At 38.5% G+C, this 72,089-nt stretch overlaps 2 protein-coding genes across 3 annotated transcripts; one reads left to right on the plus strand and one right to left on the minus strand.

The window, feature by feature from the left end:
* Positions 1–35,823: 35,823 nt before the first annotated feature.
* LOC127454489 (thyrotropin-releasing hormone receptor-like) lies at positions 35,824–41,369 on the minus strand. The gene is made up of 2 exons (XM_051721748.1): positions 40,444–41,369; positions 35,824–36,255 (listed from the first exon to the last, which is right to left on the minus strand). Exons 1-2 carry the CDS (start codon positions 41,224–41,226, stop codon positions 35,824–35,826), a joined length of 1,215 nt encoding a protein of 404 aa, XP_051577708.1. The 5' UTR covers positions 41,227–41,369.
* A 10,406-nt stretch (positions 41,370–51,775) lies between these two features.
* Positions 51,776–53,744, plus strand: LOC127454494 (transmembrane protein 74-like). 2 transcript variants are annotated; one of them, XM_051721757.1, is made up of 2 exons: positions 51,776–51,858; positions 52,529–53,744. In XM_051721757.1, the coding sequence occupies exon 2, from the start codon at positions 52,589–52,591 to the stop codon at positions 53,414–53,416; it is 828 nt and encodes a 275-aa protein (XP_051577717.1). In that variant the 5' UTR covers positions 51,776–51,858; positions 52,529–52,588; the 3' UTR covers positions 53,417–53,744. The 2 variants fall into 2 exon arrangements, with proteins under 2 accessions (XP_051577717.1, XP_051577718.1); XM_051721758.1 differs by having other exon boundaries at positions 51,801–51,841.
* Positions 53,745–72,089: the final 18,345 nt, after the last annotated feature.

Below are 72,089 nucleotides of genomic sequence, written 5' to 3' on the forward strand. Positions count from 1 at the left end.
CACCACGACGACCTACTAAGTAGTGAGAATTGGGCATTTGAAATTGGGGAGAAAAGGGGATAAAAAAAAAGAAAAAAAAAAAGAAAGAAAACAATATGTGACAATAATGTTTTATTCAAATTTTCCAAACAAAGCATTCCACAGTGTAAAGATAGAAATACACTAACATAGCACCAATTCAAGTAACATTAAACATTTCTCAAAGTCTAAGTGGGATGTTGACTAACTGAAAAAAAAAAAAAAAAAAATATATATATATATATATATATATATATATATATACATATATAGTCCCCATAGGTTGTGTATTCATTGCAATGGGCATTAAAACTTATAAACCCTTATCCTCCCTAATATTAATCTTCCGACAGGCTGTGGCTGTCTACTTTGCTACAGCAATCATGAAGCCGCATTCACATGTTTCACACTGCTTTGAACTCCACATGAAAAGCGCTGCAGAGAATGATTTGCTTTTAGTTCTGGCACTGCCCAGGTAATGATACTTCATCCGAATTGTCCAGTGAGAGGGAAGTGGCACTGGGGAATCGCTGTTGCTTCACTCCAGAGAGTCATGTGAATGTGGCTTAGGTTTAGGGCACGTGTGACAGTCGACAGACTTTCCACTGGAGAACTTAAAATTACTTCAGAGTAATTTATTTTTGTCACAAGCACCATCTGAGTTTGTTTTTTACTAAAAATTATGGTTAAGAAGTCCCTTCTCCATCATTTGATCCTTGACACGTAATTGCTCTTGTGTGTTGTTGGTATGTACATCAGTGTAATGTCCTGGACACATCACATAGGTTCTGCCCCATTTCAACCAATGTTTAGAACCCAGGCGGAGCTGAATAAAATGTCAGAATTGAATGTCAAATTGGTAAATGCGTTAACTGAGTTAAAATAAAAATTAAGTTAAACATTTAAAATGTATCACATGCATTCATGTGTTAATTCTGACAGCTCTATTTATTTTACAATGCCAAAATGCCATAAAAACAGCGAGCATTAAAACCCTGGCAACTTGCAACATTATCAATAAATCAATAACAAACATGAGAGTAATTGGCGATTGGGCTAAAACTATTTACACATTTATGCATATGGCAGACACTTTTATCCAAAGTGACTTAAGCTTTTTTATACAAAAGAAGAAGCCAAACTCTTTTCTCCTAAATGAACTAAAGCACCCTAGGTGAACGAAGCCTGCATTTATACTACATGCTGCATAGTTTTAAAATTTGTTTGTTTAGTAAAATGAATTAATTTGGAATGTCATGTCCAAACCACACCCACAATTCGTTAAAACCAATCATCAATGCTCTTCACCTAGCTGAACTCTGGCAGGTCAAGTATTTTAGGGATGCACATGAAAACAGGATAAATATCATCACATGAACACCTTAGCAGAGAAGTGCATCAGTGCATTATTCAATTCATCATAATTTTTAAGAAACTAAAATAAGCTTGTTCACACACAAAGTATAAATTAGCCTAGTGCATTCAAGCTATACATTTTATCCATATGTATGTTGTCTGGGATTTGAACCCATGAACTTGGCATTGCACCATATTCTACCAGGTGAGCTACAGAAACACATCAAAAGCAGAATGCCATTATCAGACATCAGAAAACATGTCATGCTCACTAAATAGTCAATGAACACAACAAATTTGCTTAAAAAAACTTGACCACTTTTATGAAACCTTATGCCTTTAATCATTTTAGAGCATCACAAAATACTGTAGGCACTCTATTCAAACAACATGCATTAAAAACCATGCAACTGACAACTCCTTCAATGAATAATAAATAAATAAACAAATGAACAAAAAAGGCTTCTTGCATTGTGGGTGCATGCTGTTTTCTTTTACTTTTTTCCTGTAGTGTATCAGTGTGGCTTTGATGAGTCATTTGGTGTACTCTCCATGTGTTAGGGAGGGAAATGTGTGCTCTGCTCCCAGTGGTGTGACTTGAGCATCCATTAAGCATTCTTAATCACCCTCTGATATTTTCCACCCTATATCAAGGTTTGTCTAAGTCTGTTTCCCAACTTTTTTCCTTGAAGCCCCCCCACTAACCCCCCTCCCCTTCTTACACACATATACATCATAGATAGATAGATAGATAGATAGATTGCTGAGGTGATTTACTCAGTGCATTTGCTTCTCTGAGTGCTTTGTGGCATTGCAGTATTTCCCATATGCATTTTGCAGTGGTGCTGCACCACTGCTGAATTATGAGTGCCGCTGTTGGGATTTCACATGGTTAATTAAAAATTCTTTACACAACATAACGCTTGCCAGCCCCATTCAGCTGTGCGCTTTCTACACTGTGAAAGAGAACACACAAACACACACACATACACAAATACATGCACTTACAGTAACATCACCGCATTACAACACGTGTCAAACTCGCTTCATTTCAAGTGGCCCACAAGCTCATTTCTGAAACGTAGGATGGCAGGGGATCACAATGTTTCACTGAACAATCATTTAGCGCTTTCCTCATAAATATAATTGAGCCTTCCCCTGTCATCTGTATGTTTTGTAGAACATTTTGCTCGCTTCAAAAGCGGAATGAAACAGCTACACAAATCAATTAGCAACACAGCTCAATAATGAATAAAGCAGCAGGAGCGCAAAGCAGGTGCGGTAATTCGCAGACTGGTCTCCAGTGGCGGACTGGCTATTGGGAGAACCTGGACTTTTCCCAATGGGCCGGCCGCAAAATGGGGCCGCATGGGCCACCGTGTTATGCAGAATGCGCCACAAAACGGCGCCGCGATACGAGGAAGGGGGAAGCGATATGCAGAAAAGGACAGCAAAATATGTAATAAAAAATTACCATGGATTTACTGTAGTAACACCAACTGTAGCTACTGTATTACCTATGGTATTTGTGGCAGAAAAACGTTCTTAATGTATTTAGACTGCTGCTTTATCATTACAAAAATGCCATAGTTCTTTATATAGAAACCATAGTTACTAACCGCGGTAGTGAGGAGCATGGTTTTACCTATGGTTACCATGAACTATTACAAATATCATTGCTAAAACTATGGATACTACGGAAGAACTATGGTGCATTTTCATAATTATGGACCAAGCTATCACTTTTCAATCTGTGTAAAATCTCTCTGATTGTAGGAAAAGGTCCTGGTTACTTTCGTAAACTCCGTTCCCTGATGGAGGGAACGAGACGTTGTGTCGATGTAGTGACACTAGGGGTCACTCTTGGGAGCCCCAAACACCTCTGCTTTTTTGAAAAAATGGCCAATGAGAATTGGGGAGTGGAATTTGCATGCCACTCCCCTGGACATACGGGTATAAAAGGAGCTGGTATGCAACCACTCATTCAGGTTTTGTGCTGAGGAGCCGAGACCAGGTCCCGGTCATTTCAGCGGGTAGTTCAGCATTGTGGCAAGTGGGACACAACGTCTCATTCCCTCCATCAGGGAACGGAGGTTACGAAAGTAACCATGACGTTCCCTATCTGTCACTCACTTGACTTGTGTCGATTTAGTGACACTAGGGGTCCCTATACAAAACACCACAACTAGCTGAACTGTGTTACGTGAACTGGCGGTGTGTGACGGGCAGAGTGCTGAGTGCCTCATAGCCAGCGCACCAGGCCATCACGTAACCTCCCCCAACGCCCTTATGAGCGTCGAACAGTCCATCAGGAACAAGTCGACTGCCCAACTATAGGGACAGGCTAGCCCAGCCGAGGCCTCTTTTCCCTCTCTTTTCTTCCCAAAAAGAGTGGAATTTGTTAACTGACTGGGAGCCATAAGTGTCTGCGTCGGGGGGGGTGTCACTCCCAAGGGGAAGACACTGCGGAGACCACACCCTGCCCAGAGAAGGGGGGGGGGGTATTTTGAGTGGAAATACGTCACATGGTCTTTACCGAGCCTTGTCGGAAATATGTCATGTGGAGAGGTCCCATGGTAGGTCCTACCCAAAGGGGAGTTTCTACAAAGCATGGCGACCGGGGGCAGAGGGGCCCCTGCCCAAGGAAGACGCAGTATACCGACAGGGAAACGATTTTGCGGAAAATATCACATGGGGTTGCCTTCGGGGGAACCAGCACACGTGGAGCACCTACCTTAGTACAGGGTCTCATTAGCTCATTGGCTCATAACCCCGCAGGAAGTGGCTTGTCCTGAGCTTGATATGTCATAGCAATGGCGTCAATGACCCAGTGGGCAATCCTCTGTTTGGAGACAGCGCTTCCTTTCTGCTATCCCCCAAAGCAGACAAAGAGCTGCTCAGAGCTTCTAAAGCTCTGCGTGTGATCCAAATAGATGTGTAAAGCTCGCAACAGACACAGCAACGTGAAAGCTCCCTAAAAGGGGTCATGGGAACCTTGGGCACATAGCCCAGTCGGTGTCTCAGGATCAATTGAGAGTAACCCAGACTGAACTCCAGGCACGATTCTCTGACAAAGAACGCTTGCAGGTCCCCTACCCTCTTGATGGAAGTGAGCGCAGTCAGGAGGGCAGTCTTCAAAGAGAGTGCCTTAAGCTCAGCTGACTCCAAGGGCTCAAAGGGAGCTCCCCGTAGACCCTGAAGGACTACAGAGAGGTCCCACGGGGGAACGAGGCGCGGTCTAGAAGGGTTCAACCTCCTAGCGACTCTCAGGAACCTGATGATCAAGTCGTGCTTCCCCAAGTACTTACCATCTACCGCATCGTGATGAGCTGAAATAGCGGCTACATACACCTTCAAGGTGGAAGGGGACAGCTGCCCCTCCAACCTCTCCTGCAGGAAGGAAAGCACCGATCCGACTGCGCATCTCTGGGGGTCTTCACGTCGGGAAGAACACCACTTAGCGAACAGATGCCATTTCAAGGCATACTGGTGCCTCGAAGAGGGAGCCCTAGCCTGAGTGTTCGTGTCTACCACTGCGGGCGGTAGGCCACTTAAGTCCTCAACGTCCCGTCCAAGGGCCAGATGTGGAGATTCCAGAGGTCTGGTCGTGGGTGCCAGATGGTGCCCCGTCCCTGAGTAAGAAGGTCCTTCCTTAGGGGAATTCGCCGGGGGGGGTTGTCGCGAGAAGCGTGAGATCTGAGAACCATGTCTGGGTGGGCCAGTAGGGTGTTACGAGGATGACTTGCTCCCCGTCCTCCCTGACCTTGCACAGGGGGAAACGCATACTTGCGTAGTCCAGGGGGCCAGCTGTGTGCCAACGCGTCTATACCGAGAGGTGCCTTGGTCAGGGCATACCAAAGCGGGCAGTGGGAGGATTCCCGGGAAGCAAACAGGTCTACCTGTGCTCGACCGAATCGACTCTAAATCAGCTGGACCACCTGAGGGTGGAGTCTCCACTCTCCCCTGAGGGTAACCTGACATAACAGCGCGTCCGCTGCGGTGTTGAGGTTGCCCGGGATGTGAGTGGCTCGTAGCGACTTGAGACACTGCTGACTCCAGAGGAGGAGATGGCGGGCGAGTTGTGACATGCAATGGGAGCATATACCGCCTTGGCGGTTGATGTAAGCTACCATCACTATGTTGTCTATCCGGACCAACACATGCTTGCCCAGGATCAACGGCCGAAACCTCTGCAAGGTGAGCAATACTGCCAACAACTCTAGGCAGTTGATGTGCCAACGCAGCCATGGGCCAGTCCAAGAGCCGGCGGCTGTGTGCCAAATGCATACGGTGCCATAGCCCATCTTGGTCTGTTGTAACCACGACGCGCCTGGAGACATGCTCTAGGGGAACCTCTGCCCGTAGTAATGCCAGGTCGGTCCTAGGGCTGAAGAGGCAGGGACAGACCGGTGTGATGTTCACGTGATGTGTCCCACGGCGCCATGCCCATCTCAGGACTTGAGTCCGTAGCCAGTGCTGAAGCGATCTCATATGCATCAACCCGAGTGGTGTGGCCGCCGCTGAGGATGCCATATACCCCAGGAGCCTCTGAAAGTGCTTCAGTGGAACCGCTGTTCTCCATCTGAACGCATTCAGACAGTTCAGCACCGAGTGTGCGCACTCATTCGTGAGGCGCGCTGTCATCGAGACTGAGTCCAACTCCAAACCGAGAAAAGAGACGCTCTGGTGTGGTGGTGGCGTAGTGGACTAAAGCACTGAACTGGTAAGCAAAAGGTTGTTGGTTCAATCCCCACAGCCACCACCATTGTGTCCTTGAGCAAGGCACTTAACTCCAGGTTGCTCCAGGGGCATTGTCCCTGTAATAAGGGCACTGTAAGTCACTTTGGATAAAAGCATCTGCCAAATGCATAAATGTAAATGAACCAGGGAGAGCTTGGTCTTTTCCCAGTTGACCCGAAGCCCCAGTCGGCTGTGGTGCCTGAGCACGAGGTCCTTGTGTGCGCATAGCAGCTCTCGAGAGTGAGCTAAGATCAGCCAGTCATCGAGATAAATGAGAATGCAGATGCCAACTTCCCTTAGCGGGCCAAGGGCTGCCTCCGCGACCTTCGTGAAGACACGAGTGGACAAGGACAGGCCGAAGGGGAGGACCTTGTACTAGTACGCCTGGCCTTCGTAGGCAAACCGCAGGAAGGGTCTGTGTCGAGGTAGGACTGAGATGTGGAAGTACGCATCCTTCAGTTCTACTGCCGCGAACCAATCTAGATGTTGGATGCTCGCTAGAATGCGTTTTTGCGTCAGTATCTTGAACGGGAGTCTGTGCAAAGCCCAGTTCAGTACTCGCAGGTCCAGGATTGGTCGCAACCCACCACCTTTCTTCGGTACGATGAAGTAAGGGCTGTAGAATCCTTTCTTCATCTCGGCTGGAGGGACAGGTTCTATCGCATCCCTTGCGCAGAAGGGTAGCGATCTCCGCATGCAAGGTAGCGGCATTCTCGCCCTTCACCAAGGTGAAGCGGATGGTGCTGAACCTGGGTGGGCGCCTGGTGAACTGAACCGTGTAGCCGAGTTGGACATTCTGCGTCAGCCATCGCGATGGGTTGGAAAGCGCGAGCCATGCTCCCAAACTCCGGGTGAGGGGGATCAAGGGAATGAGAACGTCGGACGTACCGGCAGGTGGAGCCACGCGGAGGGGCGGAGCTCGAGGTGCCACGTCGAGGGGACTTGAGCCCCGTGGCCGTGCTGAGTCCAGGGACATCGAAGCCCTTACCTGGCTCCTGCCGCCCACCATAAGATTGGTCGAGGAGGAATCTCGTCCCCGTAGTCCACTGGGACCAATCTCATGTGGGTGTGTTTGTGCCACAGCTGGGCGCACAGGGGTTGGGGGTCCTGCCGCTGGAGAACCATACCTGCCAAAAAGGACGGTGGACGTGACGACGGCTGTGCGCACCGGATATGTGACCCAGGAGACAAGTGGACCATTCTTTTGTCAGGCTTTTGGGTGCCGCAACCTCCTGGGCATGGAGTGGTCTGTCGACCAGCCCCAGAGAAGTGGATCTCCTCGCCCCTGGGTCGCCCGCCTCGGGGGAGCTTCGAAGCCTTCCTCAGGTTCTTAGCAGCCGGCCGTGAGACAGGTGGCATCTTCTTCCTGCGGAGGGCTCCACGCTGGAGCCAGGCCATGGGGGCGGGCTGCGGCGGAGCCGGTGTTGTTGCTGCAGGAGGATGCCTTTGGCAACGAGCAGACAGGGTGTGGGGTCTTAAGCCGCGCCAGGGCAGGATATGTTGTAAAACCTCCGTCTGCTTCTTCACCGCCGAGAACTGCTGGGAAAAGTCCTCGACGGCGTCCCCAAACAGGCCAACCTGGGAAATGGGGGCGTCAAGGAACCGAGTTGAGCCAAAGGTGGCACTCCTGGACCACCAGGGTGGACATCGCCTGCCCGAGAGGCCGCACCGTGACCTCCGTCGCCCGGAGAGCGAGGTCGGTCGCCGAGCGCAGTTCCTGCATCAATCCCGGGTCAGAACTACCCTCATGCAGTTCTTTTAGCGCCTTGGCTTGGTGTACTTGCAGGAGAGCCATGGCATGCAGGGCAGAGGCGGCATGTTCAGCGGCACCGTAGGCTCTAGCTGTCAGGGACGACGTAAACCTACAGGCCCTGGATGGGAGTCTCGGACACCCACGCCAGGTGGTGGTGCTCTGCGGACACAAGTGCATCGCGAGCACCTTGTCCACCTGGGGGATCACCGAATACCCCCTGGCCGCTCCGCCATCGAGGGTAGCGAGAGCGAGGGAGCTGAAAGACCGAGACCGGGCAGTAAAAGTTGCCTCCCATGATCTTGTCAGCTCCTCATACACTTCCGGGAAGAAAGGAAAGGGGGCAGGGCGTGGCCGTGGGCGGAGCCCCGTGCCCAGGAACCGATCGTCCAGCCACGAGGGTTCAGGGGAGAGTGGAGGGTCCCACTTAAACCCGACGCTTGCGGCCGCTCGGGAAAGCAGGTCCATCATTTCTGCGTTGGCAAGAGGCTGGACAACCGTTCCCGAAGGAGGAAGCCGAGCCGAAGCCTCTGTGTCAGACTGGACGAGCCTGCTCTCCGATGCTGCTCTCGATAACTCATTGTCTTCCAGAGCTCCGAACGAGAAGTCGAACTCGTGCTGAGATGAGCCGCCGGTCTCGTGCGAGAGTCTGATCAGGGCAAGCGAGCGAGCTGGGGAATGGGAGGTCCGTGGGGGGATACCCGGCGGAGGTGGTCCCATTGATGTCCCCAAATCGCCCCCAGTGCTAACTGATGTGACCTCAAACCCATAGGTTTGAAGGACCGGTGTGGGGAGCCGCTGGGGTGGCTTACTTTCTTACGAAAGAAAGCCGCGACCGCAATGTTGCCATGGTCATGTTCTCGCAATGAGGACATGACTCATTCACGAACGATGTCTCCGCATGGGCAGTGTCCAGACACATAAGACGCGATTGTCGGAAGTGGAGAGATAACGACCGCAACCAGGAATAACACACAAACAGAAAGGCATTTTTAAAAAGACGCGTCTTTAAAAAGACGTTCCGTGTGTGCCGCTCTTTCAGAAAGAAAATATACTCTTGTAGAATATACTCTTTTAAATGTTCTGCCAAAGCACCCAGGGGCGTTCTCTGCAAACCACAGATGCAGAGGGGGAGAAGCCACTGAAATGCGCCGTAAGATCCAGCAGAGAGAGGTAAATGAACTCGGCGGATGAATTCGGCTCAATGAATAGAACCGCTCAGCTCCGAAGAGAAAATCTGAATGAGTGGTTTTATACCAGCTCCTTTTATACCCGTGTGTCCGGGGGAGTGGCATGCAAATTCCACTCGCCATTCTCATTGGCCTTTTTTTCAAAAAAGCAGAGGTGTTTGGGGCTCCCAAGAGTGACCCTTACATCGACACAACGTCGAGTGAGTGACAGATAGGGAACGTAAGTTGTTTTGTTTGCCTTCAGAAATTCCAAGTATAATGACTGTTTAAAAAAGTTATGATTATAATATAATGATTTTTAAAATGTGCATTTTTTATAATGGCTGGATTTTGCATAACCGCAATAGAAACGATACTTGAAAATTTCTAACAGTTGACACATATCTACTGGTATTATATAATTTTGGTGATTAGCGATGTTATAAAACGGCTGGTTATGAAGTTGCAGCAGATCAAAGGAAGAAAAAAAAACGTACAGAAGATCCAAGAAAAAAAAAAATTACAAGTGCTTGGTGCGCTATCCTTATGCAGTTGTGCAATGATGCTCTGGTTGGTAGAGTTACATTTAATGAAGTTTTTTAATTAGTTAGTTGAGGACGCTGAATGCTGTCTTACTGATATACCGTATTTTATGTATCTTTAACCGCCTCAAAGCATATGAGGTTGTGCGCCCCCTATGAAAATACTATAATGGAGTTTGCAGAAATCTGTATTGACCAACACCCATTGTTACATATCCACTTGTACTTGAAAGGGGCTCGATGCCTCTGTACAGGTAATGACATGCAAGGTTTTTCTCTTTCATTTTTCAGAATGTTCCTTTCTCTGACATCAAAACATTGCAAAACACTTTTGTGTTCCATGTTTATTTTATTTTATTTCATTTTTATTCTTTTTAATTTTTTTTTACTTTTCTCTTTCTTTTTTGGGGGACTATATTCACTCTCCTGTTGTTAAAGGTTATGAAGAATGTAAAAAACATTGCAGTGAGCATATTTGTCATTGTCTCAGAACTTTCACTGTTCTTTTTGCCCCCTGAGGAAACACAATTCATTTTCAAGGTCGGAAGTGCTACCTTATCAAAACAGTATCCATGTGAAGAACATGACATTGCTCTTAGGTCATGCAACCTCTTTTTATTGAATATTAGGGAACATAATACAGTTTTTGACATTGTTATGATACTCATTCAGTTTGCTTTGCATCTTGTTTTTAGTCAGCAGATGAATGAACACATACAGTAGTCACTGGCAGCTACAAATGGCTAAATATAATCTATGCACAGAAATAATCACAATTCAGTATGCAAATAGATCTTAGAAAAAAGGCCAATTAAAGAATATTCAGTGTGCAATATTCAGTGATTATAGTGACGTTATCAATCAGTAGTGGCGGGTGCCTTTCAAAGAATCACAAATTATAGTTTTTGCTATCTGCAATGTTGCTCCCAAAGGCGGCTCAGACTACTATTCATATACTATTATTCCAAAAATTGTAAATCAGATTGCAAATAACTGCACGTGTAACTCAGAGCCGCCAAACACTCAACAATGGTGCTTTTACATTTCATACACTGTCAATCACGTACGTCACCATTTCAATTACTGGCCGTTTTTTGAAAAGTCCCACCCATTTAAGAGCTAGACCAATCACCATACAGAGAAGCCAGGCTTCAAGATGGGACAAAAAAATACATTTAATGAAAGCTCAATGTCCAGAAAGCAATCAGAAGCAGATCCAATGCAAATAGAACTCATGAAGGGTCTATAGACTCCCAGAGAAGCACGGCGTCTGGGTGGGACCCAAAATTACGTTTTTATAGCCCTTCATCCAATGAACAATGATCTTTTGCACCTTGATTTGAATGATACAGGTTTCTGCACAGCTTCAACTGGACTCTATGGGAGGTGCGTCCACAGACTTCAATTAATATATTAATGAAGAAAATACATGGATTACATTACTTGAACAAACAACACAATAGTGATGTGTGATATTTGACATTTTTATTCGCTATTCACAAATAGTGATTTGTAATTTATATAGATTATTTTTACTCTATATTAAACTTGTCATTGTGGAATTTCTTACATTAAATAAAATGTAATCTTAAATTTCTTAAAAAGGATAAAGTTTACAAAAACTAAAATAGACAGGATAAATTACAGTATTGCAAAAGTTTAAAACAAACTACTAACCAGAATTTTTGAGAATTATTCTTGCAAGCACTGTAAATGTAAGCGCAGCGTAGTTCTAGCGGGAAGACTAACAGATGTACATCATCGCACCATTAGCTAGGTAACTCCTAGCCAATCACATGTAAGCCAATGCTTTATAAGTCTGCTCACAATTTATCACATTGCTGTTTCAGTGTGCTAACACGGCAACCTCCACCACCCTACCACCACCAGTTCAGTCCCGTCCTGCACAGGGGTAGGCTCCTCGCCCATGCCTCCTATCTCCGGCAGGATATGACGGTTCCGAGTACAACTTCTTCGGACCGACAGACGGGGCTTACGCCAAAGAGAGACATTACATTTCTGTTTTATATTCATCAAATAAATGTCATCTTAAATTTCATTCAAGTCTGCAAGTCTTCCTGATAGAATAAAATAATACACCAGTCTTTGTATCAAAGCAGTAGGAATAACTGATGTGCAACTTATTGTGCATGTCATTAGACATTAGCCTTCATTTTGCTAGATCCTCAAAGCCTCTACATTGAATCCCCCAAGAGTAGAAGACAAATTACTGCAGTACTGTTGTCTGTCTGGAGTCAAGGGAAGTCTAACTAGTCCAACTAAGGAGGTCCACCATGCACTTAAGCACAGCAGCTACAGTAATTAGGAAGTTGCCATTGTTTACTAGGGTTGATTTCATAATTATGATATTATGTAATTGGGTAGAATGTAGGGCTGGGTTTCACCTGGCTCCTCTTGATACGATACATAATATATTGCAATAAATTATGATATCATAATTTTATACAAAAATGAATCAATTTGAATTCCAATACATGTGGATAAATTTCGGTTATATACTGATGTCTGATGAAGAGCATGTAGCTCGAAACATCCCATTTTTGTCTCTTGGTGAGCTCATTAAATTTATTTAGAGGTAACAGTGTGCCAACTTTGTTGTGTGTGTACATTATATGAATTCACAAATAGTTGAATATAAATATTGATACATGGATCTAAATTATCGATATAATATCATGAGAAAATGTATCGCAATGTATCGATATTTGATTGTATTGACATAGCCCTAGTTAGAATGCTTGAATTTGCTCTTTTCCTGAGAAATAGGTCAATGGGCTTAGACATCTGAGAACCACTTCTATTCTTGCCGCAAAGTCTAAACTCAGTTCCTGTATTTGCAGTTTGGAGATTTTACCAGCAGGTGGTTATAAAGTTGATGTCCAAACACTGAAAACACAGTGGAACATCAAATTACATCCCTAGCAATCACTGTTAACACTAGCCATGTTATGTGTGTGAGTAGATCAATACGATTAATTATAGTTACATTCTCTATAATTTAATGGAGCCTACATCCAGTTAGTCCTATAAGGATTGTAACATTGTCATAGAAATATGCCTGATATTCAGCAAGGATGCAGTTAATGCGCAGAAGAATGCAAGTCCATATTTCTATTCTTCTAATTCATTGCATAAAGCCCATTTACACTACCAACTTCTTGTGAATGTTATTAATGCTTGACAGGGAATGGAATAGGACTCAAACGGTGGGTGCAATAACCACAGAAGAGCCTCCTTATTAAATTGCACTTGACCCAGCCCATTAGCGCTTTGCGAGCGTGATTTCGCCAACTCTCTTGCACCTAGACTGGACGTAAATACCAAAACTTCATGGCCATACCCACTGACTCACATAGCGCTGTCCTTAAGATGTAGAGCTCTTAAAATAGGGCCCTAAGCAATACGATTTTGCCTGTTATATCTAGAGACAGACTTTAGACACCACTGGGATTCAGCTGAGAGCTTCCAGATCCCACAGGCACAATAAAGTGTGGACCCACTGACAGTTCAAATGCCAGAAAGGAATTCTTTGGGGACTTTGGGAGAATTGGGAGTGAAGAGGTGTGGGTTGTTTATAAAGGTTTGTGAGGCGTGTATGTGTGTGTGTGTGTGTGTGTGTGTGTGTGTGTGTGTGTGTGTGTGTGTGTGTGTGCAGCCGCGAGCGTGCGCTTTGTGTTTCAAACTAACATTTAGATTCTGGCAATTCTTGACAGTCTTTTAAAAGAACATTGGGTAAAGCACTACACTGCTAAAGGAAAGGAAATTAATCTTTAAGATGTTAGCAACAGTGAAACTAGAGCCCACAGCTCTACTGGTTATGGTGTGTTTTGTATTCCCTACTCTTTCTTAGTGTTTGAACAATCCCTCTGATTCTGATAACCAGAATGGTTGAACTGTACATTAAGCTGTGACAACAAACAGACAGTGAAACAAAGAGGGTGATCATCTCAAAGCAGCAGAGCTCTCACAGATAAAACAGGACTGGCAGCCTGCCTGGAAGCCGTGTGCACTTGGATATACCCTGCTGTAAATCAATTATGCTGTTTAAGAGAACTGACTAATATTTCCTTACACTCTAATCCTTAAAGGATTTAGACCTTCTAAACATCACATGCATGGATAGATTTTCTATTTATTCCAATTACAGACTCCAAGAAATCAAAATTTGAGTTGTATGGCTTTTAGCCCATGTCTATTAGCTTTGAAGCAATCTAAATGCTAGTGTACTTTAAAGCAGCGTTTTTTAAACTGGAGAATGATGATGAATTTAACAAGTAAAAGCAAAAGATAACTAAATATAATTTATTGTATAAGCACACTAATAGCAGCAATGGCAATAATATTTAATTGCCTAAAATAATCACCAGATCACTTTTTCAAAAGCCATTTGTAGAATTACTAAAAACATAAATAAAACTGTTGATAAATTTTGACCAATATGTGTCACTATCATCAAATACAGAATTTTACAACAAAATTTTAAATGCTTTATACCCAAAATGGCCGACATAGGAACACTGGGTATAATTTAACTCTGTATCCCCTGGATTAATGATTTTAGGCCAAACTATTTAGAAGTTATAAGCAAAAATAGTAACTTTGCATATTCCTTTACCAGTTGGTGGCGCTGTCTCCAAACTACTCATGTACACTCAGGGCATAATGGCTATGATATGTATCAAGTTTTGTTGCAATATGGCAAAGTGTTTCCAAGATGTAAGTTCACGACCACTTTGGCATGCTCACCATGGAATTAGTTGATGCGCTACATAAGAACTGTCTGGTCTATTAAAAAGCTTTTTATAAATTTCTGTTTGTAAGGTCTGAAGATAATGTTACCCAAATTTGGGGTACATTCGATGAACGCTATAGGATGAGTTTGAAAAAGTATTTTTTAAATGAAATTCAAAATGGTGGACAGGAAATATGGCCGACCATGGCAAATTTGGAATTATTTTACTCGGCGTGACCCAAGGAATGCAAAGAGATTTAGAATTTATAAACAAAAATATAATTTTTTTCATATTTTGTTTCAATATGTCAATGTGTTGCCAAGATGTAAGTTCACAACCTCTTTCGCATGCTCGCTGTGGAATTCATTAAAGCGTTATATGAGAAAGGTTTGGTCTATTAAAAAAACGTTTAATAACTTTTTGTTACGGTCTGAAGATCATGTTACCATGATACCACATACTAAGTTTCGTAACGATACATAGGAAACATAGAAACACTGGGTATCATTTGACTCTGTATGCCCCAAGGAATCTTAAGAGACCAATCGCATGATTTTATGCCAAACTATTTAGAAGTGATAAGCAAAAATAGCCATTTCTCATATTTCGGGACCACCAGATGGCTCTGTGTTGAAACTATGCTGGTACCCTAAGTACATAATGTCTATAAAATATACCAAGTTTCGTTTCAATATGGCAAAGCGTTGCCAAGATAATCAAGATTCAAATTTGTTAGGCCCTGTTTCCACCCAGCATTATAATGCGTCTCAGGTGATCGGATCACATGTGGTCAGGTGATTGGATCACATCGTTGTTTACAGCTGGTCACGTAAATGTGTCTCCTGTGACCACTTGTGTTCAAGATTTGGAGGGGAGGGTCTCTGTTTTATGGCGACAGATCACTCTGTTAGTGTGTTACTGCATGATATTAAAGTGCAAAAATTTCAGAAAAGACAAAGAAAGTGCAAAAAAAAAAAAAAAAAAAACGGCACGTTTCTCCCAGATGCGGCTGAAATTTAATCTAAGCACAAACACAACATGTCAAGCAGAATTATCTGTTATTTTAGTGTATTACCTGCATAAGGTTTTCGTCATCTGTTTTGATATCAGTCACACTAAAGAAGATCTGTAAAGCTCTTGTGATTGTGTATGTATTCACTTTAGAAAAAAATTCTGATCGGACGGCTATTTTCTTTTAAAGCCGCTTGTAACCGGCAAACTTTAAACTCTTGTTTTAGCGCAGCGGTTGATTGACAGGTGATGGGTGGAGCTTCACTGCTGCCGGGACACATACAGAACGGATTAGCATTTACACCTCAAATGCGATGTGGTCACATGCGTTTTTGACCACATTCGTATGTGGTTTTTGTGATCCGATTACAAAATGGATAAGACCTCGTTTATACCTGTATTTACTGCTGACCACATCAATCATGAGTGATCATGAGTGTCCCTAGATGATTCATACCAAATTTTGTGGGAATCAGGTTTGAAAAAGTAGGTTTTTCTGAAAATCTTAAATACCGTAATATCAAGAAATCGGAAATTGCCCATTCGATATTCGAATCAGAGAAAAAAAGGCTTGCTGTCTAAGACATTGAAAACATCTGCTCTTAAGTTGACAAAATGAACCTAGATATACACAGTTAAATTTACAGTTACTCTCTGCTGGGAAAATGGACTAAAAAATATTGATGAATTTTATCCAATCAAAAGCTCTCTCCCCATATGTCCTGATCTCTTTCTACCACCAACTAGAAAGTAGCATATTATGGTTCATGGTTGGGATGTAACTACAGCCTGTTGGCTAATAAAAGAGGGACTATCCCATCAATACAGTACGTCCATCCAAATTTCCTGTTTCCATAGAAAATACGAAAACACACGATAGAAAACTGCAATTTTCATGCAATGTAATAAAAGCACCAGTGGTTAAAAGTCATCTCATTACGCTCATGTACTTTTTCATGGAACCAGCGAATGCTAAAGTTAATAAGATTGTGTAAAGCTGTTAAAATATAAAGCAAATTAATAGTATGATCCATGTGAGGGTTAATTAAAAAGGAAAGAGGAATCAATATCACACTTAATTTGGTGCCTGTACTTCATCTCATGTATTGAAAATGCTGACATCCCACAATTCCTCTTCTGTCCAGTGTATATAACAGGCCTCCAGCACATAAACTATAAATTTCACAGCGCTTGTGAATCTGGCCCCTCTGTGCACTGTCACTGTAAAATTGACTGCTCTGATTAGGGTCTGTTTAACTCCATCAGACTGCACAGTCTGTTGGACATCATGCAGTTATCCAATACAACAGAGCGATAATGGTGACAGATAGGAAGAGTTGTTTGGGGCTCCACTGACAAATAAAAATATTTTTGGAGATTGCTGTATCTATTAAACCAACGTACAGTATATGTGAAATTCCATCTAGCCTGGAGTCAGATTTTAATTTCAACCTGATATTGATATAGGGAGAAGAATTAAGCAATTCCTATTCCAAGGGCAGTGACTACCTGTGCATCATTATTAAGTGGCTAATGAGATCGCTGCATGGAGCAAGGAAACGTGTCTTTCATCCATGGAGTTGTCATAATCACATTTGGCAAGTGATTTACTTAGCAAGCTAAGTTAATTTGCATTAACAAATGAGCAGTCTTGCCAATTGGGATGCACACTAAATAAAATAAGTAATACACGATACACAAATGTCCTATTAAACTAGAAATTTTCCAAAATATGCAGTATACAACTGAATACACAACGATGGGAACTTCTCGCAACAAATTAACTGAAAGTAATTTAAGCAGCAAATTTAAACATATTTTACTTGACTCGCTAATTGATCGGACTGCTAAAAATTAAGACATTTTTACACAAACTTGGATTAAACATTTTTCAAAGATAACTGGACGGCACTAAATTAATTAAACATGCAATGTGATGAGGTCATGTGACAACAGTGTAACATACTATTGGTTGAAACATTTATCATTGCATGTGTATTGTTTCACATAATATACACAAATAAGTGTGATATACTACCACCCCTGGAGATGTGAGTTCAAATCCAAGGTGTGCTGAGTGACTCCATCCAGGTCTCCTGAGCAACCAAAATGGCCAGATTGCTAGGGAGGGTAGAGTCACATGTGGTAACCTCCTCGTGGTCGCTATAATGTGGTTCTCACTCTCGGTGGGGCACGTGGTGAGTTGTGCATGGATGGCGGAGAATAGCGTGAAGTCTCCACACGCGCTATGTCTCCATGGTAACGCGCTCAACAAGCCAAGTGATAAGATGCGCAGAGTGACGGTCTCAGACGCAGAGGCAACTGAGATTCGTCCTCCGCCACCCAGATTGAGGCGAGTCACCACAAGGACTTAGAGCGCATTGGGAATTGGGCATTCCAAACTGGGGAGAAAAGGGGAGAAAATATATATATATATAAATATATATATATATATATAAGTACACAGTATACAGTATATAATATGCAATATGCGTTAGGTATGTCACTGCTTTTTTTAGGGTCTTGTTGAACCCATAGATCTAAAACTTTTTATTTTTCATGCTTTCCAGCTTCTGATACCAACATCAAACTTAGCTTTGAACTTAAACTTAACCTTACCTATACTAAACTAAACCTAATACAAGTTCAAACCACATCTTATCAAAACGGTACATTTTTGCCCTGTAAAGGCAATTTAGACTCTTTTAAGAAGCTGTTTATATTGGGATTGAAATGAAAATGATGCTTATATCTGTCCATTCCCGCAGAAGTCAAAGAGGATTCTCGTCCTTTCATTTCCTAAAGAGGAGGTGTATGAGTCACAGTAGCATATTGCTGTTTCCTTAGCAATGCAATATATTTATTAGAACAGGAAGGAACAGGAAATATGGTTATTGGTCTCATATCACCTTCTTGTCCTTCCCCTAAGCAACCCATTGGAGTATTTCCTGGAAATTAAGTAATCTAAAAGTTACTCCCCTATACAGAGGGACAAAATGTCAATGATAATTCTTGGTTGTTATGCATTTTCTTTTTGAGAGTCTCAGAAAAATAACTGGATAACTAGAGGCTATAAATTTAGTTAAGAATCTATATAATCGGGGGGCCTGTGAAGCTCAGCAAGTAAAGACTGACTACCACAACTGGAGTCGCAAGTTCGAATCCAGGGCGTGCTGAGTGACTCCAGTCAGGCTTCCTAAGCAACCAATTGGCCCGGTTGCTAGGGTGGGTAGAGTTACGTTGGGTTAACCTCCTCATGGTCACTATAATGTGGTTCTTGCTCTCGGTGGGGTGCGTGGTGAGTTGTGCTTGGATGCCGCAGAGAATAGCATGAAGCCTTCACACGTGCTAGGTCTCCGCTGTAACACACTCAACAAGTCACATGATAAGATGCGCGGATTGACTGTCTCAGACGCAGAAGCAGAGATTCATCCTCCACCACTCGGCATTCAAAATTGGGGAGAAAAGGAGAGAAAAATCCACACAAAAAAAAAAAAAAAAAAAAAAAGAATCCACATAATGTAGAAAACCTCTTAGCACGTTTTCAGAACTGCAGCTTGTTTATTTGTTTCGAAACGGGCTAAAACTGTTACGATGTTGCATTTTCTCCTTGGTTCGGTTCACTTTCACAAAACACTCTTATGACAATTCTTATATCCAGTCAACTTAGAACATTAAGTGCCTATTTTATTTTCATTTGTAATAAAAAGACAAAATGTCACTTGATGCAGTTCCACTGAGCTTAAATAACTCAACTCATTTACATTACATAGCCAGTCTTTCACCCCAAAAAGTTTTTCCAGCTATCGTGTTAGCCAACCAATGAAATTCTATGTAGATTATTTGTTGGCTTAAACCTTGTCCATATCAATTACGCAACCACTGAACATTGTCAGGACTACTCTGGTGGATATATTACAGAAATTTTACCTCAGGGCTAGAACTGATACCATATGTGGTGAAATGCTACAGTACATGAAAAGGATAACTCCTTTCAAAGTGCTAACAATGCAAAAAAAAAAAATAAAAAAAAAATCCATCCATCCATTTTCAATAGCCGCTTATCCTATCCTGTAAGTTTATGCTTAGAACAGTAAAAAATAAATAAATACAAATAAATAAAATAATGCCAATGGAGTAAGAAAATAAAACTTGTTTTCCCTATGAATTAAGTTTATTTTTCTTACCCAACTGGCAATTTTTTTTCTTGTTTTAAGCACCAAGTTTTAAGCATTTCAATAAGTTTAAGATTTTTTTGGAAAACATGTAATTTTGCTTCTCAGGTAAATGCATCTTGTTTTAAGGATGTATGTTTAGATACTTTTACTGTAAAACAAGAATACTGAGTATAAACATATCTTTTGCGGTGAAGGATTTATGACCAATGAACTGGAAGTTGACAAAGGAAGTTGAAGTCACTAAACCCGAGATATAACCTAGATATAAACAAAACAGCTAGTTCCATGATCCATTCTAAGGGATTCATTCTAAACTCCTCCTTTCAGAGAGCCTATTCTGCTCTGATTGGTCAGATGTCCCAGTCTGTTGTGATTGGTCTACCGCTTAGTGTAGTGTTTGAGGGTGGGTCAAAGCTGTTCGCGAGCAGCCAATGAAGACCATAGGTGGGTTTTTTGTTACCAAATTATGTAGGTTAGTACAGGAAGTAAGTCTGGAATTATTAACGACTCGTTTCAGGTATTCAGAATCAGTTCTTTCTTTTGGGAGTCAATAACTCAATTTGTCAATTTTTGAAACTTTGCAGACTTTTTTACATTCACAAACAGCTATATAACACACTACATGAAAGGTAATATTTGAAAAACCATAACAGGTGCTCTTTAAATCAATACGGGACGTGATTTGTCCCATATTTATGCTGGTCAGATGGGTCACAGTGAAATCCGTTACAGATCGCCAATTTAACATTGATATAAGTTGGAAAATTTGCCTAGGTGGGTAAGGGACCGTCAGAAAAGTCCACACATTGTGCTAAAACGTGCTAATACTGTGGAGGGTGTGGTAAAGGACTGTCTGAAAAATCCACAAATGGTGGTAAAACTGTGGAGTTTTTTCTATATAAATGTTCAATAAGATCAAACAATGTATGAATACAATCATAAAGACAAGTACAGTTGAAGGAAAAAAAAACAAAAACAAATAAAATGAATACAAATTATAAAAAAATATGTATAAACCATCCAAAATGTATACATAAATAAGATAAACAAGACAAATAATCTAAAAAATGATATATATATATATATATATATATATATATATATATATATATATATATATATATATATATATATAAAAGTCATGGGTCAGGAAAGTTCTCATTTTAGCATATAAGAAAGGATATACATTTGTTTTATTAATAACGCAAATTAACTCAACGCATTTATTGCTAAAACTGTGTCCCTTATTTTAAAACTTCAAAAGTGGCAACCCTAAACAGAGTGGAAAAGCCTACATTAAATGCACACATCTTATAGTGTCATTGGCTGAGCGCCCCTAAGATTCAAATCCTAGAATCGCCCCTGTTCATACAGTATATTCAAGATATTTTCTGGTCTTGGACATATACTGTAGAAAGATGAGGAGAAGGGTGTTTGTGTTTGTTAGTGGAATGGTGTGCAGTAAAAGGGAATGGTCTATAGGTCAGCTTGGCAAAGGCAGTTATTTGGACACCACTCAGCCACCTAGACTTTTAGAAATGCCGAAATGTAATACCAGGGAAAGTGTCCTGCAGACGTTCAAATGAATCGCATATATAAATATTTGCTGAGAAAGCCCCTCAAATAACAATAATTCAATACATAATAAATAATTACACATTTTTACAAATGTTTTACAAATGTTATTACAAATATAATAATTAAGTTTTTTCTCTGTACTGCTGTGCGTTTCCTAAACAGCTAGAGTTTCGTTTACTGCCCCCTGCTGAAAACAGGTGGTACTTCAAGCTTGAATTGCTCAAATGGTAGGAATATTCCTTTTTTTGGGTCCAGGGATATGATTATTTGTGTTAATTTTTTAATGCATTACATTTTATATAATTAACTGCACTGAATGAATACATTAAATTGGCAGCCCTACTTTGAATATAATTTCATTAGTCCATTTCTTGCAGGCTCTTTAATGAAACCATTAATTATTATTTTACCCAGCAGTTTAAGCTCTAAATAATAAGCGCAACCTTTATTTCTTCCCCTGACACAACGTGGCATTTCAGTCTGCGAGCTACTGCACAACAGCATCAGTGTGGTAATTCCAGATGATCTGTTCATATGTGAGTCACATCCTCGTTTGTTAGCGAGTGCATTGAGCTGCATGGGTTATACAAGATGGTAGGTTAATGGAGAAGGAGGACTCTTGACATTTGAAGTCGCTGTCATTTTAAGACACACCTTTACCTTTGCAGTTGCCATTGCATTTATTACCAGTAGTGTAATTACTTTTTGCCGTTTGCAATTATAGAAATTCTGCAACAAGGGCTATAATATCTGCAACTGATATCTTTTCACCACATATTACGTTTACAGGAATAATTCACCCAAAATTTACAATTCTATCATTTATTTACTATCATGTTGTTTTAAACATGTATAGAGAGTAAGATTATCTGTGGATAATGACTGCAATTTACAGTAAGTGTATTCCTCATGGAAACCTATCATTTGGCTTCAGAAGACTTGGCTTCATAAGTCTTACGGACTACTTTTATGATCTTTATGGAGCTTGACATAAAAGTAGGGGTGGACTAGCCATCGGGAGGACCAGGTATTTTCCCGGTGGGCCGATGGGTAATTTGGACCAGCCTGCTGCTGTGTAAGTACCGGCCCTTGGCTGCACCATAGCCGCGCGGAACCCATAACAGAGTGAAAATTCAATAAACTTAGTAAGATCAAAACAACACAGTGGCTTTTATTTTTAAATCATGTGATGACTTTTATTTTGAAATCACTTAAACAGTGGCGTGGTTTCCGTATGTGCTTGTTTACTGCATAACTCACATGGATTTATATGAATCACAGTAATGTTGACAACCGGAAAATGAAATTAATGAGCCAGTGTGTTATGGTGTGGTGTGTTGCAGGCCGGGTTTGGTGGGTCACTCTGGGCCAGAAAGTCCAGGGCCACTTTTTAGTCCCCGTCTGTCCCTGCATAAAAGCAACAAGATTATTTGTGTTCCATAGAACAAACAATAGCATACAGGTTTGGAACGGCATGCGGGTGAATAAATTATGACAGATCTTTTAATTTTTGGGGGATGCAGGAATATTTATGCAGCAGCACTCCAACATGTACGGAAATTTAAATCACAGTTGTTTTCTTTAAGACTCTAAAAGTGAATTACAGTCCTTTGAAGTCAGTGCTGCTCTTGTAAAGGCCAGCCAGTAGAATTTCACTCTTAGACGTGACCTGCCATGTAGCTATTAGCTGACCTTTTGATCTGTGACCTGATCAGTATGCAGATGAGTGACCTCAACCAACCCAGAGCAGGATGAGACAGGGGCTTTGTCCAAAAACCAGGACAGCTGCCTTGCCCTCTCACTGCCCAGTCAGTTAATGACTAAACGGTGCTTTTCTATAAAGGAAAAAAAAATAAAAAGGTTTTGTCTAAAAAATGTATTCAACTTGAATACATGAATACATTAGGTTGCACCAAGAGTTTAAGAGTTAGATCAGGTGGAAATTGAGTCATAAGTTAAAAAAAGGAATAAATGGAAATTTGATACATTTGATACACCTCCTAAAATAAACTTCCCCTTCAGATGCTACGTTTATTCATTCCATCAACTGCATGAAGATGATTGTGGGGTATCTTTGCTGCCTCCAAAATGAATACATCTTAGTAGACAGGATGTTATACAAACATTGCATTTGCACCTGTCTTGTTGCCTTCCTACCTCTGCATATTGCCTACAAAGGCAGTATTTTTTAACTTTTGTACACAGCTGGGGTCACCCAGGCACTCACCCTTCCTGTCTAGAGAGCTCAAAATTCAACACGTTTAAGCCATGTATGTTCATAAGGCTTTTAATGTAGTCCACAAACTATGAGGCACATGGGTGGCACATGCCTAGAGAGCAATCAGTCACTTTGACGCACCCCAGCCTAGAAAGAAAGAATACGAGACGAGAGCTAATATTCGGCTTGAGAAAGGTAATACAAAGTAAGAAATGGAAAATTAGATTCCAGTGGGGTTCCAGTGATGTGCAAGGAAATATAATTCACACTAATGGATTAGATAATTACATCTCAAAATAGTACACAAGGATGGAATACGAAATGGTATTCAGTTAGGTGGTTACGGGGAATAGCTTCATATGAGAGGCATAATGTGATCAAATGCTTTATATCAGAATCATAATGTGATAAAATATGAAGTATAAATTAGTGCTTCAAAGTATTCAAAGTCTTATTCATACCTGTCTCCATAAAGAGCTTTAAGAGGGGCAAATGGCATTCCACATGACAGCATTATTGTTTTTCCACATCTGATGTGATTAAAAACAGCATATTTAGGTATACTTATTTAGGGAGTAGCTAGATAACTTACCAGCTGCATTACCACTTTACTAACTGGATATCATTATTTGGATGGATAATCAGAAGTCACTTTGTTGGAAATTGTACTATATAAATGAACCAGAAACCTCTATGCAGTGGCCCCAAAAAGTATTTGGACACTTAAGCCACACTTAAAAATGTATATCACCCTAAAGAAAATCATTTTACAGGTAAAATAAAACTATTTAAAGGGATCATTCACCTAAAAATGAAAATTCTCTCATCATTTACTTACCCTGACATCCCAGATGTGTATGACTTTCTTTCTTCTGCTGAACACAAAGATTTTTAGAAATATATTTCAGCTCTCTAGGTCCTTTCAATGCAAGTGAATAGTGACCAAAATTCCAGAAGACTCCAACAGTTAAATCCATATCTTCAGAAGTGATATGATAAGTGTGGGTGAAAAAAAGATCAAAATTGAAGTCCTTTTTTTACTATCAATCTCCACTTTCACATTCTTATCCTTTTGTTTTTGGCAATTTGCATTCTTCATGCATATCACCACTTTTTAGATATACATCTGTTTCTCACCAATCATATTGCTTCTAAAGACATAGATTTAACCACTGGAGTCTTATGGATTTTCTTTATGCTGCCTTTATGTGCTTTTTTGGAGCTTCAAAATGTTGGAACCAATTAACTTGCATTGTATGGACCTACAAGGCTGACATATTATTTTAAAAATCATTTTTGAGTGAACTACCCCTTTAAGGCAATTATGGCTTATTAAAGGGACAGTTCACAGGAAAAAAATAAAGATTCTGTCATCATTTACACACTCAAATGCCATTTCAAACTCTTATGACTTTCTTTCTTCCCTGGAACACAAAAGGAGATTTAAGGCAGAATGTTAGCCTCAGTCACCATTTACTGTAATTGTATGGAAAAAAGATGCAATGAAAGTGAATGGTGACTGAGACTGTCATTCTGTAAGGGCTTAGAATAACATACATTTTCATTTGGGGGGGGGGGGAACTATCCCTTTAAAGAAACAAACAAATTTGCATGGCTAAGAATCAGATAAGCATTTCATCTAGGGTCAAATAAGAAAGTGGCCCAAGTCTAGTGTGAAAATAACAGATTTTTGTGTTCGAAATGCTTAAAAAACAAGATTTCTCTTGTTGCACTCACTTTAGACTCATCTTTAGTGATGTCATTATACTCAGCTGTGTTTTGTGTTAGTCAGAGGAGTGTGTTTGTTATGTGTAGTATGTGTTACCCCAAATACTATCCTTTCACTTATTGGACAGTTATTTAAAAAAAACTTTAGTTTTAATCACCTTGAGCAAAACTGAAAATGATAAATATGTATTTTGTCTAAAAATAAATGTGATGCTCATTAGCTACATAATTATTTATTTATTTTTTTTTTTTTGCATCATTTAAAAAATTATTAAGTATTAGATCATTTACCTCAAAATCAAACTTTATACATTGCACATAATTATTTAAAGGATCTGGAATATTTTTGCAGTGTATTTTGACAAACAGGTGTTAAGAAAAGAACTGTGTTTGTTTTTGTTGCTATATAGTGTTTTGGTAGAAAATAAACTAAAATGTGCCTTTTACCCCAGGGTGCCTTTAGCCCTGTTGTACCATATAGCTACAAGGCCCCATTGACGTCATGACAATACTATGATTTAGGCTGAGTGTAATTTGGTGAATCTCTAGTTTCAATAGTGTGCTTGCTGATTAGTTAGAGATGAGTATGTGGCTTATCAGATTTATCCATTCATAGTCCGGGTTTAGAACCTCAATGGACCTACTGTATCAATGCCCTCTGGATCGAACCCCTTTCCTCTGCTGGGTTTCTTCTGCAGCTGTCCACAGGAAACCCATCAACTGGAGCTTTGATGGATAGAAAATAAATGTTGCTTAGCAACAACGGTTTGAGATTTGTTAATGCCAAAGAGGCTTTACTGTTCATTCATTGTAACATGGCAATGATAGAGGTTAACCATTAATTTTAGGCACAGTTCAGGCTCAATTTCCCATCCTATATTATATGCACACTGGGTGAAGTGTTGCATGGCACAGTGTGTCAACCTCTGTGATAATCCGCAGAGAATGTTCGCTTATCATTCAGCTGTTTGATTTCCCCAATCATAACGACACCAGCTCCTTTTAAAAGGAGTAACAGCAATTACCGAGCCACATTATGCTTATTATTGCTTCCGAATGTTTATGCTGATACAATTTTTTTATTGGTTCAGCAAATAATTGATCTTGGTTTCATTGGTTCAGCAACTTTTTTAATGGTGTACTGCACCTGGGCTGTTCCCAGGGCCTCATTTTTGACTGACTTGTTTTGTGACAAAATTTTGTGAATTTATGGTGTTCCGTTCAACTCAGACTGTCGGAATTCCCCAGTTCCTATTTAGGCCAAGTCCACAATAATTCACTTTTGGTTGAAAATACATTGATTTCAGTTTGTCATCCACACTAGAACAGCATTTTCCTCCACCAAAAATGTAGCATTTTGAAAACCCTCTCCATAACCGCATACTTTGGGAAAACTCTAACATTAGGAAACTGACAACGGAGATGACAGAAGTGTAGACTAATAGGTTTTTGGTTGAAAAAAAAATAGATTGATTTTGCCATGTTTATGACGCTCATCCACACTGGCACCGCATTTTCCTCCATCGAAAATGCTTACTAGAACTGCATACTTTGTAAAACGATGATGTTAGAAAATGGAAAACTGAGTTTTCAATCGAAACATATTAGTGTAGACATTACTCTGGAATTAGTTTAAAAAAATTAATTACCACAGCTGCGAGGGGGTTTCGATTACAACTGCTGAGAGAGTGACAGTAAATTTGGCATCTTCTACCATCTGACTGTCTTAATCCACCACGCTCTATTTTATTCCTCTTCTGGAAACTCAATTCAAACATAAGAGTGGATTTTTTCTTTTGGTCTTGGAGAAAATGGGTAAGTGAAAATAACATTTGCTGTGATCTCCCATTCACCCCCATTCACCGCTGTCAAAGTTTACCCCGCAAATGTTTACTTCCGCGTTCCAAAACCCGGAGTGTGAAAAAGGTCTAAAGGATAGCACTTTTGAAACTATTTAGAAACTTGTGGGGAAATTCACAAAACTGATTTCACAAAGATGCCTGTGGATGACATCGAACATGGCAGTATCCAGGGAGATACAGTATGTATAGTTAATTCTAAACATTCACTTTTAAACACAAAATGCATAAATGAGTAGAAGCTCCTAAATTACAAGCTAATAAAACTTTTTGCAGACGTGAAAACAGAGTGTTTCGAAAACACTCTCCATTACCGCATACTATGCAAAACGATGACGTTAGGAAACTGAAAACAGAGTTGTCAAATGAAAAAGGATTAGTGTGGATGTGGCATGAGACATAAAGTAGGAATATCTACTTACAACTTTGGATGGAATTTAGTATTACTTTATCGGGTTTGCTCTACCCGTTGTTGTTGTGGCATTACAAGTACTGTATTATAAAGTGCAAATTATCCTACTTTTGTTGATGTCAATTCCTCACTGGTCCGGGCTTGTGGATGTTTTTTTACAGGTTAGGGTTAGAATGACCTTGAAGGTCAGTATACATATATATGTCCCTTTTCGCATCAACACCTCAGAATCTGAAGAACTTTGAACAGTGAAAAGAGGTCTTCAGGTAAAGCCAGTCATGACAGTACTTATCCTGACTACATCAAGTGTATACTTTAAATGTGAATGCCACATTTGTTCTCCCTCAGCTAAGAAAAGCCAATCAGAGAAAGCTAGCCAATGACCCCTTCAGCAGTCAGGTTTTACATGGTCTTGACTCACTTTGTTGCACTTGTGTTAGCAGGCCAGTGATTGCAGTGCCAGTTAAGGTTGTCTTTTGCATTTGCACGTAACACCTACATGAGAGGTTTGCTGATTAATGCTATTTACATATTCTTAGAATTTCCTTTGAATTCCATTCATATATTTAAGGAATAACCTATACACATACTGTATGGATTGTGTGAGATATCACCAAGACTTAAGCTATAAATAGTACCAAAGTACCAGAATGAATGTACTATAATTCAGCATGACATATTTCAGTACACCTTATGAGGACTTTCACTTTATTTTAAAACACATAGGGGAGACCTGGACTAATTTTCACACAGGGAAGTAATCACAAGGGCTGTATCTTAGTAACGATAAGATCTGGAGTAAAAAGTCCAATTTTACAAACGTGTTTTGTAGAGTTTTTGTATTTTGGTTTCAAACACTTAGTTTAAAAACCTCTTAAATTAGAATTTTTGTGGATTCTACCCCCAAAGTAAATTTAATTTGATCATATTTATAAATAATATAACATAATATGTTTATTACTCATATTTTAAAATAACTATAAACATGTTTTTGTTACAGCAGCTCTTGCGTAAAAAAGCAAACTTGATCAAACCACACTGGCATACACTCAGGCAAGGGCCAACTATATGATGAAGGCAGATTTTTATGGAAAGGTTTAAATGTGTTCTTAGCACAAAGGTATATTTCATGAAAGTCAGGTTGGGGCATGTTGTCACCTGCTGTACATGCAATAACAATATTTGTTGGCCAAAACAATGTTTTTAAATTTGTGTATGTTACTTTTTCCATTTTTGTTGTTTCTAAATCATTTTATACCTCATAATAGTTTTACTTTTTTAATTTAGCTGAAAAGCCTATAATAGGCTGTTTAATGAAGACATATATTTAAAGAGATGCATAAATTTGTTTTGGTGGTGGTGGTGGGGTGACGTGTCAATGTGTGTTCAATGAAATATACAGTACAGTATGTTTTTTTGTTTTTGTTTTTCTGGGCAATAATGGTGAAAATATTCAACAGCTTTTTTTGCAGCCAGTATTTTAAGGTATGTGCCTATACTGAAATGGAATATTTTCAAAAATAAACCAGTATTCACCAGTTTTCACTGGAGTAAAAAATTAACAACTGGTTTCCCCTACATTACAGCATTGTTTTGTTGGTTTAGACAATACAGGTCTAAATTACAAGTGCTTCAAAAACCAGACATTCAAACCATTTGTTAACACTTGTTAACAACATTAGATAACATGAACTAACAATGAGCAATACTTTTACAGCATTTATTAATATTGGTTAATGTTAATTTCAACATATAGTAGTAATACCTTTTTAAAATCAAAAGTTGTATATGTTAACAGTATTTAATGCACTATGAACTAACATGAACTTACAATGAACCATTGTATTTCTATTAACTAGCATAAAAAAAAGATGAATAAATGCTGTAAAAATGCATTGTTTATTATTAGTTCATTATACCTAATGCATTAACTAATGTTAACAAATAGAACTTTATTGTAAAGTGTTACCAAAACTCCAACAGACACCCAATAAGGTATGAATTCACCTGTTCAGTATGAAAAGTTTGAAGTGGTATATTTTACCTGCTGACTTTAAGACTTTTAAAAATGAGTGTAAGTACGTTAAAGAATTTGCTTGCCATTTCAGCTGTCTGTGGATAATGTTGCATGTTCACCAACATTCTTTTTCCATTGGAAATGTGCATGATTTCATTTGTGTGTGTAGTGTTCCTGACAGAAAAACACAGGACCAGCAATAATTTAATTTGAGAGTATTAGGAATTGCAGTCCTGTCATGTATAATTGAATGTTTTGAAGACAAGCTAGACATGGAGAGCTAACACTCTTGTCACTTCACATTTTTCTCTGAGCGTTTAAGTCTCTGTGGTATTTTTGAATGTCTTGTGTTGATGAACTGGAAAAATGCACAGTTTTCCATGAGAAACAGATTTCTCTGTCTTAAATTTTGTATTCCACTGTGTAGCCCGTTAGAGACTAAAACCCATGTTGATTTTCACAATTTGTCTGGTTTGCTATGGCTTACAGTCTGTCAAAGGCGTATTTCACAGTTCTAAACCAATATTTGTTGAAAATATTGGAAATCAGACTGTTAGTAAAATTTATATATTTGTGTGAAACCTGGAAAAGATTATTTCATGCATGGATTATAAAACACCTGATGCTCCTTATTTTTAAGAGGTAGCATTGGTGGTTAAATGAACATTCAGTGTAAACTGCAATTCATTTGTATTCCAGACTCTATTGTAATAGAAGCCTGGGTGGTATACAATGTAGCATCCTAAAATAGAAATATAAGCGGAGTGTACGGTTATCTCCTCTAGGTCAAGTGTTGACATAAGTGGGGCTGAAATGGGCTGTAGCTGTTTACATTAATCAGTCCTGTCCTGCCTGAGCCTTTCTGCTGACTTCTGGTGTCAGGGGACCTTTTGTTCAGTTTAACATTCACTCATTCTAACCATTTTGGACCCTTAGGTAATGCTGGATTTGTCAGTCTGTGTTGTTTTGTCCCCTGGCACACTTGGACAAATTTAATGTGTTTTGGTGCAGAAATTCATCTGCAACTTTAATCCAGCTAGACAGTGCACACAAAATTAGAAAAAGGGTTGAAATATAGTTTTGGGATATTGTATGTTGACTCAAGGTATTGAAACATGGGAAATCGACATGTTGCCTTCAAAAGTTCATGTACCCTGAAATCAACCCCATTCAATGAATTACTGAGAAGTTACTCCCCTAACAGATATTTTTGCATTAATTCATGCATGAGCACATTTTCCTCTAGTCCTACTGATAGCTCGTTGCGTGAGCAACTTCTAAAACACAGGTTCTGGTCCCATAGGAACCAGGAAGTAATCGCTTTCACATTAACAATGGTGAGAGCGATTCGGAGATTGCATTTTTGCTCTAAATTTACATTTTTAATCCACTGATGGTTAGGTTTAGGGTTGGGGTTTGGGTTAGGGGTTTTACAACTTAATTTACAACTTAAAATACAACTCGCTTTTGGTGCCACTCTGTGGATATTTCACCCGGAAACTGGAGCACACACGTGCCCATACATTCAACAACACTTCCAGCTCCAGTCACTCAGAGGCAGTGATTCGAATTTCGGTAAACACAGACTGATTTCAGCAGCAAAACTTTCGACCTACTGTTGCCGAATTCACGTGATATAAGTCTGGGTATTTAGAGTTAGAGTGACATCTGTACATGATGCAAGCCAGATTCAAACCTCATCCCCATGAGCATGTACACTACACACTAACTCACAGCTCTGACGTCGTTACGTTTTCTTGATTCCCTGGAAACTGCACCAAATGCTGTGTGATGGCCATTAAATGAATCTTGCTAGATACATTTTTTCACTCACAAGCATGATATTGGTAAAAGCAGTTTTGAGCTCATATCTTCATGGAGCACATATAGATTTATGATTTTATAAATTGCTTTTTTCAAAGACTCCCAGGCTCAAACATATTCCATTGTTCACTTTTTTAATTCACTTGCATCTGCAACCACTCTGTTTGTCATTTATTATGTTTCATAAATTACTTTGATAACCCACTTCTCTATATACAACCCGTTCTCATTCCCTAAGCGTCCAATTTTGCCGCTTGTGCAGAAGCCATCTGCATCTGCGTGATGACGCCAAAGGCACCCTCTGGCGTCAGTTTGCAATGCATCCGGCAAGTGCGTTCTTTTCAAAGAGAAACCTTTGACGTAATGGGTATTACAATTTTTTCATCGTTTAATTATACGTTGGGGTACAATTTTGTCATCAGTGACATGTTGGGGGTATGATTTTCATTTCATTTGAAATCAGCAACATTTATTCACAGTGGTTAATTTTTAATCTGTTGTTTATCTGTCTGTTTAATATGTCTGTACACATCCTGTACTGCTGAAGTGACCCATTTCATTCCGGATGTATTCCGAGTCTTAAAATCATTTTACATGAAGAACAAACCTAAATGTACGTTTTTAGTCACTGAACACAGTTGACCAGCGTCCACCATAACCAGGGTTGGGAGGGTTACTTTTGAAATGTATTCCACTACAGATTACAGAATACATGATGTAAAATGTAATTTGTAATGTATTTCGTCAGATTACTCAAGGTCAGCAATGTATTCTAAATACTTTGGATTACTTCTTCAGCACTGGTAGATTTTTTCACTTGTTTTGACTATAAAAACTCTTACTAACTCCAGTACAGTAAGACAAAATACACATATTAAAAATACATTCTCTGAAAAACATAAATATCTTATGCAGTGTTGTTTCTAAAACAAGATCAATCAAATTGATCTTGTTTTAAGGATTTTTAGATATTTTTACAGGAAAACAATACAAAAATTATTATCAAGAATATGATTTTTGCCCTAATATCAAAGGTCTTACTAGAAAAAAGAAATTATGATCCAACGTGAATTTTCTTGATAAAAAAATATGATCATGCTTGGTAATATGTGCATGTACAATGGTTAGAAATAGCATTTTAGCTTAGCGTAAAGATGACAATTTACACAAGGTTTATTTCTATTTCTTGTGCTCCAAACTTAGTTTAAACGTACTTCTCTGTCTGCTCGTATGAATATAACACATCATAAGAAAGTGTTTCACCGCTGTTCAAATGCACTTTGGATCGCATCATTTATATGTATACATTTTTCCATCTGAAAGGACTAAATATTAAATGAAACAAATGACAATAAAATACAAAGTAATCTCTTCAGTAATTAAAATACTTTTGAATGTAACTGTATTCTAAATACCAATGATTTAAATTGCAACTGTAGTGGAATACAGTTACTTATATTTTGAATACGTATTCCTGTAATTTGTATTTCGTTACTCCCCAAACCTGACCATAACACATCCTGCACAAGTTTCGTTCTAACACATTCAAAAATTGCAGCCTCAAGCGTAATTACATGGGTTTAACATCAGGCGAAAATACCATTGACTCTCACGTGTCTTTTGACCGATTAATACAGCCCAAGTATTTACCATTGGCTCTCGCGCATCTTGTGACCAGTTTCACTCTGCTACTCACACAATGCCATCATCGTATGGGTTGGAATATTATTATAGTGCATTTTTAAAAATAAATGATTGTGACTGTACTTTATCTGCTTGTTACATCTTTTCTATTGTTGAGAACTGGTTAGGTTTTGGCATAAATGTGCGGTTGGGTGCTTAAAAATATCTATAAATAGTGTAATATATATCAAATTATGTGTATCAAAGTGTCTCATGTTTTATACTGTTGATTATTGGTTAGGTTTAGAAATGAGGTTTGGTTAGGGGATCTAAAATATTATATATGATTGTATAATGTAATGTCACACTAATATATTTATAAGTATAATAAAACATTCAGGTTAAACACATAAAATAATATTCAAAGACTGAAAACTGACAATAAAGTTTTCTCGTTGAAAACCAGCCCGTTCTCATTCCCTAAGTGTCCAATTTCAACATGGAGTGATTATTATTGTTATTGGAGAGGAGGACAGAATGGTACCCATTTTTTTTTTTTATTCATCTTCTGACTGGTCATCTACCCTGCGCCAGAGGCTCCATACACTCATACACTTTAGTGAGGGACACAGATGGAACCAAATAACAAAGACCAGAAATCCCTCTGCAGTGGAATGGAACTAAAAGGAGTTCTTGTTTGGCCTTTGACCTGAACACTGAAACTCAGAGTGACATCTTGTTTGTTTTCTGTCACCGGTAATAACTGTGAAAAAATAAAATAAAATAAAAAATAAATAAATAAATAAAAATATCCGAGGGACAAATAGGGATGATTTTGAGAAAATGAGAGGAAATGCATTTAATTGAATTTCATGTTGTAGCATTAAGTCACATAATAAAACACAGAAACGGATTCCGATAGATACAGAAGCAGCCTCTGTATTAGAATAAATTTGCCAAACATCTACCATCAGTTTATTTTTTTAAACAACAACTGTACAAAATACATACAAAACAGCAAGAAAGGCTATTTAAACACTAATATTACAGATTCTACAAAATTGATTTAGTTTTTTTGCTTACGTCACAAAAGCTGTAATCTTTTTCCTCTAAAGTGTACATGCTTAAACTGATGATGATTTAAACCATAAGTTAAACTCTTTTGGCCAGTTTGAGTCATGTAAAGTTTATGATGCTACATCAAAATCCAGCAAACGTTCACTCAGGCATTTTACAGCAAACTTCAGCGACTACCATTGAAAAAGAGAGCTGAAATTTTTTTATTTTTTGTTTTGTTTTTGTTTTTCAAAGAGTGAGATATCAAAACAGGGTATTTACAGCATAAAATGATTATTAAATTATGTTCCCTTATTGTTATTCAAAAAAATAAACAATGATACAGCTATAAACATCCAAAATCATACATTATATTATTCTACTCTTGAATGATATTTATACTTTTGCAGCTCACAATCATAAGGCTGTTCATTTATGCACTTCTTGCTCACTGTTCTGCTAGTTAAACATGCCAACTCTGTGAAAAAAAGGCAGTCTAAACAGAGTGAAGATGAAGCGAGGAGCAGATTGGGCTATGTACAAAAAATATGTAAAGCAATGGACACTTATTTACTGAGGATTTAGTGAATTCCTGAAATGCTGAAGTTAGAGGCTTGAATGCAAGATGCAGCTTAATAAAATGTCAAATGATATTTTGAGGCTTTTTGAGTGTTCCTATAGCTCAACTGGTAGAGCATGGTGCTAACAATGCCAAGGTCCTTGGTTCACATCCCAGGGAACACAAATGCTGATAAAGTCAGTAACTTAATGCCATTGTATGAACGCAATGGGCTATTTTTATACTCGTTTATAAAAGAATGCGTTATTGGGCGAGCTATTTACAACTTATTTTATAAGGGTGTATTTGTTAATTGTAAAATTCAGCTTGCAATTTCAAAAAATGAGAGCTGATAAGTAATCAACCATCCATTTTCAAACCAGTGGTTGAGTGCAGTGTTAGTATCAGTGTGTAAGCCATCCCTGGAACAAGTTTCCCAGAGTGATTTGGCATTGATACATGCAGCTGTTAGTACAGTTACCAATAGGCAGTGCTTTAGTACACGGTGATAAAAAATGTTCTGTGTGGAAGTACCAGAGAATTCCCGCCTGAGCTCACACACATAATCACCTCCAATAAAATCAATAAAATCCCCCAGTCAAGTTCAACCAACCCATCAAGTGTCTATAAATCCTCACCTATAATTGCTTTAGAAGCTGAGACTAAACTGGACACTGCTTAAAACAGAGCAGAAGGTAGGCTTATTTTGGTCTTCAGTAGCATGGTAGGCTATGAACAACCTGGTCTCATGACAAGTCGTAATAATTAGTATGAGATGGTAAATCATAACATATGACTTTTACTTCCATAGTGAAAAATAAAACAAACCAATGAAAAATGTTATTACGAGTTTTCCTAAATATAACCCCTAGCTCAAACCTCAGGCTAAACCTTTCCCAAACCATGATTTTTAATAGAAAAATCCCTATTGTGTAACAAAGAAAGAAAGAAAACATTAGGATTTGGATCGAGTCGATGGAAGCATGTTACAGGTTATTGACATCAGTCATTTGTATAGCATAAATAAATATGAAATGAGTAACCGAATTTGTTCACTGAAATTTCCTTTCTTAAAAAAAAACAAAAAAACGTGTTGGATAGTAAGCTAGCTAAAATGTGATGCCTGTATCAATTTCTAAATACTGTTTGTTGATTGGTTAGTCTCTAATGGAATAAAAATTGTACGATATCTTGTGATTTCACCATGTTGTACGAAATATTACGAGTTGTCATGAGACTGTGTTGGCTCGGAATAAATATGCTTTGTTTAAAAACTGTAAATTAAAAATCTTTGTCAAAATGCTGTTTCCATGTGGCAGCTAGGTACACTGTAATAAGCCTAGTTCTCAGAGGCACATTTTACCTGTTACACTGTTGATACTGTAGATTAAACTATAATCTCCCTGCCTCATCAAATTTACCAACAAGGAGCTAAGCAGTAGCCAATGTGTTCTTACAAGCCAGTGAGGGCTCTTTAAATGATAACCTTTTCCTCCCAGGCAAAAGTTCTTTGGCGGCTTCACGTATGTTGTCTAGCTCTGTGGTGTAGTGATCTGGGCTTTCTCCATTGGAGGTCTCCTTGATGACACTGTACGTGAGGGCCACGCTGTATGTGGGGGGCTTCTCAGAGCGCTGGGCCCCACAATGGCACAGTTTATGGAAGGCGGCGCGGAACTTTTGCGACATGGCATTGTAGATGATGGGGTTGATGGCGCTGTTCATGTAGATGCAGAGACGGCAGAAGAGAAGGAACCAGGTGTCCAGGTAGGCCTCCTTGAGGAAGGAGTTGACCACCACCAGTGTCCGATAGGGCATCCAGAGCAGAGCGAAGAGGATCACCACCACTGCCAGCATCTTTGTCACCTACACCAGCAACAGATAAAATTTAAGATCTCAAATTGGGTTCAATGGGATAGTTCACCCAAAAATGAAAATTCTGTCATCATCATCATGTTGTTTCAAATCCTTATGACTTTCTTTATTTCATGGAACCCAAAAGGAGATGTTATGCAGTATGTTTGTTTCAGTCACTACTCACTTTCAATGCATTTTTTCTATCCAATGAAAGTGAATGGTGACTGAGGCTCATTCTGCCTAACATCTCCTTCATTGTGTTCCATGGAAGAAAGAAAGTCATACAGGTTAGGGGTGACTAAATGGTAACAGAATGTTCATTTTTGGGCAGTGTTGGGTGTAATCTTATAATAAGTAATTAATTACTGTAATCAAATTACTTCTAATAACTTTAGTACAAAAAGTAGTGTAGTGCATTGCATTTCAAATTATTGTAATCAGATTACAGTTGCTGACTTTCAATTAAGTTAATTATTTTTAATTACTTGGGTTACACATATTTCTAAAATAACATTATATATGTAGAAACATATTTAAAACATGAATTACGTTAATATCAGCTGCGGCCCATGTATTTTAAGCCTAGGCCTTCAGTGTGATTCATGCCATTAAGAAAACACAGTTTCACAATGAATAAGACACTGTATGCCTATCATACATTACGTGGCAGTCAACTAATAATACCAAATGACATTTTAAAAACACGTACATGCATGAAAGCCAGAACCAAGGAGGTCTAATACCAAGAAAAAGCTCTCTAATAATATTTGTGATTTAAATTTTGCTTGCAGTCAATTTTGTTTCGTCAGGGTACACGGTTACTTTTTAAAACTTGATCCGACACTGAATGCTCAAGCAGCCTAATTTACAATTAGAAAACTCCTGATGTTGCAATAACAATGCAAAAAGCGCTTACCAATTTGTTTGAAGTGAAAATCAGTCCTCCTTTTCTGTTTAATTAATCAATCGCACGATCATGCAGAACATCTCAGGTTTTTAAATCCATAAGGATCTCTTTCTCAACGGCAATACCAGCAGTGATGACAGCTGACTCGTCAGCAAGATCTTGCGCTCTTCGCTTTCAAATTACGTACATCACTTAAAGCGTGATTGCGTCACTCAAGGCCAGCTAGAAGACCTGGACTGGGACATATCCTAAAGACCACACCCACAAGAACAAATAAATCAATCTGACTGGCTGATGAATCTGGCAATCTGACTTTAGATGTGCATTCATTTGCACTGTTGAGGGATTCTGTGGAAATTCTGAAGGCCTGACGGGGTGGAGCTCAGACTAACACGCAGCTTCAGCTAAGGAGCATGGCTTCAGGCATGCGATTTGTGAAACAGTTGTCACACTTTGCTTGTAAGCATCGAGGAATACATTCTGATTGGATAAACTTTTTGTTTTTTGCTATTCGTTTGTAGATGAATTAGGAGTGGAAAGCGATTGAAAATACATAGGCAAAAAGGTCAATGAGAATGAAAGGATTTATTAGGCATGTTACGCCAGCAGAGAAGGCTTTGCTGGCCCAGAGAAATCGCCACTGGTTAATATGTACATCCGTTTGCATTTCTGTGACAGCTGAAGGGTGTGTGCCCCCCTGATAAGTCAATGAACAAGGAGGAAAGCACATTATTTTGAATTTGTCAAGTGTAAAAAATAGCTTTTATGATAAGTTTTGTAGAAAGTAACTTAAAAGTATTTAGTGATGTGATTACTTTTTAGATCAAATCAGGAAATTTAGTAATTTGATTACAAATTGAATGTAGTAACTAGTAATTTGTAGCAAATTACTTTGTATATAAAATAATCATAAAGTCAGTAATCTGATTACAATTTTAGAGTAGTAATTTGTAGTGGATTATTTTTTTTAGAGTAACTGATGATTTTTTCTTCTACATAAATTATTTCTAAATTATATTCATTTTCTGAGATAAAAATAATCCTAAAAAAACTAAAAGAAAACAAAGATGGATTTACAATCTTCATATTGGAACCACTGATGGCATACAGACCAAGTTGCCTAAATGAGAAAGGTATATTTTGAATTAATGTGTCAGTGAAACCTGGAAAGATGTATTACCATTAATACTTATTACAAAACTTTTCTGTGTTTTTAACACAGCTGGAAAAATACATACAGTTGCAATTGAAATTATTCAACCCCCCCAAGACAGTAAGGATTTACAAAGGTAAGCTTATCTGATGACCCAGAATTTTTAAAGTTTACATCTATATCAGTTGAGTGACACATTCAAAGTCATAGTGTGAATATATAACCTAATATTTCTAAATAGCAGGATTTTTTAAAAATACAGCCATGTCATAATTATTCAACCCGTATTGCATGTAGCTGTTTCTTAAATATGTAAGGCTACACAAGTAATTGTTTTAAAACAAAATTAAGTCATCAATCTGCAATGGCACTTATTTAAGTTTAAAATTGTAAGTTTAGCGCTGTAAGCAAAAATGTATTTCTATGCAAAAAATCTCAAAAGCTAATAGAGGAGATTATTTCATTACACAAGAAAGGTCATGGCTAAAAGTACATTTCCAAGGCACTTCAATTTCCAATAGATAAAGTTGGCAGTACCATTCATACATTTTTTAAATATGGTACAACAGCAACCTTCTTGGGGTGTGGAAGAAAACAAAACTTCACCAAGGGAAATGTTGACTTGAATATTCAAGAAGTAATTAGGAAAGACCTGTGGAGTCCTGGAAGTAGGTTTTATAGACGTATGACACTAAACTGAAAATGAGTTTTAGACCCATGGGTCAGCAGTACGTCTGGAGTAAGATGACAAGGTGATGACAAGAACGACACCATCCCCACAGTAAAGCATGAAGGTGGGTCAAGCCTGTTATGGGGGTGTTTTGCAGCTGCAGGAAACGGCTATCCTGACTATGTGACTGACACCATGGATTCTTTCAGGTATCAGGCCATTTTGGCACGAAAAATGTGATGCCTTCAGTGTGTAAATTGAAGCTCGTGATCACTGGACTTTCCAGCAAGACAATAACGCCAAGGATACATCCAAGTTGTCCAAAATCTGGTTCAGGGATAGGTCGTGGAATGTGCTTAAATGGCCCTTTCAGTCCATCATTAAAATCCCATTGCAAACCTTTGTTGGGATTTCAAGGAAGCAGTGGCAACACAGAAACCAAAGAATGTCAATGAGCTGGAAGCTTTTGCTCATGAGAAATGTGTACAAATTCTAATAGAGAGGTGTCCGAAGCCTGAGAACACTTACCTGAAACATTTATTTGCTGTTATTAAGGATAAAGGATGCTCCACAAATGGTTGACTTTGGGGGTTGAATATTTTTGACATGACATTTGTGGAGAGAATTAGTTATTTTTTTATTTTAAAATTTGGGTAAACTGAACTCTTTGTTCTCAAAATCATTCAAATGTGTACTAAAAACTTACTTTGACTGTTTACTGAGGTTTTAGTTGATGTGTTTTAATTCACATCACCAGAATGTATTGCTGGTCAGGGGGGTTGAATAATTTCGATTGCAACTGTAAATTCAAAAGTGTTATTATTACTTTTTTTTTCTTAATGGGTGACTTAACTTTAATAAGTTAAAATTAAAATAAGCAAAATGATGCCTGCCTTCCCATTAGGAAGAGGCGCCCACGTTAAATCGTGTTTATTTCCATTTCTCAATTAATCTTGACCTTTTGTAACAGAATAAACCTGATTATGGCGGTATTGATGTTGCATTGTTCGCACGGAGGTAGTCAAAAACGTTAACAAACCAAAACCCGTCATAGGTCGCTTATGAAACAGACAAATGTGCAGCTAAATCAAAAGCTTTTTCAAAGGTCATGGGTGGTCAGTTTTCTCCACAGCAAGTTACAACCTGACAGCCAAAGGATACTAAGGCAGCAGCACAACCAAACAAGTACAATTGCCCCAAATTTTTCTGATGGAGTTTGGTTTCACATAACTGCATTTAAACATTCACCTGCTCGAGGATGTGTAAGCTTTCCAACCCATTTCTCAAATAATCACACAAACAAAACGCCTACAGTTGTTGTTTTTTCCCTTGTTAACCGACAACAGTCGTTTTGAGTCTCGCGAATGGAGCGCCTTTAACGCGCGCGATGTAAGCTGATGTAATGTGATGAAACTAACTTGAGAGTTAAAGAATCTCTATAAAAAGGTAACAAAATCAGCACTTTACCTGCCTCCGAGAAGCTACCGTCGTGCAGCTGGAGGAACTCCTGGAGTTAATTGATTTATTGCCCAACGACGACTCCTTTTTCCAGTGCCTTCTACTTTCCTTGGTATCTGACGGGAGTGGGTTGAGGAACAGAATTCTTGCAATCAACCCGTATAAAACTGTCGCTAACAAAAGCGGTACAACGTAGAACACGGCAAAATCTGTGAAATATATCGGCAAATACAGGTTTCTGGACACTTTGTAGGCGCACGTCATTAGGATAACGTTATCGTAAGCCACCTCTTTCGTATCGGAAAGATAAAACCACATAACGCAATATAGGGACGTCAAAACCCAAACGACAACAATGATCTTTTTGGCTCTGGAGAGGGTGCACAGGAATTGCGCTTTTATCGGGTGGCAGATGGCGATGTAGCGCTCAATGGTGAAGGCTGTGATGGAGCAGGAGGACGCGTTGATGCCCAGGTACTGAAAGTAAGTGATGGAGAGGCAACCGGCGTATCCGTAGACCCACTGGCCGAACAGGCTCTCGGTGATATTGGGCAGTCCCGCTGTCGTGAGGACCATGAGGTCGGCAACCGCCAGACTCACCAAGTAGCAGTTAGTTGGGGTGCGCATGTGCTTGGTCGTTAAGACCACAAGAATGACCATCACATTTCCGACAATTCCAATTCCACAAATAAGAATCACTAATAATATGCTTACGAATTTGTATTCGATACTGTAATCAGTCCACGTCGGGAGAGTCGCGTTGGGGAATTGGAATAAAGTGCTGTTCTCCATGCTCCAATCGGCTTTTTTTTCCGCTTTGGTCTTCACTTTTCAAAAGAGAAAAATCCGATGTGCACACAAAAAGGTCATGTTTCAATGTTCCGTTGAATCGCCATAGAAAGGAAATTCCATAAAGTTAAAATGACTCTGTTCAAGATATTCTGCGGGTTTTAATGTTCTTCTGTAGTCAAGCAGCACTTACAGCAGACTTTACACTTCAGGGATGGAAATTAAAATGCATTTAGTGCAAAGCCAAGAATGTGTCCGTGGTAATTTGTGTGATATATAAAAATCCTCTCAGAGGATGACAGAGGTGTTGCTCTGGTATGAACAGGCAGATATGGTCTCACTGAGTCCCCCTGTAACCCTAATAAGAGACCAAGAGCGTCAGGAAGGGCAGGTTATGCAGTGCGTAATGCTGCAACAGGCAAAAGAGGAAGTGTCTCCAACACACACAGTCTGTTCAATTAAACGTTTCTTAGCTAAACTGCCACATTTTCCTATTATAGGCCTATTTCAGATTCTAATTACAGTGTTCCAGTGCAACATGGTGTTTGTTTAAAAGCACTTTGCATATTGTTGTATCAAAATTGATGCTGCTTGCTTTTAGGCTGTTTGTTTCCAGTGTTGTGATAAGGACAAAGATTGATCGGAGCTCAGGAAGGCTGGTCAAGTTAAATTTCACCTGCAGAGGGAGGTTCACACCCAGGAGAGCCAAGTCATTATTGACTCTTGACTGAGTCTATTGTGGATCAGGTCTGTTTGCATCCTCACTAATGCATAGGATGCACTTAAAAGGATTAAATTGTCTGTAATTAATCTTTGGGTTGTTATTGTGCCTTGTTGCATTAACCTACCATAAATAGCCTACCATTAAACAGCTATGAAGTTAAGGAACAAAAATGTTACATATTGTCAATGTGTAAAAAAACAAAAAAAACAAATGGGGGCAAATAAAATACTATTTTGAGAAACTTCATTTGTGCAATTTTTAGCTTTAGGGCTTTAAAGGAATATTCTGGTTTTAATACAGTTTAAGATCAGTTGATTCAATTGATCAGTTTCTAGCATAATGTTGATTACCACAAAATTAATTCAATCTTCTCTATCCTTTTCTTAAAAAACAACAACAAGTTGTAAGTTCCAGTGAGGAACTTACAATGGAAGTGAATGTGGCCAATCTGTAAACATAAAAATGCTCACTTTTTCAAAGTATAGTTACAATGTGTAAACAATATGTGTTTAAACATGATTTTAGTGTGATAAATTCACATACTAACCTTTTTGATGTAAAGTTACTTCCGATTTTACAGATAGGTTTCCACGATGATGTAAAAATTACGATTTAAACAACTGTATAGCTTAAATAATACCGAAGTATGAACTGAAGAATGATTGTAAGTGTCTTTATAATATTATATATTTAACAATTTCTAAACCATCCAAAAATTGGCTCCATTAACTTCCATTGTAAGTGCCTCACTGTAACCTTAATTATTGTATTGAATTTGTATTGAACCCGGAATTTTTCTTTAAGGAGAGCATTTGTTGGGATATTGGAATAATTAGTCTGTTTGTTTTGCAAACTGGTATTTTTTTCCTGTAAGGGTCTTCAATATATTTAGGCTTTTTGCCTTTTACCCAATTAGTTGTTCATTGCTCATTCTCAGTGTGTTGTTAACTGTGTTCTTGTTTATGTGTATATTTTATTTTTGGCAGTTACAAAGAAGGCTGGAGGAACAGAATGATAAAAAAATATAATCATGTTGGTGATAATCTCCTTATAATGGCAGCATTTATCATTGGGTAAGCTTTCCGCTAAATCTGCCTCAAAAGCATGACAGTCTCATTCTTGTCCAAAAAACAAAACAAACAAAAAAAAAAAAACGGATGAATTAAATCATTTTTGACAGCCTTTGTGCTCTAACGAGAATTGACAGATATTTGTGAGGAAAGTTAACAAATGTTCATCACTTTACTGAAAGCTGTCAAATGCATTAAACAGGGTGTTTATTTATTTTTATGTTTATTTGACAAGACAAAATTTTGCACAATGAAAGTCAATACAGGTCCATATGTGCTGCAAGTCACTGGACTTTTCCATTATGAGAAGGTCAGTTGTATTTGTGGAGTGTATGACTCTGTGAGAGGGTGATACCTGATGGCCATAAAGACACTCCTTTATGTGCACATAAAAAAATATAGATCAGTAACATTTCAGTAGAAGGTTCATGCTCTAAAGTGTTTTGTCTGTCTTAGACCTTTGGAAATGTACACAAGGGGATCAAAAGGGAAGCACAATCTGACAGGTCTTTATGATTTATTATTTGTTCTATGGTTCTTGATAGATAATGCATTGTTTGTAGAATTTATTATAAACATAAATTATCTTAATATACTGTAGGTGATCACGCATTAACTTGTGTTGACTGTTTATTTATTTATTTTTATTATTATTATTTATTTATTTGTTTATTTCTTTATTTATTTTGTGCTAAGTGTTCTACTGCCATCTTGTGGACATAATGAATGCCTACAATTTGTTACATCCAAATTAAGATCGCAGAATTCTTCCCCATGTTGGTTACAATGTCGTTTTTTATTTCAAGAAAAATCTGAGATCTATAGAAGCAGCTAATCACATTTCTATTAAACATTGGAAGGATGCTGTTGAACATTTAAAACCTACTTATTGGCAAGGTACTCACAAAACTTGGTCAAATATCATAGTCAAGATATTAAAGAAACTTATTTTGGGAGAAATGACGCCCTAAGACCAGTCCTGTTATATTGTAAATTGTATAGTTTTACATTGTGTTATAAGAGATATTTTTACATCTCGTAATAATTCTTACTTTACATTCTACTTAAACCCTTGAGCAGGAAAAAACAACGTGAACGAGAAAAAATAAAATAAAAATAAAAAATCAGTGGAGAACATTAATCCGTGTATCTTCCGTTCATTTCATTTCCATTTTGAAATCAAAAATCGGTTAACGAAAAACAGGTGTTTTTTTTTTTTTGTTTGTTTGTTTTTGTTTGTTTTTTTAAGTAGAATTATAGCCTTTTTTCTATTTTTTTGTTTCTCATTCTCTCTTCTCAAAACTAAAATTGAAGAAAAAAAAATAATAAAAAAAAATAAAAAAAAATAAACATTTATTTACATAACTCTTCTCATCAACACTTACAAAAGTCACCAGCAGGGGGAGTAAAGATAAAAGACCTAATATAATTTATATTTGACGTGGGGTAAGAGGACGTGACTATTTAGATAATAAATATAGTAAATATGTCATTTGGTGGAAAAACTATTGTTATCATGGTGATTTTAAGAAATACACAGTAAAGGGACTTTTAAGGAGGAAGGAAAGCCCTATTCGGACGGGATTAGTTTACCGGAAGTATGTCTGTATGTTATTACTGCAGATGTCTGTAAATTTACCGTCGATTTGCTTGGGACTTAAGCGATGCCGGCAGAAATCACAGAGATGGGTGTGTCTTCTGCATTTACTATGACAGGCGCTATTATCATTTAATATTCAGATTTGACAATCCATAATTATGTTTTGACTAGTCAAAACTCCAATTTCAGAAATCTGTTGTGCATTTTTGACTACTAGTAATTCATATTTAAGATATCTACAATGCATTTCTGACTAGTCATATTTAACATTTAAGATATCTGCAATGCAACTTTGACCAGCCATTTGTTTCTATAGGACTGCATTGAAAACTATTTTCAGATATCTACAATAGAGTTTTTCCCCAAGTAGAAATTGTTATTAAAGATATATACAATTGATTTATTACTAGTACAAATTATAATTTAAGATATCTCTAATTAAGTTGTTACTAGTAATAAAATTGTAGATATCTGTAATTGAATTATGACAAACTTCCGTGGACATTTCGGGAAATAACAGCCTATAGATGAGTTACAGATAACTGGAAAATTGAATTTACAAAATCTGTATTAAGGTCATTTTTGTAAAACTTAATTTTCCAAATGCACAATGCATAAAAAAATAAAAAAATAAAAAACAAAATAATAAAAAAAAATGTTTTAGTGAATAATTTATCAATTGATAAATAAAATAAATTAAAAGACAAGTTGTTTTTTCGTTTTTTGATTTTAAAACGGATATGGAATGAACAGAAGAGACACGGATTAACATTATCTTTATTCATAATAATAAAACCCCCTGAAAATGATAAACTATACTAATTTTACTCAACTCATTTAAGTTAATTTACAAAATGCCCATCTGTCTGGTCTGGAAGGTATTATTTGGCAAATCTCCCCTCCAGAAAGAGCCAAAGGAGCTCTTATTGCATTGATCAAAGTTGACTTCCTGCAATGGATCATCGCCCAACTTTAACTCTGAAAAGAACATGCAAAGACTTTAAGAGAACTGAGAGATCTGATTATCGACCTGAGAAGCAAGAGTTTATGAATATGTGAGTGTGACAAGCATTCATAAAGACAAGGCTCTGATTTCATCATTTGTTACGGAAATGAAACGAATCATTCACCATCTGCCGGACTCTAATCATTCATTCTCTAATTTAATTTGATTTCAGCAAACTTCAGAATTTAAAACACAAAGATATTGTTCCGCTCTCCATTCTTTACAATGCCAGCAGACCACTCAAAAGCTTGGCAGCTCACATCCAAAGGATTAAATAAAATATCTGGCTGAGACTCAGGACTCTCTAATTTTCGTAATGACAACAGCCTGTTTCTACATCTCACCTTACATGTCTCTCATCCGAAAGGGTTTCTCTGCACAGCCGTGCGCACAATGGGGTCAAACTAGTCATTTTGTTTGCTCTGGTAATGGGCTGTACTGAGAGCCCATTCATATCAGAAAAAAATAGATCTGCTGGGAGGAAGTGATGAGATCGTCCATCCATCCATCCATCCATCCATCCCATAAAACATTTATTCAAATTAAATGTATTCTAATAGTAATATTCATTTGCAAGTGGACCAAGGACAATGAAGCATCGTTCATGTCAATTTAAGTACAGTCTTGACTTGTTTTCAGTAAAAACTTAGATACAGTAATATTCAGCCTGATCTCATGAAAATTAAGTGATTCATTACGTGTATCATGGCTGTACCAAGGTGAAATGTCCACTGTGTGCCTCTAAAACCGAGTTCTACCAAACAGATGAGGTTATTAAGGTTTATGCTCTATTGAGTTTAAAATCAACAAAACCTACCTCCCTACCCTATACCTTAAACGTAAACCTAACTGATAGTAGATGCTGGTACCAAGAGAGAAGGATGGCTGATGAGCGATATAAAAGCCAATACACATAATACAATTTAACAACAGAAAATCAAATGTACACAACATTTCTAAAGTGAAACGAGCACTTATTAAATGCAATATTTCATCAAATTTGCATAAAAAACCTTGAAAACAAAATTGTCGACTATCAATTGACAAATCTATTGATTGATTTTGGAACTGACACAAGGGAAAGTTAACACTTCTGTTAATCGGTCAAGCAAACACTGTTATCGGCCAATGCCGATAATCGCAAAATGGCCAAATATTGGCCGATTAATCGGCCTCACCGATATATCGGTCTATCACTAACTGATAGTGTCATAAAAGCTATGTGAGATAAAAAAAAAGGAAACTGGTGAAGCAACAGCATTATTTTGTGTTGCTTCTAAGACACTTTTGGCTTGTGTGTCGATATGCATGCTCTTCAGGACTCGTACTCCGTTCCTTTGAATCGCAAGTACAGTGCTCAGTTGAAGTACCACAAAGTTTGATCACAATTTAACAAACTTGTAAATGTAGTTGGTTATGTAATGCAACCCTTAAAGGTGCTGTAAGCGATTTTAGCCATTCTGGAATTTCCACAAGTTAAGCCGTTGGGTTAGCCACACCCCCTCTTTCCAAAACCCGGCACTCCAAAGATACCAAATGAGCTTTATTGAGACTGACACCGACCAGAAGCGGTTGTTAAAAACAACAGCAGCAAATAGCGCCCTCAACTGACAACTGATATGAACAACATGATATAAAAATGGAATTAAGCCTCAATAACTCGCTGTAACTACAACACAATGAGAATGCTGAAAGTGTCAGAGACCGTGGCCTGCGGACACATTTTCGTTTGCTGTTTACAGAGTCTAGTGCTGTCAGAAAAATCCTGTGAGATATCTCACGATACTTATTTTATTAATATCTTTCAGGGAGTAGGAAAATATTTTGCATAATGTCCCTTTAAAAAACGCCTACAGCACCTTTAAAATGTATCGTCTAGAAAGTCATGCGCTATAGTAAAAGTGTTAAGATGTCATAAGATAGCACTGTGTGAGGAAGAGAGTGAAAAGTAAATGTTTATAAACTGATAATCTGCCCTTTTTCTCGTGATTTGTTAGAAAGTGAATAGAAATTGCTGTTGTAGCACCTCTAGTGTTCATTTCACCAGGAAACTGCGATACGTACAACAAGGCATGCAAAAATTATTTTTGCAAAAATGTTGGTATAGTAATGTGATTCTATGAGACCATGTTGGTAATATTGATCATTGTTGCCCAGTGCTTTTGTGTTTTTTTTAAATAGTAAATTAAAAACCTTCAAGATAGTAGACTTTGTGATTTAATGGTTTTAAATGGACAGGGAAGAGCTCACATTATGATGCAACAAAAACTCAACATTTTGTTTCCATGGCAAGAGCACGGTGCTAGTGAATCAATATCTTCGATAACCTTCAAGGACTGGATGTTTAATAATTAAAAGAGCTGTCTTCTGTATTTCTGTCTCCATCTCTTGCTTTCTTTCGTCCCCTTGAATCTCTGCATCCTCTCCACAACCCCTAGTGTACATCTCCTATATATACTGCAGTTCTTACTTTCAAACAAAAAACAGGCTTGAGAGTTTAGACCAGTATAACTACCATTTTTTTCTACTTCTAAAGGGATAGTTTACCCAAAAATGAAAATTCTGTCATCCTTTACTCACCTGCATCTTGTTCCAAACACAAATTACTTTTTCTTCCATGGAACACAAGGAAATGATAGGCAGAATGACAGCCTTAATCACCATCCACTTACATGAAAAGGAAAAAAGATGCAATTTTCATTTTTGGGTGAACTATTTTTAGCTTGCATGCAGACAACACTCAAGCTGAGTTCGGAATGCCATACTACACATACTGCTCTTACTACTTCTGCCATATCTATATAGGGATTCATCAACTTCAGGACCAGGGACAGCACCCCCTCTACCTTCTTCGGTTTGCTTACCCAAACCTGATTGCAAGAGGCTCCCCACCTTGCCAAGGGCACAATCTTAAGCTATCTGCCTTTGAGAAATGCCTCTTGTCTCCTCTTTGCCTTACATCCTTTAAAAGCTGTTGTCACAGAGACAAATAAAGAGCTAAGCCTCCTCCAGCATCTGGATCAGTTACACTATGGCCAGCGGGATTTAGTACAGCTCACACTCATTTAGTGTTCCATGGAAAAAGAAAGTCATGCAGTTTTGGAACAACATAAGGGTGAGTATATGATAACATAATTTACATTTTTGGGTGAACTATCCCTTTAACTGTAAAGCTCTTCCGTTGACTTCTGTTGTTTTAAATGTGCTATTAAAATAAACTTGAAACTTAAAAGGTAGAAATGATCTTGTTTTCACTGCCAACCTCATCCAGTTTCAACATATTGCATCAATTTACAACCACATACACACACATACACCTGATGAAAATGTGCTTGAAAGGGCCTATCTTTGATCTTATGATGCAGCACATACAGCAGCAGTTCATACAGCTGAGGATAGTAAAGGAATATGACTGGAAGGAATTTGCTTTTTCTGCAGTGTTGTTCAGTATCCATGTGACTATGCCCTTGTAATCACCTGCTTTAAACATGAAGATAGATTGACAAGTCACAACATGCTTTTATACATTTCAAGATGACTTCATTGGGATCCAAAGGCTCAGTGTTTAAACTTAATTTTGTCCTTGGCAGGGTACACAGTATTGGCACAGATGACAGTATGGAAATCTCATAGGGGCACGCAGCACAACATTAGCTGTGCACTCTTCTGAGATTTCCATCCTGTTGAAAATAGTCCAAATTGACTGCTTCATAGAGCAACTCCACCCATGTTCATGAAGCCAGCAGTGACAGATGGAAATTCATGACTGTGAACCTTGTACTCTCTGAGCTGAGCCTCCACCAGCCTAGGAAATTAATCTCTGGCTGAGTAAACCCAGAGATTATTTAGCAGAGATGGGCCACTTCTATTTAAATGAATGGGAGAAATTGGAACGCTCAACCAAGGAGCTCATGCCCAATGGTCAACGGATGTAGAAAGGAAGTCCCGCCTTACAGTTAAAAGAGCCAATCACCTTTTAGATACAGACATCACAACTTTAGAACGTGCATGCGCTTTAGCTATACATGTTGTTTTTTAGCGTAATATGAGGTAAAGAATCACAATTAATGATTCCAGTATTGTCAGATTTTACTGCTGATTTGAAATATAAACTTTGATCATAATATTGACCAACCGCTTTAGAGATTTTGGTCTTTCTCCATTCAAGTAGATAGGAGCTGCACTGGCATGACTAGAAATAGCCTCCCGAGAGCATTCCAAAGATGGCTGGCAGTGGACTGACTTGCTAGAAAGGCTTTGGTAAGCCCCACTTCTCTGCAGACTCATCTGTTAAATGGGAACTTGCCTGGCCTCCAGCCAAAGACATCCTTTGTATTGGCCAACACAACTGGCACATAGGGAAATCATATTGATTGTATGTTGTTAAGATTAGGGATTATATCTGACTGCACTTTTGGGATTTGATGTAAAAGCTCAAGATTATGTGGATAAGATATTGTGTTTTTTTTTTTTTTTTTTAATAAAATCTTACATCTTCAGCCCTCAGGAACCACAGAAAAGCATACTGTGTTTTCTTATTTTTTTTTTTAGTTTGTATTCTGTAATTAAAGATATGGTAGTCATTAATGTATACAAAATCAGGTAATGGTATTTACAGTATGAAGGTCATTCACACATTGTATTTACAGTATGTTTAAGGTCGTTTTAAAGAATATGAGTTGTAATGGGTTTGGCTCGGGCAGATTAAAAATAGATTATACAGACCTTGCTCAAACTGAACAGTAATCTTCCAAGCTTTAAAAGGAACCCTGGAGCAGATGGTGTGGAATGGGTGTGGTTTAGCACAGTCGCAGCTCCTTACTGGTCAAAGTAGGAAATGTCTCCAGGCTGTAGATTTCACCGGCTGTTCATGCAACAGCGGTGGATTTATCTGTAAAAAATATTACTTTTCGTTCACAAGAACTTCATTTTCCATAGTGCCAATACAATTTTAAACCTCTTATCCTTAACTTGACAACGCTAGAGTGATGCAAATCTGCAACCGGCAGGCGTTTTACGGATTTTACTATGTTGAAGGCATATTTCTTAATATTCATGAGCCATTCGTTCGCCATTGGAAGGATACCAAACAACGTCAGCCAAACCTAATTAATATTCAAGACACAACCCTTCGCCATAGGACTACAACGATGGAACATCGGGACAATCTTATTAATATTTATAAATGGACCATGTTCAACCCCCCCCCCCCCCCGCTTTTATTAAAGTATTGATAAAGGAACAATACAAACAGGAACAATTACCCATATCCACATGGTTCCAAATGAAAGAAAATTACAGGATGTAGTCCTGAATTAAGATACAAAACATAACAAAATAAGTAGGGGGGAAAAAAAAAGAAAAAAAAAAGATAAAAAATGTACTATTGTTATTATTATTATTATGGAAAAACTGTAAAGATCAAGCTAAAGAACAAGACATTTAAATAGGGGCTTTTTAAGTGAAGTTATCAATATAATTTAAAGTGTGATTTTTTTTTATTGATAATACATTTTAAAGGAATATTCCTGGTTCAAGTCAAGCTCAATAGACGGCATTTTTGGCATGATTACCACAAAAACTTTAGACTCGTCCGTCCTATTCTTTAAAAAAAAAAAAAGCAAAAATCGAGGTTACAGTGAGGCACTTACAATGGAAGTGCATGGGGCCAATTTTTGGAGCTCTTACATTAATTCTTCTGTTTAAAATCATGTATTAATTGAGCTGTAAAGTGTTTAAATTGTAATTTTAGGGTTTGTTGACATTACATCGTCATACAATTGGCTATAACGTTACACAGAAAAGGTTAGTAACTGATTTTATCACACTAAAATCTTGTTAACACACATATTGTTTATGTCTTGTGGCTATAATTTTGAAGTATTTTAACGTTTACGGATTGGCCCCATTCACTTCCATTGTAAGTGCCTCACTGTAACCCAGATTTTTTTTTTTTTTTTTTTTTTTTTTTTAAGAAAAGGAGGGGAAAGTCAAAATAAATTTTTGTGGTAAACAATATTATGCCACAAAAACTCTTTCAGAAAACCCATTTCGCCATAGGAAGGTTACCAAACGACGTCAGCATTGCTAAATTAATATTCATGAGAAAAACCTTCGCCATAGTAGGATAAGTAATTTCGCCACCAGGAGCTCAGTTCAGTTTTAAAACGGAGCGTGGGAGGGAGCGCGGCGGAACGAAGCAGCCTGGAGGCCAAAATGTTCGTTGAAGGAGAAGGTATTAATCAGGAAAACATTATTATTATTATTATTATTATTATTATTATTATTATTATTATTATTATTATTATTATTATTATTTAAATACCATACAAATAATTTGTGATGGACTTATACCGAAAGTCGTAGAATATTTGTCCTGTTTGTCTCGCGTTCTCTACGGGATAGTATGTGTGACCTATCGATGTGTGTAAAACGATGCAGCCAAATGGGCACGTGCCAACACTATATAATTTTCGTGTAGTGGTTGAAAACAGTAGATAGATATAGCATTTTGCTGATAACATAACACTTTACGGCTGTGATTATGGTATTGCGTGTTTGCTATAGCAGTGATGATAATAGTCTATGTAGGATTACTTTATTGTCATTCTTTATTATGAGAAGTGCCTACTTCCGCCTGTCTGCGGATTAGCTATGCGTTTTAAAGGGACTTTTAGCTTATCTTGGGTTTTATACTGATTGCTTTGCTAAATGGATGCTGAAGCAGTAGGACAAATCAGAAACTTTAATCGTCTTTCATTACGAGAGGCAAAAGGATTTCGTTCAAAAACAATCATTAACTTTGGCCAGCCCGTAATCGAGAGCACGTGCTATACTACTATAGTTGCTCAAGTATACTGTGTTAATTACTTTCTCGTCTGAGCCCTTTTTCTTTGTGTTAATAGGTATAGTGCGGATGACTTGGTGCGGCGGGGAATTAAAGTGATCCGTGTGGAGTGGATCTGATGGCCTCGGTGGAGTTACTTTACATAGATAAAAGAGGTGGAAGACCCGATCCTCCAGGATTACTGGACTGGTCTTCTAGTCCTCTTCATGTTCACAAGCTGAGCAGATCAGTGGAAGAAGCTTGTCATGGACAGTGCGATTCAGCACCAAGGACGGCGGCTCCACTCAGAGGACAGCATGGCCAGCACCGCCATCATCAGCCCGCAGAGAAGGTCAGAGTGTGCTGCGACGAGGAGCTGGAGACCTCTTTCACTTACGTCGACGAAAACGTCAATCTTCGGCTGGCCACTCCGGACACGAGCGAGAAAAGCCCTCGTCACGCGACGCCGGCGCTCCACGACTCCGCGAGCGAAATCCGTCCCGAGGGGCTTCAGGAGCTATCGCTGATGTCCGACATCGACCTCAGCTCGGAGAGTACGGGGAAATCCGTGGATTACGGATTCATTAGTGCGGTCACGTTCCTCATTACCGGGATCTCGCTCGTGATCATTTCGTACGCGGTCCCAAGGGATGTCAGAGTGAACCCTGACAACGTGTCCGCGCGCGAAATGGAAAGACTCGAGAACGAGAGCGCCAGAATAGGCGCGCACCTGGACAGGTGCGTTATCGCCGGCCTTTGCTTTCTCACTTTGGGCGGCGTGGTGCTATCCACATTGCTAATGATTTCAATGTGGAAGGGTGAGATGTACAGGAGAAAAGCCTTCGCGTATTCCAAGCACTCCACAAAACTCTACGGCTCTATTAACTTAAGAACAAAATCGAGCCCGTGTCGGTCGTCGCCAACATGTAGTTTTGTTGAGGAGGAGAATGGTGATGCCATTAGTTGACTGTACTCTCTAGTCATTTATACCTATAATGCTGACCTAACCAGCATGGCCAAAAAGCTTGTATCTCTGACTATGTAGCAACTGCTTACAGATCCAGAAAAACAGAATATCACATTACAGAGGTCTCAGGCTCCACAAATATACAGCATGGTACTATTTGCATTTACCATAAAGCAAAATACTTTTTGAGAGCAAAATGATGTCTAGCTCATTTGTTGACTTTATGAGCTAAAAATGATGAGAGCAATGTGTCCTAGCAATGAATAAGTAGGCTACACTGATTCAGCAAATGCTCCATTATACGAAATCCTGCTGCTAATACTGACTATCCCGCTGCCTCTTTCTTACATTTTTAGAATCCTGTCAAAACCGAGATATATATATATATATATATATATATATATATATATATATATATATATATATATATATATATATATGCGCACCAACTTCAGCCATTTCATCATGGTGTGCATTTAAATGCTAAAAAAAACATTGCCCCGTGGTACACTGGAAAAATTCCAATATATTCTTGAGATGTTTTTGTCATAATTTTTTCATATTGTCCTTGTTAGATTATGCGAGGAACGGTCTGTCCAGAAATGCAAAACTTTTTCTCCAAGCACTAAAAATATTTGATAAATATTTAACAGAGGTAGCTTTCACACAATGATTTGCTATCATTTGGAAATTTAAATCCATCTCTGAAGAAGCAAAGCATATCCTTATTCACTGACATTATGTACAGAGTAGAAACCAAAGGCCTATAAGAACATGTTGACTCACTGAAAAAAAATCCTCTATACTCACAGGATTCATTATGAGATTATAAATGACAAATGTCTATGTTTTGATAACACTGCTGACCGGGGGTGGTGCCAGTGAATTTTGATTGCTGGTGCTGAAGAGGTGCTAAATCAAAGGGCGTAGATTTGTCTTGAACTTTGGAGAATTGTAGCGTTTAGCATTTGCATGTTTTCATTGATCATGGTTTAAATAATGGGGTGGGGGGGGGGTACTTGCTTGTTTTGATTACTGGGGGGGGTTACCTCCCATCCCCCCCAGCATCTACGCCCCTGGCTAAATAATTGACAGGTGGAGCTGAGCTTTGGTCACTAAATATGTGCAAAACCCAGCATGGCCAAGCGGTTTTATTAATATAATTTTTCACGTGGTGACGACAGAAGTGAAATCTCTTTGCTGCAGCCTCAATAAAACAGGCAACACACTTTCAGGGTGTACCAAAACAGTGTACCCTTATTGGGGGTCTGGGGACATGCTCCCCTGGGAGAAACTTTTCGTAAAAATGGCACTAAAGCATTTAATTCTGGTGACTTTAGAGTAGCATTTTTACCTTTTCAACTTGTGTAGTAATTAATGTAACTACGGGCTACAAAGTATTGATAAAAGACTTATTCACACAGCACATCCAGCACTAAAGTTTCTTAAAATTAACTACCTTTAAAAAAAAAAAAAAGAAAAGAAAAGCCTGCTGTGGCAGGACCATGGTATTGCGATGGTATCAGATGGTAATACTGCGGTGCATTGATGTACACCATGGTATTTACATAGTACTTCAGTGTACATGTTAAAAAAAACATGCAATGATACTTTTTGATACCTGTTTGGTTGGAAAAATGGCTTTACCATGAGTTTTTCAAAAGCTACACACACAGGCGTTGAACTTAATACAGACATTATTCATTGCTGTCAAACGAAGGATGCACTTGCAAGTTTTGATTGAAAATATCGCCATCACCATATGAACAGGGAGAGCCCGTAAACAGACATGTCGCAAAATAGTCCGTGACTTCTCTTAAAAAACAGCCTTTTTTTATCATAGTAAACTCTACACATTGTCCACTCTACACATTGTTGAGTGTAAAACATGTTGAAGATTAATGGACAGGTGGCCAATTAATTAAGTTATGCGCTGTTTCCTTACAAAAGCAGTTTATTATTCTTGTATCTTGTCTCCTCGCCAGTGAACCGCCATAAGAATGTCTGTGGTACTGCTGCGTTATGCTTTTTTTGCTAACTTTGCAGGCTCGCCTTGGTAGAAGGGCTCTGATTGTTACAAAGCAGGGTCTGGGGTTGTGAGGTTCTGGAGGCTGCTCCACCATTACTGAGAGAAAGTTGTTGTGAGAAATGCAGTTGGAGTGTGCTTAATAAAGTTTCAACAGTTAAGTTTACCTCCTCATCTGCTCTGTGTGTTATAACAGTAAATATTCCACTTAATTATTTTCTGTTCTATTTATTCCATTTCTGTTTTTACGGAGTGAGAAGTGCCCCAAACGATACAGTGCGTAAGCTGTCTGAATGATTTGGACCATTTGGACCATTTTGCTAAACCGTTTGACTTATTAGGAATCGACTCAAATAATAATAATCTGCTGGCTGTTACAAACATTTGCTGGGGGTGATATGGACTTTCTTGGCGAGGCTGAAGCACACGCTAGCCCCTCCCTCTGCCGCTAAGATGTTAATGACATTTCATACAACTTTGATTCACTGTCTGATATGAAAATAAAAGTATATAATTATTGGTTTTGTCCGTGTTTCTTTGCTTTTAAAAGCATAGTTCACCCAAAAATGAAATTTTCTCATCATTTATTCACCCTCATGTCATCCGTGTATGACTTTCTTTCTTCTGCTGAACACAAATGTAGACTTTTAGAAGAATATTCAGCTCTGTAGGTGTGCAAGTGAATGGTGACCAGCACACTGAAGGTCCAAAAAGCATATAAAGGCAGCATAAAAGTAATCCAAAGAGTAATCCAGTGGTTAAATCCATGTCATCTGAAGCGATATGATAGGTGTGGGTGAGAAACAGATCAATATTTAATCCTTTTTTACTATAAATCTCTACTTTCACTTTCACATTCTTTTTTGTTTTTGGCGATTAGCATACTTCGTGTATATCGCCACATACTGGGCAGGGAGGAGAATTTATGGTAAAAAAGGACTTAAATATTGATCTGTTTCTCACCCACACCTATCATCTCGCTTCTGAAGATATGGATTTAACCACTGGCGTCGTATGGATTACTTTTATGCTGCTTTTATGTGCTTTTTGGACCTTCAAATTTCTGGCTACCATTTACTTCCATTGTATGGACCTACAGAGCTGAGATATTCTTCTAAAATTCTTCGTTTGTGTTCAGCAGAAGAAAGAAAGTCACACATTTGGGATGGCAAGAGGGTGAGTAAAGGGTGAGAGAATTTTCATTTTTGGGTGAACTATTCCTTTAATTGTGGGAAAACCATAGGCATTATATCTCTGATTTAAAGTGCTTAAAAGTCCATTTAACATGCTGTCTAAGCTAGCAATAGCAGCACAAAGAAAAAAACATGAAATCAAGCAGAGACTGAATGCAAAGTTTGTCTCCAAAAACAGTGGCTGGTCACTGGCTGCTAAGTTGTTGCTTGGAGATGATAGCCTTTTCTTGAAAATAATATGGATTTCATGGTGTTTCTAGTTTTATTTTTCACTACAGCAGTGTGGATGCTTCAAATGTATTTCCGATATACAGTAATATTTAGAAATAAATTAAATATGGTATTGTAAATAGATTTACATCTTAGTTTATAACAGAATAATAAAATTAGTTTATAATTCAAAATAATAGAAACACATTTAACAAGATCTTTTGAAGATGAACCATTGAAGAGCATTTGAGAAGAACTTTAGGGATTTTTAGCAACTTTTAAAGGGGCTGTTCAATACAGTTATTCACTAATAACTATGCTCTCTTGCTCACTCTAAGACACAAAGGCATAATTTTCCATAACTGCTTTGAAACAACATGCATTGTGAAAAGCACTATACAACTAAAATTGATTTGACAAAAGACAAATCTTTTGAATAGGAGTAAATACAATATTTTCAAATGACATTTTTTTATTCCTTTCAGTCATTTTATGGTGATATGAGGAGTTGCTTTAAACGGGACAGTTCTCCCAAAAATGTACTCAGAGTCTTGCTGTTCCAAACTCATATTTCGTTCATTCATTGAGCACAAAAGCTGATTTTAGGCAGTCTTTTGTCACCATTCAATTTCATTGTATGGAATAACTAACATATTATGGAGTGACTGATGACAGCATTTTTATTTGTGGGTGTCCTTATTCCCTTAAGAAGTAAAAATATCTCCAAAATATATTATTACGTACAGTACATATGGATATGTTTATTTTTGTATGTTGACAAAGGTAAGAAAAACAAATTAGTTGCAGTAATAGAAATGGACATTGCTCTGCAGCCCAGTCTGTCCATAGATAAAATGTTGAAAATTGCAAAGCTGGCCATTTCAAAGAGCAGATACTGTCACACAGCCTGCAAGTGGACACCTTTAAATAGGTTTTCTGGAAACTGCTGAGCAAAGTAGAGTTTACAGAAGAATTGTATCAACTAATGCTTTCAATGTGTGCATTTGTTTGTTGTACTTTTCAAAATGGAACAAATTAACCTCGTTGGAAGCTATTAGTCATCTAGTCTTCCTTGGACAACCCAGGTACGTCATTAACTACCATAGACATGGCAACTTGTTCCTAAAAAATGTTCCAGTACATGACGGAAAGCTGATTGTATGTACTTGTACCCTTGGAAACCTTGTGAAAAATTTCCAGTGGTATTGATTTCTCAGAAGAGCTCTCAGGGACCTGACCCCAGCTCTGTCTGCAATTGGCTGTTTTCCCTTTGCATTATTATTAGTAGCAGCACAATGTGGGTATTTGTATGGCTTACCAAGGTTTATTAACATTAGACTTGATATCTCTTTGTAATGTAAATTCAATCCTTTAAGCTCTTTAGCTGAAATGGAACTATGCCTCGATGCACTCTACGTTAGCACTGAGATATCTTTCTCCCATCCAGCTCGATTAGCCTGAAGCATTTGTCATTATGAGGTGGAATAAGAATGCTTCAGAAAGCCCCAGGGAAAACTTTGAGAGGCCTCTTCGGCACTAAGAGGCTTCTACCTGTCTATAAACTATGTTGAATCAGTTGCAAATGGAAAAGAGGGAACGTCGCATTTGCAGGCTCCAAGCACACTTGTTCACAAATCCTAAAGGGTAGATTTGTAAGTTCCTTGATGCTCATTGACCTCACCCATGGGCCTGACTTTACTTTGCTTGAATGAGTTCACATTTACTATATAATCTGCTGTTCAGAATTGTTCATAATGTTGACAAATTATACATCTGTATAAATGTGAACTAATTTAAACAAAGTGACTTCAGTTCTTGTCGCTCATTCACCCTCATGCATCCTAGATATGTATAACTTTCTTTCTTCTGCTGAGCACAAACAAAGATTTTTAGAACAATATCTCAGTTCCGTAGGTCAATAAAATGCAAGTGAATGGTGGCCAGAACTTTGAAGGTCCAAAAAGCACATAAATGCAGCATAAAAGTAATGCAAATGACTCCAGTGGTTTAATCCATATCTTCAGAAGTGAAATGATAAGTATTGGTGAGAATCACATCAATATTTTAGCCCTTTTTACTATAAATTATCCTCCCTACACAGTAGGTGGCGATATGTACAAAGAATTTGAATCACCAAAAGAAGAAGAATGTGGAAGTGAAAGTGGAGATTTATAGACAAAAGAGGACTGAAATATTGCCTCTGAAGACATTGACTTAACCACTTGCGTTGTATAAATTACTTATATGCTGCCTTTATGTGCTTTTTGGACATTCAAAGTTGCATTGAATGGACCTACAGAACTGAGATATTCTTCCAAAAATCTTTGTTTGTGTTTGTTGTTTTTGGGTGAACTATTCCTTTAATGCTTCTTATTTCTAGGTAAAGTCAAATAAAAGTTAATGATAAAAAATGACAATTTTGTTGTCTCATTTTTTAATGTTTTGGTGACATTTGTCAACATTTAAACAGACTTTCACTCTCCAGTCCAGTTAACATACAGGCTTGCTTTTCAGGAAAGGATGGTTATGACCATATGATGCCACCACATTAATAGTTGGCAATAATGTCTCCAGAATGGCTGGAAAGGGAAGCTGTGAAGAAACTAATGCTCTGTTTAGATCAGACGGAGGCGGGTGAAAATAACGCCTAGCAGTATCAACACTGATGAGAGCTCGGAGAGCATCCAGAGATGATTGTCTTTGTCACGTTTCTACACCGAGTGTTTGGTCTCTACTGTGGAGTAAAAAACCAGGCAAACAAAAGAAAACAGACAATAAGAGTCACGATCAGTTGCATTACAATAAGGAGATTTTAGTTAATCTTTCTTTGTGTACCCTGCACCTGCCATGTGAAACAGTTGTAAATGTTTTCATTAAAATCAGACATTATGTGGATCTGACTGTCATCAGAAGTTCTACGTAAGAATTGGCGGAATATGGAATATGTCTATTCAGCTTTTGATCTCACCAGCCAGACTATCTACTTGTTTATGATAACAAACAAAAAATTAACAGCACACCCTAAACATAGGACAATAAACAGCTGTGTCAGATATCTAATTCTTATAGAAAGTCTGTAATGTTTCTTCTTTTTGTACTGTATATGCTGGGGTGCCAGAAAAATTAGTTTTATTTTGGTCAAGTGTAAGCTGTGTGAAAGGAATAAAATGTAGGCTACAAATGACCAGAAAAATATATTTATGAAAATACTTTTATGAATCCCATTCTTGTATGTTCTACAACAACAAACAATATAAATACTAAATGAAACACAATTTAAATTAAATTCAAATCAAGTCCAAAAGTTAGGTTATATCTATTGCCTGAATCTGAAATTCAGAATTCAACTGCATAAGCATCATAGAGAATTATTCAGAACATCTCTCCAAATGAGCATCAAGAAAACAACAAAACAATATAAATACTAAATGAAACATAATTTAAATTATTATTCCTCCCCCCCCCCAAAAAAAAGTCCAAATAAATTCCAAAAGTTAAATGTATTTCTGAAAATTTTTTACATAAGCATAATATATAATTATACAACTGAGCATCAAGAAAAGGAAAACAGTAAAGAACAGTCATTATTTGTGTCAGTGTAATCAAGTTTACTCACAGTATTTAAATAAATATTTTTCAGAGATCATTCCATATTTTAAACCTTAACCAACCCTTATATTTTCCTAAACCAACTCTCCATCAAAACTAGCCTACACATTTGTTCATAGCAGCCGTTGTAGGACATACTAAAATCTTTAGTCGCTTTTTGAGTGTAGTTCCCACTAAAGACCAGAAGGTGGCACCTTTAGATCTGAATAAGTAGAGTACTGGATCCATAGCTAGATTCATAGCTTATATGATTTCATAAATTGTATGATGGGATCAGTTCCTCTCTGTTATCACTTTACAGACATTTTATTTTGCTCCCACGTGGGGAACTCAGTGAAACTAGGTATTTAGATTAGAACACATGTAGAAAGAATTCACAGTGTTGAAAGGAAGTTTTTGCATGCGAGCTAGTCAAATTGTATTAATCATATTAAACATTGCCAATACAAACAAACAACTCTAAACACTTCCCGCCATATGCATCTGCAAAATAGCCTCATTACAAGTAGCCCATGTAACCGCACAGCAACCCGTTCCTGTCACGGATCCTGTTGTAAAAACACAAACACATGCAGGGTAAGTGCCCTGACCTCCCTCTCGTGTCAGAAACTTTCTTTGGCTTTATTACGGATCACTTATGTTGGTCAATGCACATTTTGCATCAGGTGTTTCTCTCCACCCCAAGAACCCCAATGGAGCAACAAACAACAAGTTTGAATTATTCATTCCTGTCAATAAAGCGTAAGAGACCAGCAGGCATGTGAAATGGAGGTTTCCTATCATGTACAGTATCATGAGAATCGAGGCGTCTTTTGTTTGCATGTCGAGCTTGTGCGACATGTCAAGGGTTACTGCAGCGTCATGTTTTGTTAAGCAGATGTTGACAAGGCGGGTGAAGCCCTGATGTGATCTGGGCCAGGCTCTGTCTCCCCCTCCTTCCTGCTGGCTATCTGTGAAGTGGAGAGGAATGTTTTGCGGGAATCACTGGCAAACGATCGTATCTGGGCCGATCTCGGGTTTCTCAGCTATACCAAGACCTGATGCTGTGCCCTGTCATCACTCCTTAACCTTGAAGTTGGGCTCTGCTTTCTGGCCCCGACTACTGTAAACACAAAGAGAGAACAACAGACAGGGTGATACAAGGGCTCAAAATCAAGGCTGGGAGTCAAAAAAATAAATAAAATTAAGATAAATATCTAATAAAGTTTAGGCTACTAAACATTAGATCTCTTTCATCCAAAACATTAATTGTAAATGAAATCAAACAGAGTTTAAATTAGCTTGGTTTGACAGAAACCTGGCTTAAATTAGATGAATATATTAGTTTAAATGAGTCTACTTCCCCAGGTTATTGTTATAAACATGAGCTTTGCCTGAAGGGTCAAGGAGGAGGTGTTACTACAATTTACATGGATGTTCTTGTTGTTACTCAGCAGTCAGGATACAAGTTTAATTATTTTAAAGCAAACATACTTAATGTGACATTGTCCAATATAAGTACAAAACAACAACAACAACAACAACAACAACAAAAACTCTGATGTATTTTTTTCCTTTGCTACTGTATACAGACCCCCAGGACCCTATACAGATTTCCTTAGAGAATTTGCAGATTTTCTGTCAGATCTAGTAGTTACTGGATAGAAATGTAATTGTTGGTGACTTCAACATGCACATAGAAAATGAACATGATACATTGGGATTAGCATTTATCGATATTCTCAACTCTGTTGGGGTCTGACAAAATATTACAGGATCAACTAATTTCCATAATCATACACTAGATTTCATTCTGTCCAATGGAGTTGATGTTGATAATATAGCAATTCTGTCACAGAGGGATGACATCTCGGATCATTATTTTGTCTCTTGTATGTTGCGCTTTGCTAAGGTCACTCAATCTACAACACATTATTGAAGGGGTAAAACTACACATTCGACCACTAAAGATAGCTTCACTAATAATCTTCCAGACCTGTCTCAAATACACAGTATGCCAAAAATGTCATAAGAACTTGATGTAGTCACAAAAAATATGGATAGTCTCCTCTAGCACTTTAGATAGTGTCACCCCCCTTCTATTAAAGAAAGTTGAAGAAAAAAGCCCTGCTTGTGGTACAATGATCATACTTATGCTCTTAAGAGAGCAGCTCGGAAAATAGAACACAGTGAAAGAGCAAAATTAGAGGTGGTTAGTGTGGCTAGATACAGAGTCAAACAGGCTCTTAAAACTGCCAGGTCTGAATATTTCAGCAAACTCATAGAAAATAACCACAACAATCCTAGATATTTATTCAGTACCGTGGCTAAATTGACAAGGAAAAAATCTTTGACTGAACCAGATATTCCCTTGCAATATAGTAGTAACGACTTTATGTATTGCTTTACTAATATAATTGAGACCATCATATAGAAAATTGGAATTATGTAACCATCTGCCACAGCACCTCAGTAGACAGTTTCTACTAGTATTCCCTACAAGCTACTTAAATCCATTGCTGTTATAGGTCAGGAAGTGCTAACAAAGCTTATTAAAGCATCAAAAGTAACAACATGAATGCTAGATCATATACCAACTAAGCATCTGAAAGAGGTGTTTCATATAATCTCTGAACCTCTTCTCAATATTATTAACTCCTCGCTATAGTTAGGACATGTCCCCAGAACTTTCAAGCTGGCCGTATCCACCACTTATCAAGAAACAACAGCTTGATCCAGGAGAGTTGGCTAATTATTGATTGATCTCAACTCTCCCATTTATGTTTAAAATACTAGAAAAGGTAGTGTCCTCACAACTATGTTCATTTTTACAGAGAATGGTATCTGTGAAGAATTTTGGTCAGGATTTAGGCCCCATCATAGTACAGAGACTGCACTTATCAGAGTTACAAATGACTTGCTCTTATCATCTGACCGTGGCTGCATCTCTCTTCTAGTGCTTTTAGATCTTAGTGCTCTCTTTGACACCATAGATCACAAAAGTCTCTTGAATAGGCTTGAGAATTATGTTGACATTTGCTAACAGGTATTAGCATGGTTTAGGTCATATTTATCCAACTGATACCACTTTGTTTGTTAAAACGAGGAATTTTCAATTCAAGTAGAAGTGAACTATGGAGTGCCGCAGGGCTCAGTATTAGGTCCTCTGCTTTTCCCCTGGGAGACATTATTAGGAACCATGGAATTCATTTTCACTTTTAAGCCAATTATACTCAGCTTTATATTTCTTCGAGATCTGGTAAACTTTCCTAATTCTCCAAGTTAGAATCGATTCCATCAATTCCGAAAATCTGGAATTGAACAGCCCTACTCAAAATACTGTACACACACACACACATTTTAACAAAAGCACGTGTGAATAGTAGGTTTGCAGTGGTATACCATTTACACATGTACCATGGTATGAAAATTGATGGTTATCAGAACATGTTAATTTGCTTATCTACGCTACTGAAAAAAAAAGCAACCGGACAGAGAATCTCACCTGCGCGTGTGCATCTCCTTTCCTAATTGACTGCCTGTCAAGACTCGTCAACATGCGCCACACACACACACATGCATCGGAGAAAATGTCAGAGAGAAGCGAGGCTGATATCACCAATCTCCATTCCCCCCCAAAAAAGAACTTAAAATCAGCAGCGTGGGATTATGTTTTTTACACATACTTCCATTAAAAAAAAAATGGTTTCAAGATTCAATTATAATAAAGTGTTTGTTCTACCACAAAAATCCTTCTGTTTTAATTCCTTTAAGGGTCATTGTAACCGATAATAATAATAATAATAATAATTATTATTATAATTGTATAATACCATATTACGTACTGTGAAAATCTCATACCGTTGCAACCCTAGTGCATAGCACACGCTTTCACATATACATACAGTATTCTTCAGTGCTTTCTTTTCTCCTTATCTTTTCTGTCCAATTTCTCTCTCTCTCTTTGTCTCACACACGTACCGATACAACTCTAAATCATAATCTAAAGAGGAAGGCAAACGGATACATGCAAACATGTGCTCTACATAAAGAAAGGTAGTAAAACAATAACTCAGTAGAAAGTGATGGAGAAACGATGGATTTGGCCTGACATCATTGATAAACCACTGACAAAAAACAGGAAGCAACCTTTCTGATTCTTCTTATCTGACATTGTATTTTTACCCCTCCCTTCCTACCCACAAATACCATCTGGAGCTTCTGAATACCAGCTGTGAATATTTGTCCATGAATTTGTCTTTCAGTGTCTCATGGATGGTGCATGAATATTTACAGTGAATAGCTTTTAAAGTTCATAATATGTAGCTAACCAGTAGTACTCATTCATGTTTAAGGAGACTTTAAATAGTTTTTAGAGTATCAATGTACAGTGTTGGATAGATTACTTCTGAAATGTAATCTGGTACTAGTTACAAATTACACAAATAAAATTGTAATCAGTAATGTAACCTTTTGAATTACACTTTTAGGTAGTCTAATCTGATTACTTTTGGATTAGGCTACTTGTATATTTTTATGAAAATTCAATTTTAAATGTATTAACTACCAAATTACAAATCTTTTACTCTATGCAGCAGCCCTCTAAAATGTGAGTAAATCACTTGCATATGCAACCAAATTTCACTCTATGCAACTAAAAATGTCTGTGATTAGCAACTGGCTGGTAAATATTCAGATTTCACTCACCAGTGATTAAGTTCACTACAAGTTGAGAGTAGAAGTTTGGTGTGATTTGTTCCACATAATGTGTGTCAAAAAACAAGATCCATGCAATCCATTTGTCATTAAATAGTGTCTCTTTTTACACCCTTTCTGTTCTTTACAGTAAGTTGTTGTAAAAAACAATATGTATATATTATATACAAACACACACAAATACACCGATCAGCCACAACATTAAAACCACCTGCCTTATATTGTGTAGGTCCCCCTCGTGTCACCAAAACAGTGCCAACCCGCACTGTAACGCAATGGATTTAATGTTGTGGCTGATCAGTGTGTGTGTGTGTGTGTATATATATATATATATATATATATATATATATATATATATATATATATATATATATATATATATATATATATATATATATATATATATTGATGGAATACATGGATTTTGTAAATTTAAAAAAAAAGCTAAAATGTGTCCAAAATGATAAAAAAAATAAATAAATACATAAAATAAAAAAATACAAAAAAACAAATGATGAAATAAAACTTGTAATGTTTGCAGTGTACCTAGTTAAAAGGCCCCCAGTATAATTAACAGCATTAGCTGAGAGAGAATTTCCTTCATATATAAGCAAAATAAATACATGTTTATCTGTCCTGTAAACATCTGTCCTGTAAAGTTCATATTAAAATCTTTGATTGCAGACTATGGTATTTTGGCAAATCTGAGCACAGTCTGAAATCCCATAAGGATAATTGTTATTGATAAAGTAAAGTATATCTGTGATATAACTACAAATGAATGAATCAAGCAATAATTTACTCAAATGAATCATCAGCTATTCATGTCCATGAGCTACAAGAGAAACACTCTACTAAGCTTCAAGGCAAAAAAGTATCAAGAAAAGATGAATCTGTGCGAGTTACACTCAACAATCTTCATTATGTTCAAAAATCCCAAATTTTGACCTGAATTAATGCCAGGCAGATTTTCGCCACGTCCAAACTGGTGTTTTTGTTTATAAACGCTTTTTCTTTTTTCTTTTCTTTTTTATTTACACCTCTCATCCGCACTGGACCGGTGTTTTCCTTTACTGAAAACATTTGATAATGCTCTCTTGCACCGCATACTTTGGAAAACAATGAGGTTAGGAAACTGAAAATGGATTAGTGTGGATGGGGCCTTTATTGCAGTGAATTAGTGAGAGGATGTCATCTCTGTGATAACAAAATAAATGAAAAACGGCACTGGGTATGCTATATCATACTCTACGTCTATGCCCAACACAGCTGCACTGACAAATTCTGTTTTTGATTGACAGTGTAAGCTTGATGTAAATCATAACTAAGTCTTGGTTGTTATTGGTTAGTACAGTTGGTCTGATGTGCCGCATCACACCCAGTAGAGTCATGCTACTGACAGAGCTTTTGTGAGTGTTTGATGGTAGCTGCTTTTGAGACAGTACAGATGATAAATCAGCAGAATGAAAGAGGGTGAGAGTGTGTACCTGGAGTGTGATATAGAGAACCGACAGGTGATTGTTATTTAGCACTGATGTTGGCCCATCTCTCTTTGCTTGTCCTGCTTGTTCCAGACTCTCTTTGAACAATGAATGAGTCACTACAATAATAAAGCAAAACACACTATGAGTCATCTGCCTTGTTTATAAATAAATAAAAGGACTCCCCGTTTTGTTCAACCGTGCCAGGACAGGGTTCTTCTGCTTTCTCCTTTGGACTCAAAATTGTCAGAAGTTCCGTTAGAAAGGAAAGGGTTGGGCCGGAGGGTGTACTGAACAAATTTCTGTCCTGACAGATGTCCCTTTTAGCTAAGGTTGTTGGGTAGGATAAGGATGACGTGATCCCCTTTATCCCAGCCAATAAAAGAGAGTGGCCAGCAAAGATCCGGTTCTGTACGTGCCATCAAATTCAATAAGGTAGTGCTTTAATGTTTTCTTTTAATCAACCAAATTGCATTATACACCACTGGCATGCTGTACCCCCCAATGGCCGCCCGACGGAGGAGAGGGGGAACGGCAGGGGGCACACAGGACATTTCATTCCTTACACTTTGAACAGCGGATGGATATGATGTCCAATGGAAGCAGGTGATATTTTTAAAGAGTCATGCAAACACAAGTGTAGGTCAAATGAGTCTTTAAACCAGCTCGGTCTAGTCCTTTCCAGTCTGTAAGAGTGGTACAAACTCTAAGGGATTTAATCAGTGTGAGAAGCCAGAACAGACTAAATCCACTGTCTCTGGGCATGATTGTCAACAAAACACAAATATTCAGCGTGGTGCTCATGTAGGCAAATTAATCCAACTCGCATCCCCTTTCATCACTGTCAAGTGTTGTAAGTCAAACTGATGATAAAGCTTCAACCAAGAATGAAAAGGAAAATGTGAATATTACTCACTCAATCCTAATTTGATTAGTTTATATTAAGTCAAGTCATTTTTATTTGTATAGCGCTTTTCACAACACACATTGTTACAAAGCAGCTTTACAGGAAATCATGCATTAAAATAATAATAATAATAATAATAATAATAATAATATCTATAATGTCTTACAGTGATCATTGTGTAGTTTGATTAAATATGATTGTAAAATGTGTATAGAAATTAAATAATTGAATAATAATTATATTTAGAACCCCTGTGAGCAAGCTGAAGGCGACTGTGGCAAGGAAAACAAAACTCCATAAGATGTTGGTTAATGGAGAAAAATAACCTTGGGAGAAACCAGGCTCACTGTGGGGGCCAGTTCCCCTCTGGCTAAGCAACATGAATATAATGCCAATATTATTTATTTGTGTGCAGTGCAAGTCATGGTTTTAAATTTGTAAATTATGTAAGCATTAAGGTCCAGTGTTTTAAAAATAAATATAAAAGTTTTTTATTTTTATTTTTTATTTTTTTTTATGAACTTTAAGATTAATGACTAATGTCTTTGAAGTCCACCCTGGATTAACTGCAGAAGTTTACATAAATGCATTGTCCGTTGTTAGTTGGCTGATGAAGGTATTTGTTGGCAATTAAATGATAGTCTATGTATTTCATTTCAAGAGTGTAGCCCATCAATAGACAAAGGAGATGCAGGCAGAGATAAATGATGAGGTGCATCACAGTTCAACCTGCAGGTCATTTCGGTGAGGTTCGGTGGGGTCCATCCTAAATCCAAGGTTCAGGCAATGGCATATGAAGTATCCGATGTCTTACAGTTGGAGTTGGCATCATTTCATCCTCTGAAGTCAAAAAACTGATGTGATGTCTGGCTAGCACCAGCTGTAGTTTGTCGTCATCTCTCAGCGACACGTAGCAGTGGAGTCAGACACCAAGCTGGATCTGGCAGGCTCTGGTAACTTCGGGACCAGCTCCGTTCCTGCTTGGTGTCAGACTCCACTGCTACGTGTTGCTGAGAGATGACATGGAAACAAATAGAATAATATTAGTGTAGATGCCATTAAAGTTTATGCAGAGTTATAGATCATGATGGATGTGTCTGGTTCCGGCAGACCTAACTAAAGCAACCTAATTGTGAGTTGAAGGATAAATTAGGTGTATACCTGGCTAAATAGATGAGTCTTTAGTCTAGACTTAAACTGAGTGAGTGTGTCTGCATCCTGAACAGTGCAAGGAGGTTCTGAGATTACTGGGAACACCTCTTTTAAGAGCTTAGTTGGTATTGGATCTAACATATGTTGTGGCTTTTCATTTTTTGATAAGTTTTGTTAGCTCTTCATGACCTATGACAGCGAATGATTGAAGTTGCTCATGAGCAAAATTATGAGACACTGTTTTGTGCTGTGACAGTTGATAGCATAGTTCCAATTTTATTTCTGATGATTTCAATTTTATCAGTAAAAATTCATGAAGTCATTACTATTGTGCTGCGATGAAATATCTGGTTCAGTCGATGCTTTATTCCTAACCAATTTAGCCACAGTACTGAATAAACACCTAGGATTGTTGTGGTTATTTTCTATGAGTTTGCTAAAATATACTGACCTGGCAGCTTTTAGTGCCTGTCTGTAGCTACAGACACTATCCTTCCATGCACCGCAAAATACCTCTAATTTTGTATTCTTCCACTTGTGCGCCATTTTCCGAGCTGCTCTCTTGAGAGCATGAGCGTGGTCATTGTACCACAGTGCTGTAACGTGTTGGTGGTGATATTTTAGAGAAGAGGCTTAGGATCTAATCGCTGCTTTGTTCAATGAAGACAAGGAAGAAGGTAAACATGGAAGAATACAAAATAACTAAATATATACATTAACGCTACAGCTTAACATAAGAACAAGAACTGACAATGAGTGAAGGAAACAATGTAGTACATGAACAAGGGGGAAACGAAACAGTCACTGAACTCAAGGTGAAGGAAAAACACAAGGCAGTTTGTGATAGGTGCGTGTCAGAGCCGGGATTCGAACTTGGGTCTCTGGCGCAAAAGTCTTAATTTCCACCACTGAGCCACAGAAGGGAGGTTAACTCAATAGTCAGACGCGTTCTTAAAATGAACTCAGAAGAGTTTAACAAAAATAGCAAAAAGGATACAAAAAGCAATTTCTTACTAACAACCACAAAACAGAAAAATCTTTCGTCCAAAAACGATCCAAAAGGAGGGAAAAAATAATCTCCAAAGAACTCAGGAAAAAGACACCAAAAATCAGCAAAAATAAACACAGGGAAAAAACAATCCAAAAGGCATTCAAAGTTTAGTACTTAGAACTAGAGCAGACTTACGGCAGCAACTGGGTAGGAACATCAATAACCAAGCAAAGAAACAAAAGGAAGTGATCAACTTAAATACACAGCCCAGAACGAGGCACATGTGGAAACAATGACACATGAAAAAATGGCGGGAAACTGAAATGAAACACAATGAGGGCCTCTAGTGGCCAAAATATAACATTAAAGCAAAAAACTGACAGGACCCCTCCCTGTAGGAACGGCTCCTGACGTTTCCTCCCGGATGACTGGACTTGCGAGCATGAAATTCTTGAATTAGTTTGGGGTCCAAGATGTCCTTGGCAGGAACCCAGGAGTGCTCCTCAGGGCCATAGCCTTCCCAGTCCACAAGGTACTGCCGGGACCCACGTACTCAACGGGCATCCAGTATTCTGCGGACTGTGTAAGCTGGCTGGCCACCAATGATACGAGGAGGGGGAGGTTTACCTGTCGCAAGAAAAGGAGAAGACAAAACAGGTTTTAACAGTGAGACATGAAAAGTGGGATTTATCTTCAAAGACTTAGGCAAGTATAAGCGATAAGTAACTGGGTTTACTTTCCTGGCAATCTTGAAGGGGCCAGTGAACCTTTGGGAAAGTTTACGGGATTCCACCCACAAAGGAATGTTCTTAGTGGAAAGCCAGACTCTTTGGCCGGGGCGCAGAGTGGGAGCAGGTCTGCGTCTGCGATTGGCCTGGTGCTGATACTGCTGAGAGACCTTCAAGAGCTTGAGTCGGGCTTTTTTCCATGTCTGGCGGCAACTTTAACGAACTGCTGAGCAGAGGGAACTGCAACCTCCACTTCTTGCTCAGGGAATAGTGGAGGGGTGTATCCCAACTGGCACTCGAAAGGGGACATTCCTGTAGCAGAGGAGCGAAGGGTATTGTGAGCGTATTCTGCCCACATGATGAAGGAAGACCAAGAGGATGGGTTGTTAGCTGCCATACACCTCAGTGTAGTCTCAAGGTCTTGGTTAAGCCTCTCCATTTTCCCATTGGACTCCGGGTGGAACCCAGAAGATAGACTCACTGTAGCCCCCAGAGATTGACAAAATGCCCACCAGAATCGGGAGGAAAATTGGGGTCCTCGATCAGAGATGATGTCTTGTGGGATGCCAAAGATTCGGAAGACGTGGTTTATAACCAATTCAGCAGTTTCTTTAGCGGTGGGTAGTTTGGGCAGAGGAATAAATCGGGCGGCCTTGGAGAATCTATCAACTCTGACCATGATAGTGGTGTTGCCTTGTGATAGCGGAAGTCCAGTGATAAAATCCATGGAAAGATGAGACCAAGGTCTATGAGGTATGGAGAGAGGATCTAATAGCCCCTGAGGAGAACGGTGAGGGACCTTACTTTGGTTGCATGTGGGACATGCGTTTACAAATGTTGTCACATCCTCCTTGATAGTTGGCCACCAAAATCGTCTTTGGAGGAACTCAAGAGTGCGAGAGGTACCAGGATGACAAGTGAGACGAGAGGAGTGTCCCCACTGGAGGATCTGGGAGCGGACAGCTTTAGGGACAAACAGGCAGTGGGTTGGCCCCCCTCCTGGGTCAGGTTCTCGGGCTTGGGCTTGTTTTACAGTATTTTCCAGATCCCACCTGATAGGAGCTATTATCTTGGAACTGGGGATAATTGATGCAATAGAATCTTCCTGAGGAGTGTTTACGTATACCTGGGACAAAGCATCAGGTTTTAGGTTCTTAGAGCCGGGACGGTAGGATAAGATGAACTTGAATCGGTTGAAGAATAAGGACCAACGTGCCTGGCGGGGGTTGAGTCGCTTTGCCTGCTGAATGTATTCCAGATTTTTGTGGTCCGTGAATACTTGGAATGGGTGTTTGGCCCCCTCAAGCCAATGCCTCCACTCTTCAAGTGCTAGCTTAACTGCAAGTAACTCTCGATCCCCTACATGATAGTTCATCTCAGTCGGTGTAAGGCGGTGGGAAAGGAATGCACATGGATGCAACTTGTCCTCCCCCCTTTGGGACAGCACAGCTCCAACCCCTACGTCTGAAGCATCGACCTCCACGATGAAGGGTTTATCTGGGTTAGGGAGAATGAGAATAGGTGCAGAGGTAAAATGGCTTTTGAGTTTGCTGAAGGCCAACTCTGCTTCATGTCCCCAATTAAAGCTGGGTGTGTTCCCCTTGATGAGGGCAGATAAAGGAGCCGCCATAGTACTGAAGTTCCGGATGAACTTGCGATAAAAATTGGCGAAGCCAAGGAA

The sequence above is a fragment of the Myxocyprinus asiaticus genome, chromosome 16, assembly GCF_019703515.2.
Source record: "Myxocyprinus asiaticus isolate MX2 ecotype Aquarium Trade chromosome 16, UBuf_Myxa_2, whole genome shotgun sequence".
Classification (NCBI taxonomy): Eukaryota; Metazoa; Chordata; class Actinopteri; order Cypriniformes; family Catostomidae; genus Myxocyprinus; species Myxocyprinus asiaticus.

Excerpts from the sequence above, each read along its gene's own strand:
- LOC127454489 (XM_051721748.1), bottom strand. The coding sequence starts at position 41,226 with ATGGAGAACAGCACTTTATTCCAATTCCCCAACGCGACTCTCCCGACG. Across the intron at positions 36,256-40,443 it reads CGGTAGCTTCTCGGAGGCAG|GTGACAAAGATGCTGGCAGT; the intron begins GTAAAGTGCTGA and ends TTGCTGGTGTAG.
- LOC127454494 (XM_051721757.1), top strand. The coding sequence starts at position 52,589 with ATGGCCTCGGTGGAGTTACTTTACATAGATAAAAGAGGTGGAAGACCC.